Raw genomic sequence first — 60948 nt, forward strand, 5'->3', positions numbered from 1 at the left:
GCTGCGACGATTGGGAATAGAAAATAACGATTTACGGTTTCAACACTATTTAAAGGACAACAGTACCTACGAAATCAGAGCAACAGACCGTGTCACTCTACATAGAGTTATACAGAATTTTCAAAAAAGTACAGAGAGTGAATTCCATGGGTCACAATAATGGCTACTAAAACTGCAGGGAATGTTGAATACTTCCAGCTCTACTTTGATATTCACACAGTGATGTATCAGAAATAGTCACAACACATTGGGATACCCTGTACTGTACTTTTTAAATTATTGTCCGTTCACTCTAGGATGGAAGATTGTTTACAAACAACAATTGTAGAGCGAGCGTCAACACCTTGCTTCTCACCCCTACATGGTTAATTCATGGTTGCCAGGCACATAAATCGCAGAACCGAATGTACCTACTTCTGCACAGTCATAGAACAATTATTATTACTATATAAATTGCTGCTTTTCGGATGACTGAGATATTAACGTTATGACAAATCGAGTTAGTTATTATGTAATACAATCTTACATATAATGCACACTCAATTTTGTACAAGTGTTCTTGTTCGAAAGTGTGCTGAAACCTTGTACGCCTGGCAATATTGAAATCATGCAGTTTGTATTGTAAACAATAAACAGGGATCGCGAAGACCGTTAGGTTCGCTGGACAGCGTTGTTTTCATGATAAGGCGACAGAAACATCTTGTACTGATTGTAAACAGAGGCTGGAAATTTCGATGCGAGTTTAGGTGGAAATATTCTCGCAACATTATTGCCTGTTGGTGAAGGTTTGCAATGTTGCAAACTGCCAAGTCTAGAATTTCATACTAATTGAACGAGCTTTGAGAAGAATTAGTATGATGCAATAATTATAAATACTAACAACCATAGACCTAAGTATTAGGAAATAAAGCATGCTGCTGTAAGAAGAATATAATACACATAGAATTACGTGTTCAGTGTTCAAAGTACAGTATAAAGCGAATTTTAACATGTAAATATTTTAAAGCAGTACGCATTTACCCTGTTTGGGTGCCCTTACTAGACACTGTCCAACACAAAAAACGCATTAAAATAGGTAGATCGAGCGTGGGCATGATCCCAGCTCTGGCTGGTATTCCTTATTAAGGTTTTCCTCAGTCCCACAAGGTGAATGCCTAAACGATAGCTTCTGTAAGGCCGGGGCGGATTCAGGACGGACTTCTGGGGGGGGGTTTAGTACTGCTACTTAGAGCTACTTTTAAGAGCTCCAAACTCTGGGATGGGTTTTATTTAAATATATAAAATAAGAAAGTTTTCTCTCCAGGGGGGGCGATCGTCCCCTAGATCTGCCACTGCTGTAAGGTCAGAAATGGGCCAAACACTGAGGCCCCAGAATTGGCGGGAAATATATTACGCCAGAATGTTGCCAAAACTATGGTGGTGGGTTCCGATATCCCTTTTTCGTTTATATGTGTTTAAATTCATTATGAAGTAAGTGTAGAATTGTTTCTTTCATTCTTTTTCTTTCTTTCTTCTCATCTTTCTCATCCTCGCTCTCTTTTCCCCACCTTCATAAAATCTGAATACTATCCTCCTGTAAGATTGTTTCTCTCCACGACCCAAGGTTTAAAGAGACCAACCTGATATAGTTAACTAATAGCAGAACTGTACCAATAAATTCACATTAGAGACAGCGCCGTAACTTAGTATAGATTTTTTCTGGGGGCAAGCATTAGTACGTGTATTTGGGCCTCCTAGAAAAAGTTTTTTCTCATTCTAGGGCCCTCCTCTTTCTATCTTTTTCTTACTATTTATGTCCCCCCGGAGCCTGTGGCCCTCCCTGACGGCAGGGTTTGCGGAGCCGTTACTTATGCTCCTGGGCCCCTTCCATACATGACAAATTAATTCAGGGGACAATATTGACAAATCTCAAAACCATACGAATAAATGTTATTTCTAGGGCCCCTAATAGTACACGTTTTTTACTGAAGTGGGCCCACGACTCACTTTTGTTTTATTTACCTTTTGTGCGCTGCTTTATGTAATGTAGTGAAACTGTTTGATGCTTCATTTATAATTTCATGTGCGCATCGTATATGGATTAAGAAAATTTTGCCTCAAAATGGGCCCCTTCGAACGGCGGGGAACCTCCCTGGGGGCAGTTGCCCCTCCCCTGCCCCACACATGTTACGGGCCCTGATTAGAGAAGAAGTAAACTGTTTCGAAATTTACGCAACTTGCAAATACCAAGCCCTACTAGTGCTAAAGTTGACGAGTTAGTGCCACTGTTACCACTGCGATAAGGGGAAAGAAGGGGAAGGACTGCTAAGATTCGCTAGCCAGGTTTTGTGTCAAAACACACCTCCAAGCTACAGTAAACGGACAATACTATAGTTCGGCTACAGACAAATAATGTGAAGTACTCACCAACTACCTCTATAAAAATTGTTGCGGAAGTACCGCATTATTCTCATATATGGATATTTAGACAGGGCACATACTAGTTTCTAAATAAAGTCTTGACCCGACTCCACTAGGTCTCATAGTATTGGAGCTATGGAACTTGAAAGTTCATTTTTTCATGTTTTCGGCAGCCTATAAATCTGAAAGGAAACATTTGTGCGCCCAGATTGGTCTATACTTTATGTCTTATTTTGGTGTTAGGAATCACCTTTCAAACGTTGTCGGTGTTGTTTTGGAACACCCTGTATATAGTTGTAATTGGTGAGTACTTCAAATTATATGCCCGTAGCCAAACTCCTCCTATAAAAATTGTTGCGTGAGTACCTTAGGATTCTAAAATATGGATTTTTGGGTAGCGTACATAAAAGTTCTTAAGTGAAGTCTTGACCCGACTATGGTAGGTCCCATAGTATTGGAACTATGGACCTTTAGATTTCATTTTTTTCATATTTTCGGCAGCCTATAGCTCCGAAAGGAAGCATTTGTGCACCCAGATTGGTTTATACTTTTTGTCTTATCTTGGTGTCAGGAATCACCTCCCAAACGTTGTCGGTGTTGTTTTGAAACACACACACTATACAGGGTGGGCCATTTTAATTAATCCACGGAAATATCTGAAAAATGATAAAACATAGAAGAAATGTTTGAAGTACACGTTATATATTGCTAAGGGGGAAAACCAATTCCGCCAAAAGTACCCCTCCTCGCCCCCCGTAAATGGGGGTAACGGGGGGTAACTTTGAAATGTCAAATGGGAACATGGGTCGAGTAATACCTCGTTCGAAAGGTCTTGGAAAACTAAGTAACGCTGTACCAAAAGATGTTTCATATTGTGCACCAGTTTCAAAATGGCCGCCATGATATGGTTCGGAAACTCCAGTACCCGTAGTATGGAAACTATGAAAGGTAAATGAATGGAACAAAATTGAAATACGTAAATATCATAGGATGATCCCTGTGATCCCAGTGGCCTCCCTGAAGGGGTCTTGGGAGCTAACTTCAAAATTTCAAATAGTAACATGAGTCGAGTGGTAGCTCGTTCGATAAATCTTGCAAAATCAAACATCTTGCAGGAGAAAACGATTGAGGTGAAATGGCAGTGTTCTCAAAAGGCCGCTAATAGTTACTCAAAATGTAACTGTGGCCATCCGCTTAACTCAGTGCACCAATTCTCTATCCATGAAGTCTGCCTTCCAAACAGCATTGGGTAGGTCAAGCGTACGCCCGAACCGTTGTCCGGTTGGACATTGAAATTTTGAAGTTAGCCCCCAAGACCCCTTCAGGGAGGCCACTGGGATCAGAGGGATCATCCTATCATATTTACGTATTTCAATTTTGTTCCATTCATTTACCTTCCATGGTTTTCATACTACGGGTGCTGGAGTTTCCGAACCATATCATGGCGGCCATTTTGAAACTGGTGCACAATATGAAACATCTTTTGGTACAGCGTTACTTAGTTTTCCAAGACCTTTCGAACGAGGTATTACTCGACCCATGTTCCCATTTGACATTTCAAAGTTACCCCCCGTTACCCCCATTTACGGGGGGCGAGGAGGAGTACTTTTGGCGGAATTGGTTTTCCCCCTTAGCAATATATAACGTGTACTTCAAACATTTCTTCTATGTTTTATCATTTTTCAGATATTTCCGTGGATTAATTAAAATGGCCCACCCTGTATATATATATATATATATATATAAAGCAGTTTAATTAAATATCTAAGATAGTTACCAAGTTCTATCACAAAACATCTCTACTTCTTAATATAGTAACCCTTAGTATCAAATTTATACAGATTAAGCAAATTATTTCCAACGAAGGAATGTGGATGGTCACCTTACACGCTTAACAAATTGAACTAATTGTACTACAATAGTACATGGAAATTTTTGTAATGTATATACGTAGTATGATGTTATCTTCAACATTTCAATACAGAAACAAAATTAAGAATAACGCCATACACATAAATATTTATTTTTTTATAAATATAACAAACAATAATTTATTTTACATTTTATGTCATATAAAAATAGTACAAATTAAGAAAATCAATTATTTCAGTATTTTGTTTCACATTATTTCTGACATTTCATCAAAATGAAATAATTTTTTTTCGACTGGCTTGCGTTTTCAGCTCTGTACAATTGCCTGTACAAATATATTGGAGTCATTGTGCATTTTTGTAATTAATATTGAAAACTTTAGTTGTTCCGATAGTATAAAAGAATTGATTTGTGTGTGTATCTACGATTTGTGCAATTACAATCAAAATGATGGTTACAAAAATTTAACAAATGCACAAGCCCACGTGTTTTTTTTTTTTAATTATTTACTTGTAACAAGCTTTAACATAAAAAACTAAAAATACAATATACTATTACACAATTTACACTTGAGTATAAAAGTAATTCATATTGTGCTAAATGCCCTCTTAACTGATTTGCAAATTTTCAGAAAATATTTTATACAAAAACAAGCCTTGTAACATTTGCTCCAGGCACTCAAAACACCTTGTTACTACTCTCTTTGTTACTAAATAGACGTAGGTGACAATTGATATTCTTGCCCTCCTAAACAGTCCAGATTCGAATCCGGGAAACACAGTGGCTGACAGGTAGATCGCTTATTTTTGATTCAACACGTTCCTGATTCGATCCCCAGCCACGCGAGTTTGTGGTAGACATCACCATCATGTTCGTAATTTTCTCGTGGTTTCTACCGTTTCCTCCCACTCTCATTTCATCAACCACTATTTCATAATCATCCATCTCTCTCAGCCTAAAGGGTATAACCGCAAGACAAACTAATAATTTCACTGTATTTCTAAATTTGAGCAACATTGTTAACATGACTGACGACATCGCGACACATCTGTTTGATATTTTATTAATACTAATATAAATTATAATAGCGTACGCCTATAAGTTTCTATAAAGTGGTGACTCTGTATAGTGCTGATACTGAACATTGTAGCAGCCAATGGAAGCGGTGGCTCGTACAGTCTGTTTCGAAATTGATTTTAACTAATTATGCTTCATGGTTTTTAAATTTTAACATTTCGCGACACACGCTATGTGTCTGCACGACACTGGGGTTGGAAACCACTGGTCTAATGTATTGCAGGAAAGATGTCTTCAAAACCCAAAGTAATGCTCAAAATAAGGACCTGAGAACAACTACTTTCAATGGAAGAAGCCATTAATACGTCTTACAGATTTAGAATACTGTAGCCATTAATACGTCTTAAAGATTTAGAATACTATAAAATATCCCGGTATAAATTAAACGGAGACAAAGGCTTTCATGTTATTTAGTCTTGTTACGACTATTGGAACATACAGTATACAAAGTTTTCATACATGTACTATAACAATCAGGTACTCAGATCACAAAATATGTACTAAGAGAAACCACTTTAGTGGTAGTTAATAGGTATTTCACAAATGCCTATTATTATTCACCCTATCTTCAATTTGTATTATTTCTGAATTTACATCTTACAAAAATAATAGAAATTAACAACGCATTCAAAGATTATCATCTTTGTCAATAAAGAAATATTTTTACCATGTATTGAACTTATTAGTAACTATAGTCAACAAAATTCAATGTCCACTTAGTCTATTTTTGCTTACTTTTCACATTTCTCTTTCTTTTTCTCTGTTTAAACCTTTCTTCAATTATTTCAATACTATTCCTTATATAATATGGTTTACTGCGATAGGTGAGTACAGAATATATAATTCGTCTTTCTGTTGCATTCTAAGAAGGGAAAATAACTTTTATAATAACTTGCGTAAATATCATCCTTTAGTTAATAATAAAGCTTATCTGGACGGAGCGTTTCACTTTGCTTTACTGCATATTGACGTAAATCAGTTCTTACTACCAATTCAGTTGTTTATCTGAAGTGAAAGTATTGAGTAGGCGCTGTGAAATTATTCTGAAAATAAATAAGAAAAACATAAATTAATGTAACTAATACTAATTTTGAAAGCACAGTGTTATATATAATTACATATGTATGCAGTGGCGTATTTAGGGGGAGGGAGCTTCAAGCCCTCCTTCCGAAAAATTTGTTAGTTTTTCGGATTCCATGTACAACAATAATCTTTTTTACCATTTCTAAAAATTTCATTGACTTTCCATTTTCTTATGCTCTTTGATCAGAAATAATACTCTATACCAAATTTCATTTCATATAAGAATTGTTCTTTTTCTTTCTTTTCGTCCATCTACTCTTCTTTCTCTTTTTAGTTGTTACTTTCTTTCGTTTCTCCCATCGTACTTTCGACCATTGTTAGTTGTGATTGAAGTCGGCCGTTGTTAGTAACACCAAAACTAAAAGGAACTGATAAGCGAAACAGATGTTCCACACCAACTTGCAAGGATATCAACATAACGGGACTTTTGTTATTATAGTAACGGAATATTTACATCGTTTAGGTATAAAGAAAGGTATGTTTGAATTAAAGAAAATTAAGAGGGGGAGTTAACTAGCCCGGGAAATTAGGTAAGCCAAGAGGATGTTTCTTTTCCCTCTACGAATAGAATAAAAGGTTAGGTTCACTGTTAAATTTGTGCGTGTATCATATCACATAAGATTCACCGGTCTGCAATTTTTGCCATTAAAACTTCAATTTATGCATAAATTAAAATATATTTAATTCTCAAACTCAGGTAAGCAATTGGCTTCCTGCTTCCCCGTGTTGTGCATAGCTCCCCCAAAACAAAATCCTAAATACATCACTGTATGTATGTTATAACAAACTCAATCTTTTTCGGCCTATACGCCGGTCATATGAAAAGGTTGTATCCCTCGATCAAAACTAAGTCTGTTTCAAAATTATTACATGCTACGAAAAAAAAAAAAAAACTAGAATAAGGGAAACAAAAATATACAAAACCAACAATGTTTTCTGTTCGAAATTATCAATTTTAATTTTGAAACTGAAATACGTGTATTGTAAATTCTTGAAAACGTTTAGAAAGTGAAGGCTATGTATGCGTGCCTTGACACATCTTCCTGATGTATAGAAGTACCGGTCCACGTTCAGCTCTGTGCGGTACTTAACATTGTAAATACACTTGAATGAAGTTTCCTCCCTTCTTTCTTTCACAGACAGCAACATTTTTGATGATATGGGCAGTAGTGTAAGAGAACTCATTAATCCATAGTTTGGACATTTTCTTTCGTTAATAAGTAGTTTATATTACAGCAAGAAGATAATATATTTAACACTTATAATATATTTAATTAAATGTACGTCTAAGTTTTTTTCTATTATGCGTAATGCCCAATAACATTTTTCTGACGTCCTTGATCATAACTTGGAACAATGCGTTCAAATTTTACGAATTACAATCATTTTTCTAAGTTACCTTAAAAATTAGTTTATTTTTCATACTTTGTTTTAAGAGCTTTCCGTGTATCCCATGAAAGTCTGGCGCATATCACTACGAGTACACATAGCAAAAGTTGAAAATCACTGGTTTGTTTGTTCGTTGAAATTTAACGTCATTTATCAGCAGAGGCTATATTTAGGGCTGCTCCAATAATCAAGTAATAGATAACAATTCGATAAAATTTCAAAACCGTTTCATCGATAAAGAATTTTAATTTTATCGAAATTTCGAGACTCCCGAAATGATTGAGACTCTCAAAATGATCGAGACTCGAAATGTTCGAGACTCTCGAAGTGTTTCAGGCACTCGAAATGGAAGAAACATTAGACAACTTCGAGACACTCGAATTGTTTGAAATATATCAATATGATCGCATTTGTCGAGTCGCTTATTAAAACTTCTCTCCTTAGCAATGAAGCTTTTTCCTCACAGATCTGTACAAGGTTTAAGCAGTCTGTCAGAAGAGAGAAAGAGGAAGAGAAAACATGCATCACCCGAATGGAATTGGAACCCAAGACACCATTAGTCTACTAATAGTCACTTTGCCGATTGCGACAATAACGGGGCAGGCAGAAAAATAATTTTACGTATGATTTCGACAAACACAACTTTGCAATAACTTATCAGACGAAAAAAGTTGTCTGACTAGTTTGGCTGCAAGAAGGAATCATCGGGGGGGAAGGAACCGAACTGTCCATCACTACTTTTGATAATACCCGAAACTTCGATAATACTCGAACTTTCGATAATACCCGAAACTTCGATAATACTCCTTTAATACTCGAAATTTCGATAATACCCGAAACTTCGATAATTTCAAATACCGGAACGGTTTCGAATAACCGATGACAACTCGATAAATTTTCACTCCCGAAGTTTGATAGGTCCTCAGCCTTATCGAACACCCCTAGCTATATTGAGATGTGGACCTATAGTTTACAATGAAATTCGAAACACTGTAAACGTTCAAATTTTTATGCTCCCCCACTGGGAACTGAATCTGAGACTACGCACATGTTAGTCCTAGACCAGCAGGAAAGGCTTCCTCACTTAATTGGAATGAAAAATTCGAGATTAAGTATAAGAAAACCATAATACTACACAAACCAGCTCTTAATATTACACAAACCACTACTAAAGTAAACTGATTCTTTCCATTCGACAGTCTATAAATCCCTCTCAGACATAAGGAAAATAGAAAACTGATCAACAAAGTAATGAAATTTACATATTCTAGCACTTGCTTTTATGTATATACAGGGTATCTCAAAAGTAATGGTAAAAAATGAAACCATAGATTTCTGGTACCAAAACAAGAAGAAAAAAAAAAAAAAGGTGATACGACCTATAGTCCGGAAGTGGACAGGGGCTGTGTAGACAGCTTCTAATGTGGGGGGAAAGGAACTTCACACTTAGGGAAAGGAGCTTGCCGACTTTCAAAACTGCATTGAAGATGCGTGTGAACAGTGATGGAATGCATCCGAAACTCAAAATTAGCACGTTGCATAGACGTGGGAGGACAGCACTTTAGAAATCTTCTGTACGTACGTTTATTGTTAGCACGTATGACTTAGTAGTTTGTAGTCCTAATCAGTGTAAGATACTACGTTGTTGTGTATTCTGCCTGTTATTTCATTACATTACACGACTAGTTATACTTGTTCTTATTTCTATCCGCTACCTGCAAGTTTCTATGAAGTTCCATTGCCCCCTGACATTATGCAACCAGGCTAAGTGGTCTTTGCTTTGATTCCCATCGTACATCTGCGTGCAATCGTGCCACGGATAACAATTCTTTTCCGTATAGTTTCCATCTTTACTGCACCGTTTCAATACCCCTGCCGTACAGACATTCGGTGAATCCCTAAATGACACAAGGAGAATCTCTGGTGCAGTTATGTAACATGCGTTTAATATGTTACGTAAAAATGATCTTTATGTATTTATGAACCCCCTTCCTAGCTCCTATCATTATTCCGCTGGCAGGTGTAAAGTTCCTTTCCCCCACATTCGAAGTTGTCTAGCTCCGCCCCTGTCCACTTCCGGAATATAGGTCATATAAACTTTTTTTTTCTTGTTTTGGTGCTAGAAACCTGTGGTTTCATTTTTTTTTACCATATATACGGGGCGTATCCGGGAAGAAAGTACCGTTTCGTATTCCCGCCGCTCGGCGTTCCGCGCATGCGCGCTAGTCGTCCTTGTACGTCTGCTTATGTTAAAGATGTTTATGGTGAAAACGCAGTGACTGATGGAATGGTGAGAAAGTGGGTAAGGATGTTTAATGAGCGTCGAACTAATGTTTACGATGAACCTCCGAGTGGTCGGCCTTCTGTTGTCAACGATGACTTGGTGAGGAAAATCGATGAAAAAATCCGTAAGAACAGACGTTTCACTATGACAACGCTTTTAGGCGAATTCCCGCTAATTTCCAGAACAGTTTTGCACGAAATTGTTTCTCATCACTGGCGGCATCGTTCTATGAAGAAGAACTAGATAAGTTGATTCACCGCTACAAGTGCCTCAACAACCGTGGAAACTATGTGGAAAAGTAGTGTAAGATATGTTCTTTCTTGTGACAATAAAATTTTAAAAAAATGTTTACTATATTTTTTTTCCGATACTTACTTTCCGGATACGTCTCGTGCGTATATACGCCTCATAGGATGTCTCAAAAGTTCCCTGACATAGGGTAACTGTTATTATCGGAGTTACAACAAAATATAACATCTTCAAATATGGTTTCAATCTGAAGTGAAGGAATCTCTTAAATCGGACGAGCCATTTGGGCTGTACTCTTGATGGGCCCAATACTAAATGAAAATGCAACGTTCCCATTTACCTGGACCTACAGATGTTCATTTTACTCCGACCTCCCTCACCTTCGCCTTCAAAGTGGCAGTTGGCTCTCACCCTCGCGAAGGGAATTGTCCATCGCCCTTGGAGTAATAAGTAGTCCTCGCCCTCACGAAGGGAGTTGTCTATCACCCTCGCCCACCCTCGTCCTCGCAATGAAAGTTGGTCCTCGCTTTCGTTCATCCTTACCCTCGCGATGGGAGTTGTCCATCGCTCTCGTCCTCGCCCTCGTTCACCCTCGCCATCGCAAGAATGGTTTCCATCGCCCTCGCTCGCCCTCGTTCTCGCACTGGAAAATTCTCGCCCTGGCAGTAACACTTGGCCCTCGCCCTCGCAAAGTGAGTTGTTCATCTCCCTCGCTCCCCTTCCCCCTGAAAACATGTCCTCGCCCTCACGAAGGGAGTTGTACATCGCACCCTCGACCACGCCCTCTTGTTGGGAATTTCTCCTTGCCCTCGCGCACTCTCGCCCTCGGTGTCGAAGCTTGTCCTCGCCCTCACGTCATTGTGGGCGAGGAAATTTGAGGGTGAGGATGCCCTCGAGAGGGCCACCCTCGCGAGGGTGAACATCCCTGCCTGGACCCACAACATGAGTGAATGAACTTACTGTTTGAAATGGGAGCTGGCCCTCGACATGTTACCGTAAAAAACAGTAACTTGATTCACTTATGTTGTGGGTCTAGGTAAATAGCAACGTTGCATTTTCATTTAACATTGGGGGCATAAAGAATGTACAGCCCAAACGGCTCGTCTGATTTAAAAAATTACTTCACTTTAGATTGAAAACATCATATTTGAAGACACTCCTCTTCCTCTCTTACATTTTGTTGTAACTCACAGAGTTACCCTATGTCAAGGGACTTTTTAACACCCTATATATATGACGGTATGCAGTGGTATGCCATACCGCCTCTGGTTTTTAGTGATCACGACATACCATTTTTTGTACACAGTAATTGACAAATAGCTTTGCACGTCAAAAATTTAATTTCTTATTTAGAAATAATTTCTAAGTTGCCAACACCGACATTTTCGTTATTTTTCTTACTTTTTATTTTTAAAATATATATAGGGTGTCCGGTGAGGAAGTATATATATTTTGGGAGATGATAGGGGAGATCACACTAAGCCAAAAAGTTTGTATGAACATATGGTCTATTTCCCCTCGTTTCTGAGGTAGGGGGGTGCCTATTCAGCTCTAAAACCTGCTGAGTTTCAGTTATTTGGATTTAGCATACCCTGTAATTGGTGCAAAGACGAAAATTATATTTCATTCGAAAGGTAATGAAGCAAACTTTTCAACGGTGTCAAAATTATTGCAAGTACGCGTAAAGGATGGAACAGAGGGAAAATTTTCAAATTTTCTCTTTTCAACGAACTTATAAAGTTTGTTACTGAATTCTCTATGTCTGTGTCTGTGTTATTTGCGAATTTTTCAATTTTGAGCTCTCCATTCGATAGAGGATCAAAAACTATCTAAAGAAATGATGGAATTTTCCGCGTCACTCTTACCGTTACCAAGATATTGGGCAAAAGAAGTTCCGATTTCGAGAGATTTAAGGATCTATATTTCGGGAACTGTAAGGCACAGAGAGATGATATTTTGCGAATTTTTCAATTTTGAGCTCTCCATTTTGAGCACGTGTCTTCGTAAAATAACATGTAGAAAAAATATTGTACTCAAGGAAATTATAAATGGATAGATATATTACAAGAATTGTTTAATAAGTATAATAATAAAGTACATAGAACAATTGATATAAAGCCTGTAGAAGTTAATAAGAAAAAAAATCTTTTTAAGTTCATTCTGGCAATGCTCTTGGAGCATTCTCAACTGGTTTCTTCTTACAGTTATCACCTGTTATTGAGTGGAAACACTGTCACTAAGGCAACAGAAAAAAACTGGGTAGATAGTACACTCTATGCTGAGGATGTTTGATAGATTCTTTATTTGACCCACATAGCTCTGGAACTCTGTGACGAACAATGGTTAAAAAGAAGATGAGGACAGTGTCTATGTCGGAAAGATGTGTGGAACAAGCCATAGGTGAATAGTATTCCATTACAAGAGAAGTCAAATCCTTGTAATAAGTAACTAGAGCTGTCAAATTTTGAATTTCTGTAAATCTGTACAACATTCCTAATATTCGCATAGATTTTTAAGTAACAGTACAATATATTCACTGAAAGAAAGCTTGTCATCAAATATAATACCACGATCATTATGCGCCTGTGCATTTTGAACAATTAAGTTATATTACAGTGTAGTCTTATTTAATACGAATTTCCCTACGAGAAATTGTACGAGAAGAGCATTTACTAGGATTTAAATTCAAATGCTCAGTTTCACACCAAGAAGAAAGCCGTGAAGAAAGGTTTAAGTATAGAGATTCCTCTGAAGAGTTAGCAACCATAAGCAAACAGGAGGATATTACTAGATGTAGTTTGAAGATCATCGGAAAGATCATTTTTAACTAAAAGAAAGGGACTGAGAAAACTCCCTTGTGGAACACCATGTCTTACTGAAAGAGAAATGGACGCATCACCAGAAATAGCTACACGTTGTTGTCTGTCAGAAAAATAGCGTGTAATGAGCTTTAGTAATGTACCATATATATTAAACCTGTTCGCTAATTTGTGCGAAAGGAGTGAGTGATTTGCGGAATCAAATGATTTGCTTATATCTAAGTACATTAGTCTAATTGGGTGTTATTTGATATGCAATTCATAGCGTGAGAAAGTAGAACTGCTCCGTTTATTAAGCATAAACTATCAGGAAGAAAACCGTGTTGCACATATAAGGTTAGATGATTTTGAAAATTCTATCTTTGATAATTTTTTTGCAAATAATTGATAGAGGTGATAATATTGATATTGGCCTATATGAAGAGACATTACTTTTTTGTATTGTCAGATTTATGTATAGGAGTTATGTTTGTTTTCTTTCATGAAAGCGGAAATATCCTTCTGAAAAAACATGTTTAGTAGCCACGATAATGGAAAAACCAAAGAGGCAGCAGTATTTCGCAGAATTATTGTATATATGTTACCCAGAGATGATGCTTTATGAGCAGATAAAGAAATAAGATAAGACAAAACTTCATCTGGTATCGTTAATGTATGAAAGAAGAACTAAGCAAACAGGTTTGACAGGAGGAAAATAAGGGTGTGATGGGGGAGGCAAAGGAACCACTGAAGAATTCACTGAAAACTTCCGATCTGCCTTCACCAACTGCAGTCAGATGGGATGGAAGCTGTTTTCATTCTAGAGTTTATCAATGACCAGAAGCGTTGTGAATTTTCTATAGTTTCAATTGTAATATTGTCAATATAGTCTTTGTACTTTCACCTTAAAATATATTTTGAACGTCTTCTAATGTTCGAGAAATTTTGAATATTATAGCATGTTCAATTGGAAAATTTTCCACAGCTTGCATGTACTTTGTTTTAAGTACCTGCTTGATTTCGCCATCAAACCAAGCTGGAAACTTCGCTGACCTGCTCATTTTTCTCACTGGTACAAAATCCTTTACAAGACTCCTAAGCACACCAAAATAATGGAATTCCATTGCCTATTCACGCCCCTGTTTTAAGATTCAAACTTAAGGTGCTTGTTCTGAAGAAAAGTAACTAATATACTTGAAAGTCTCCAATATTCTGTCTCTGTAAATTAAGATGTTTCCAGAGACCTTATACAGCTTTGTCGTTCTAATACATTATTTGGAACATTCACAATTTACCCGATATATCCATGAATTAATCAATTTATTAAAAAAATAATTCTTATGACCAGACATCAGCTACTAAAAATTTAACGAAGATTTTATGAAAACATTAAAAATCATTTTAGGTGCTTTTTTTTTTTTTTTAAATCTCAAGTGAGACTGGGCCACTAAGATTATATACATTTTTGCCGTTGCGTTTTCTTTTTTTCTTTTCTTTCCTTTCTTTTTTCGTTATGAATCCTTAAAGCATTTTTCTAACGTGGCACCATTGTAACTGTTTTTCAATCCTAGATCAGAAATGGTTCTTAATTCATTTTGTAGTTCTTGTTATGAAATTAACACTCTGTACGCTCTAAGAAAACAATTAATCCAAACATAAGGCTTTATTCTGTTGGAATTTGTCGATTGTTTTCTTAACAAAACAGCCGCGAGCAATAAGTTTTCTGGATTACATGTCGAAATTTTATTATGGAAGTGGAAATCAATATATAAAATATTTAACTTGTTGTTAGACTCTAATAAATTTTATTTTAGGGTGAATGTTGTTGAGTTCCTTTACTAAGTCAGCTAAATCCTTATCATTTTTATAGATAATTAACGTATAATCTATAAGCGAAAGTATCTTAAGAATTTATACTTTAATACTGCGCAGTTATGCTTACGAAATTATTGTTAAAAATAAAATTTATTTATAGAACTTGCGCGTGCTACTCGAACATGTTCGCATGCCAACGTCGTTCGTGCGCTCTGTGGGTTGGCCAACAACGCGATGGAGCATGTTTCCGATCTTTCTTATCTGATGCTCCCGTTTATAACCTGTGAACTTCATGACTTCTCCCCGTTGGTCTAGTAGCGTATACTGTTGATGCATGTGATTTCACATTTATTTCTGGCAGGGACACTGAATAATTTCACAGCTTATTTTTCCTTTTATCTGGCTTCGCCCCTCTTGTTGGCCTTTCATGTTCTCTTAAGTTGGGAGCCAATGCTTTGGAGAAATAACACGCAAATCCCTTAAATAATCTTAAGTTCACTCTTCCAAAGGTTTCCAAAAGCCCATTAGAATTACAGTAACAAACACGGACAAGCACTGAACATTTCTATGAGAGAATCAAATATTTAGAAAGCACAGGAAAGAAAAATTTCTACATAGATGAGAAAAAGAAAGGAAAGAAAAAAACATATTGAAAATGAGAACAGAAAAAATCATTGAATATTTACTACACTACATTTATCCTGAACATTTAAACAAATTACAAAGTATCTAAGAAAGCTGAATACATTAGTGCAGTAGCATGAAGAAGGGACCTGTATATAGTAATGAGAAAGGAAAAGCTTCCTAACTTTTTTACACCACTGTCCTTAAGGAATAGTCATATTCAAGAAGAACTTCTTATGAATACCTCGGTATACATCATCATCATCATCATAGGTATTCTGCCACTTGCCGCATCTGAGAAGCTTCCATGCTCCACGGTCTTCTACTAACCTCTTTTTCGTCTACGATTTTTTTTTTATACCGTCCATTAATTGTAGCCTCCTTCGTCCTCTCCCTCCTACCAACATACCTCTTAGCACGTCCCTCATAACACCATTCTTTCTTAGCCAATCTCCTAACTAATTTCTATTCCTCTTTGCAATATTATCTAAATTTTTTTTTCTTCCCCACAATTTCTAACACCCTCTCATTCGTTTTCTGCTCAATCTCATTCTTCTCCCACATTTCGAAACCTTACAGTAGTTTTTCATTTTTGCGTAATGTCCATGTTTCTGCTCCATACTGTACAATAGTCTACACGAGGCATTTTGAGTCTTTTCTTAACTCTTTATTCATGGTCTCACAAAACAGACTTTTCTTCCTCCTAAAGCTTCTTTCACCATTCCTATCCTTGCTTTTATTTCACGTTCGCACTTCATATCATCACTAATAATACTACCCAAGTATCGAAAACTAGTCACCTGTTCTACTTTCTCCCCTCCTACTTCTATACTTGACGCCGACCGCTTCGTTGCAATCACCATCGTTTTTGTCTTGCTAACATTTATTTTCATCCCTATACAATATGCAAGTTGATAACAAAAGCATACGATAAGCGGAGGAATGGGTTCGATATAATACTACTTATACGGAACTTTTCCTTTATTTAAAAATAAAATAAAATAAAATGAATAAATAAATAATTAAAAAAAATACGAGTGGACAATCCTAACTGGAAGATTTAAGGTAACTAGGCAATAGATCGAGCAGAAATAGCCTTACCTCATGGTATGAGTAGGTACAGCTGCTGCATAAAGAACAAATATTTGATTCGAACCGGACTGAAGAACATGGCATTTATGATATTCAGAACACCAGTATGTCTCCAATGCTTGTAAATCTTTGGACTTTGTATTTTCACCAAGCCCTTTCTCGCTGACATCTCCTCCTCCTCCTCCTTAAAAAAAAAAAGAAATCATATAGGTATTTAAGCCACGTAATTTACTTGGTTTCCTTGAGTTTGGTAAGTTTTACTTCTACAATCATTCAACAGTTTTCAGAAAACTCAAATAATTTACAAAGGCTGTTCAACTCTACAGATTAAGTTTTATAAACAAATGAATTATACTTTTACATAAATGAACGAATTTGTAGTTTTTAAAAAAACTTCAACTCATTAGACAATTTACAATAATGCTATCTTGCATATTGCAGATTTCACATGAAAGATTCAATAATTTCTCATAAATTGCATGATACTACGATATATATTTGTATGAATTTTAAGTACTTTTGTATTTGCATCGAACTCTCCTCCAATCTCAAACACAAAAAGAGAACTTGCAGAAAAAAGATTTTCTCTGAACAGAGAACTGCGAAAATGGCCAATGTTGCCAACTAACAGAATTTACTTTTAAGTTCCTGGGTCATATTGCGTGTTTATTCTACAGTTACAATACAAAAATAACAATAATAACTTGAATTGGTTTAGATTAAGTATATTTGCTAAATTCACTCTACGTGTAAATACAATTTTAAAATGAGTAATTATAATATCTCGAGTGTTAGTGAAACATATATTCAAATAGAAAAGAAGAAAACCTTTACCTAGAACAGTATTAAACACGAACGCGATATTTGACATCATCTATACCTGCTCTGAAACCCTGGAGAAGGCTGAAAGTAATCGAAGAGCAAACAATAACGGGTGATGCAACTAAATAACAGTGTTATCAACCAAATGGGGGGAATTATGTCCAAATGATTGGAGGTCTATGGGCTCAGGAAATACTTTATAGCTCTTCCTGTATTTCCATAGTTTATGTTATGGAAAATACCACCTCATTCTCAAGATGTTCACTGTGTTTCTTTCTATATTGTTGCAATGTAAGTTTAACATGAGACTTATTACCGATAAAATGTACCAGAAACAAATCTATTAGTTTCACTTTATTTATTTATTTATTTATTTATTTATTTATTTATTATTATTATTATTATTATTATTATTATTATTATTATTATTATTATTATTATTATTATTATTATTATTATTATTATTATTATTATTACACGGCGAGTCATTAACAAGTTGATACCTTTAACATACTGTCATTCGTTCCAGATAAACTGATAAGAGATCAAAACAAGTTTTCTGCCCTCCACACTTATGCACGTGATCTAATAAATGTAGATTTTGGTGTTCCTCTTTCCACCATCAACATCCGCACACGGAGCTACAAAATGTATCTAAATATGTCTAAAGAACTAATTATAACTTTCATAATAGCACTTTCAAACCACTTTAGTGTACTAATCTGTATTAGGAAGACAAGTAGTAAAATTGTCAACCAATGAAAAAAGAAAAAAAAAAAATGATCATTAATGGATGTTCTGGGCTGTGAGATAATGTGATGGCAAGCGATAACATAGTTGGGAATCGACAAGCTGTTTCTATATCCATATGATAATTTTCCTTTAATATGCAATACAAAAATATATTCAATCTGTATTGGTAATATCAAAGCGTCAACATGATAACGACTGAACTTCAAACGACTTTAAAAAAAAAAAATATCACATCTTTAGTATATAAACAATAATCAATGCTACTTTTAAATATGAAAACTTAATATATTGTCCCCGCTGCATTCTTCGAGACCCAAAAGCTTCTCCGAGGTGTCTCGAGTTGGTGCTATTGAGGCCTGACCTAGACCATCCATTAAAATTAATTTCACAGTTTCACAGGAATACTGGTCTTTTCTTTAGTGTGGTTAGTTTAATTTCACTGCTAAAGTGATTTGGGTCTTGGAGATTCGTGATTGTGATAAATCCTGAAAATTAAAAGTATAATATAACTGATTTATGATTAATTTGTGTGATCATTATCCCGTGATGGAAAATTTGTCGAAGTGCACTTTTCTTGAACATTGTTTTCTTTGATAATGAGATTTTTATCACAGTACACATGAAACACGTAGCACACTTCTTGTGATTAAATAACAGTATTGTGCTAATTTCTATGGTTACAAATGAAATATTATCTTGAAAGGTCTTCCACAGAACTAACTTCGTTCAACTGTATATTCCTTTTTTTATTTCATAACTTAAAAAAAGTTTTTGTTACTCTCGACAAATCGGTGATCGCATAACTCAGTTATTTCTACTTTTAATTTTTAGGATTTATAACAATGACAAATTCCTAAAATATGAAATCACCTTAGCAGCGAAACTTTATTAGTCACCAGGGTTGGCTGGTTTAAACCAACTAGTTTAAAAAAAAATGGTTTAAACCAAAAAACGAAAAATGTTCGTAAAAGTGTAAGTATTTGTAAAATCTTGAAGAACACACATTTGTGGGTTATCACGCGTCACTCCCGCATATTATTCGTATTAGATTCAGACCTAAATTCCCCATTCATTACTCGAAGAGATTATACTACAAAAGAACTTTTTTTTTTTTTTTTATAAGTTTATGAATGTTTCTTTTGTGATTTTTTATAGTTTGTTATTGTTTTTATGCAATTGCAATCAAAGAAAAATTCTAAATATTGTTTCGTTTTAGTAATGTTTACTAATGATAAAATACATCGAAATACCGTACCGTATCGAACGAGTGGGGGGGGGGGGAGCTCATACAAACTCCACGAGAGGCATTTACTGAAATCAGAAGTATCTGTGGTATCTATTTATGTATAAATGGGTCAGAGTCAAAGTGGACTCAAATAATTCTTATCTTTATTCACTTTTCTTACTGATATGCAAATTAAGTCGTTGTATTCTTTTTTAACTTGGACTAATAAAAGTCATAGTGAACTAACTTGGACTTAATTAGTCCCTCTGTACTCTGCAATATTTTGAAATTGTCCATATGTAATTCTGTATAATGGTTTCACTTGTACACCTGTTTATCTTTTTGTCCTTCTCAAATTACGCTTGACAATTAGACCATTATATTAAAAGTCAGTACAACGTATTTTATCAGGAATCCATCGTGAGTGAGTCGGCAGACTTATCACATTTGTGGCCAATTAGTCCCGGTTTCGAGTTCAAATGGAGGACAATTTGTTTCGGATGTAAGTCGAGAAACGGTTTCGGTTTGGGCACCGTTTTAAGTTTATGTGACCCCTTCTAGCATAACCCGGTTGTTACATAATAACACCAAGGTGAAACAAACTTATTTCTGTCTATATGTGATATAAATACATAGAGCAAATTATTTAAACCAAAAAAAACCTGAAAAAAAAAAAAAAAAAACGAGCTTTCTGGTTTTTCAATAAAAACCATGGTTTTTGCCAACCCTGTCAGTCACAGTAAAGAAGAGGCGAGTATATCTCGAAACTATTTATGAAATTAATTCTTATGGATGGTCTAGATAAGAATTTTCTGTCTATTTGAATATTTCAGTATGGATCCAATAGTGTTAGAAATATGACAAATACCTAATAAAGCAAAATCAATATTTTCGTATTACACAGTACTATTCTATTTACCTTCTGATTGTTCTTCATGTTTCATTACAGTAGAAGTTACTTGTCGATAAAATAATTTCAGAACATCTAACCGATGAGCTCCACTTAAAGACCGATTTTCTTTCTTAGTAGCATCAATATGTAAGTTAGAACATACCAAGTATTTAGCCATTTCACAATTCACCAGAAGAAACCTACGGTAAGAAAATGAAAAGAACTATATATTGTATTTGCATTGTATAATTTAGAGTAAATATTTTACTCCTAATAAAAATTAGGTTTAGAGTTTTAAATATTTGCAACACATTCATCGGTGGTGGGTATGCTATTCAAATGAATTTTCAAATTTCCAACTCAAAGTTATGAAATACAATATCTTAATATAAATAAAAGTAATAATAATAATAATAATAATAATAATAATAATAATAATAATAATAATAATAATAATAATAATAATAATAATAATAAAATTGACTATAAATCAAAAAGTATTCATCTTGCTCTTTTCTACTATATTCAGAATTTACTAAACAATTATTAATACAAGCACTTTCACTGTTTTCCTTCGCAGGGTTTTCAAGATGCAGGCAAGATTATCAATTAGTACACATTATAAAAAATAATCACAGACATTACGCAGCTTCCAGATTTTTCACAATGGAAATATCTTCAGCATATCATTTGTTTAAGCATAAGTGAGGAAATTTTTAGATCAAGAAGTCTACAATAACAATTTTGAAGCTATAGCTTTCTAACACAAAGGTTTGCTCTTGTATATTATACGAAATCATACAAAATCTTATGATTTCTTTTATTGTACAAGAAGAGTGAAAGCATAAATATTTATGAAAATCTGTTAACAATTTACGCAAAGTGTTCTACGCAATAAAATGTTTACAAAATCGTCGTAAAACGGAAGGAAAATACAACTGGCCGTATGGATCAATGGAAAATATTTACAGAGTAGTTTCCTGAATAAGAAATAGCAATGAGGTACTGCGGTGCTAATCTACTTATATTATTTATTAAATTTTCCCCACAATGCCCTTTACGAAAAATATAAGAAAATAAAATCTTCGGCACTAACACAGAATAGGAATAAAATACTGAAGGAGCTAAGATGACCATAGCAAAAACAAAATGCAATTTACCGACTGGGATTCTAATCAGATTGTGCATATATTCGAGTATCTGAAGAATAAAAAAGTTGGAAGATAGTAATCACTATAACGGTGACTTCCCGAGTGCTTTATGTTAGACTAATATGACGCTAATTTTAAGTATACATTTATTTTCATATTTCTACCTTGCTAAATGTGTCTTGCTTTTTAATTTTTGTGTACTCAATGAACATACTGTATGCAACAACAAAAGGAAACCTTTTAAAATGATACATTGTGAAATAATATAATGGTTTGTCTGTCACGCTTTGCCATACTGATGCTCAAATCAGCTTGCATCAGACAAAATTTCAAGCATACAATTATGTTTTCAAGTGTAAAATTGGTTTTCTGATGACTGTTGAATAGAATTCCAGCAAATAAGAGCATTTCTTAGTTCTGCCTGTTCGTGCTGTCCCAGGAGTGTTAACCTGTCAACTAATATGAAATGAGACATTATCATGAAGAAGTTTGTAGCCTCAATTTGTGACTCACTAGATTTGCTGTCAATTATTCAGCAAAAATCAAGATCTAGAAGACACATTTCACACTGATTCACGATGTTCTGTGTATATTCTGAATCATAATGTTTTAAATGTTAAGATTCTTCATTTCTCTAATGTTAGGGAAATAAATAAACCGTAACCAAATAACTTTCTAAAATCAAATGTACTAAATGAATCATAAAATTCATATTTATAAACTGGAAGGCAAGAATGACAGCAGTTTATTTATTTATTATTCATTATCCTTTTAACGGAGATAAAAGTCTTCAATTACAGAAGGTATATAAATATTATACAACATAATATAAATAGTATACATCATAATATAAAAGTATATAACATAATATAAATACTTCATACATTGTAATATTTATGTTATTAAATGAAAACAATCATATTGACAAAAATAGATATTTAAGACAAAGACAATAATGAGTATTGTAACAGTATAAAAACATTATCTGTTACCTGTTATGTTAGTAAAACAACAAACAAATTAGAGAAAAAGACAAGTAAATAACAGCTTCACATTCTGAAACTACGGTTAAGATTAAAGAAAACCAGATGTCGCTTTCTGTTACCGTTTACGTTGGCGATCATCGTTGAATTGCAAGTGGTTAATTTCCAGCATTTCCAGTGTGAATAGAGGATTAACGGATAAGATGGATCCTAATAGCTATTGCTTAATAGGAATTTCAGCTGAGTGGTAAGTTGAAAAAGCATGTATTCTCATAAATTTAAAAGTGGTTTTCAATGGAGAACATAATTCTACAAAATTAGGTCTATACTACATATACCATTACACAAGATGTTGTAGTGCACAGTATCTGCAGTAGTAGATCGTTTAACAAAGTTGTTCGAGTACAATGATTCACATTAATCTAATCATTTTTCAAATGGGCACACGAAAAACGCGCAACATGAAGTTTTGAAAAGAGAAAAAAACATTCAATGAGAATTACCCAGAGCTACTGATGAAGACAATACAGGTTACTGAAACAATTTAGTGCAATTACAGTGGATCTGAAAACAGCGAGTTCTTATATTTCTACAAATTATATAAATACAGTAAACTTTTGACAATCCGGCCTCGTTTAAAAACAAATCGTAATAAAATAAGAAATAATATTTTGACCGGTATACTCAATCTTTAATGCTTTCATAAAAACGTGACTTTGACAAAACGTTGCAAGCAAAAACTTGACAGGAAAAATCTCATCCAATCTTCGAAAGGGCTCGAGACGATTGAGGCAGCGCTATAGTACATTGTTTAGGACAAGGAAGCAAGTTTGCTTAAGTGAAGGAACATTGCATCGCGGAAGACGGCTAATTGGGAGAAGTCTATCAAAGACTTTTTAAAAACTAAACACTATAAATTTTGACTCTTTTGTCTTAGGTCTACCTTTTCACATTTGTGTAATCATTTATTAATGAGTAGTGAAATAAGTTTAAATATTTTCTTTTCAAGTATAAACCTAGATTTTGCGTTAAGGTTTCGTTTATTTTAAACTTGGCCGTATTCATACTGTACAGTGCGTATCATTTTACATTTTCTGCCATTAAGTTAGACATTATAAAATTTATCTTAAAATACGTACAATATTTTTATTCTTGAATCTTCTTTTCCTATAGTAAATTCTTAAAACGTATAGCAGAGTACATAACCAACATTTATAAAGTACTGGCCTGAACCAAGAGATCAGAAAATATGAATAAGAGCGGGTTTTAGTATGAAAAGTGTGCTAATAACGGTATAGGTGGAGTAGGAATTGAGTAATTATAGAACTCCGGCATATCCGATTATTTTGTTATCTGGCCTGCCCTTCAGCCACATTCGATCAAGTAGTTGTGAGTCTACTGTGTATGTCAGATCTTATTCCTAAATAAGTAACAATTATTATTTTAATTATATTGCTTTTGTTGTGTTCTTAATCTTCTCTTATTATTGCTACTTTTACTTATCATTAATTTAACCCATTAACGACCAGATTGAGCCACCATCACTTGTCTAGTAGTTAGCATGCGTGTCTTTGGTGTACAAGGTCTGAGTTCAATACTTAGTGGAGAAACACGTACGTACTACAGAGATTCCGCTTTACGCTCTCGATTCCCTTCTGCACAGCCTTTGCTTACAAAGGACGTAAATGCAAAAAACCAATCAATCAATCAATCAAGGGTCATATATGTGTTATATTCTGGCCGGCGAACGATGATTTCTGACAGCTCAGCTCGCGAGGACGACTGAGGAGTGCGATGTTGCCATGCGCTTCTCGCGTAAGGGGAAAATCATCTGCTTTCTCGTTAAGGGTGAAAGGGATGAGTCAAAGTTTGGCAATGTGCGGTGGTTACCATGGAGACGCGACAAGTTCTGAGCCTAAGGTTGGTTGACCTGCTGTCTTCTGCTCGCTCGCCGTGGTCTTATGCAAAGCTATCAGAAATCATCGTTCACCGGCCAGAGTATAATATGTATTAATTTATGATCTCAGAATAATGGAAAAATGCCAAACTTCAAATAAAACTTTAGTTGATATTGGACCTGAACTATTGGATAAATAACGACTTGTAATCTATGATACACAGAAGGAAAAAATGCACAACTGGACCGAGACTCAAACCCGGGATCTTCGGTGTACCATGCCGCTGCATTAACCATTACGTCACCTAATCCGCTCCTTAAACAGTCATATATTCCCTCACTCTTGAGTGAATGAATACCGACTCCAAGAGTAAGGAAAAAATGGCTGTTCAGGGAGTGGACTGGATAGTGTAGTATCACATCGACACCATAACTCGAAGCTCACGGGTTTGAGTCATGCATTTTTCATTTTTTGTGTATCATTCAATTCGCACCTATAGAGGAATTAGTATGTTAAAAATCGATCACTTGCTCCATTTATCAATAGCAATTGTAATCTTAAATAAATTCGTAATTGTAATTAAACTACAACCTTAAGTAACTGATTCCCATTTATGGCTCGTACCCGAAAGTATTCCTCATTCGTACTACTATATTACACTTTGATTTACATTAAATTTCATATGTAATACATACGCAAGTACTCCTCTATCCACTGGCAAAGATGCTGGGAAGTTTCTGGGGAAAGACTGTTCAGCAGCTCTTAAAGTATCAACAGCATTCTTCCACATCTGGATTGCTGATTGTTCAACTTCAGCGAGAGGTGGCGTAGGACCACACAGAACACATACTTCAACAGATGGCATTAGATGACATGTTACCAACCGGAAAGGTACCTATAAGAATACAAGTTTTATCTTCATAACAAACCAAACAAAATGATCATTATTAATTTTTTTAAGAATTAACACTGATTATATAACATAAATCACAAGGTTTCACTTCCATATACGGCTATCTGGTTTTGGTTTCACATTTTTGTTTTTGTGGCAGTTATCCGTCGACAACTCTTACATAATAGTCATCAGGTCAGTAGATGAACAAGGAAAACATTTAAAGTTCTAGTACCACTTTAATTTCTGTCGGTTCAAAACATTTTTGAAATTATGCACCAACTCAATAATTTGTATAAATTTATATGTATTATTCTTGAATCTTACAGAGATCCTATGTATAGTGGATTGTTAAAACTAATTTGTAAACCTTTCAACGTACTTTGGTATGAGGAAGACGTACTTTGATGTGAGGAGACAACACACATATGGACTAGCACTAACAACAACATACCATTGCGCTTTAGCCTTTAAATTCATATACGAAAGAAATAAAGGAAACAAAACAGATAAAGGTTAGTCTACTCTAAGGACAATTAACAACAAACATACTTATATATAGATAAATTTCATTTTCAACAATTACGAACTAATGCCTTCTCGTAGACAGATGGGTAATGTACACAATATAATGCGAAATTTCGTCGGATTGTTAGGAGAAAAATTATTTTGCAAAACGTATGTACATAGTCATACAAAAAGGAACAACTTAATTTTTAATGTAAAATGAAAAAAAAGAGTACATAATTCAATTTTTTTTCTTTGATCATGTTTGCTTATATAATGCACTTGTAGAAAATGAAAAGTAAACATCCCGAAAAACGTTGCTTAGAAACACTGATTTATGTGAGTTACTGGTACAGTACTTTACATGCGACAATAAACAGGGCCGCAATATCGATGTAATAGGAAGCGAGCACTGGCTGTGAACGCTCCGAGGTCTTAGCAGCAGTTGATGACGTGTCAAAGGAGTAGTCGAGTGTTTCCGGCACATGCTTTGCATCAGGTTTAGAGTGAATGTCAGATATACATTACGACGGCTCAAACGAGCTGAGTTCACGCAGTAAGAAATTATAGCCGTCCGTTTCTGCTGCTCATACGAAGAGAAGGTCATCCAACCCGTTCTATTTGCGCTGTTGCATCATGAGAGAGATGTGGTTTTCCAATATCTACCTTTACACCGCTCATGCTGCCTAACGCGCTCTCCAAGATACGGGGCACCTTGCCTTGCCTGCGTGATCATCAGATCTTTTCCCCCATTGAATACAAGTACGACTAGATTCGACGGCATCTGGGTCGATCTACAACCAGCAACAAATCTTGACCAACTGTACCATCAATGAAGGAAGTGTGAAATGTTATTCTTTAGGATGACATCCAGGAGGTCCGGGTTCGATTCCCACCAAAACTCATGTGGTTAATTTTAAGCTGAAGTTTCATGTGTCATACAGTCTCAGTGCTGAATGGAACTCTAAACTCCATTCAACTACCCAATAGGATAAAATCCGGCACTCCTACGACCATCTCCATGCAAGAGTGCAGGCTTATATTGCAGCTGAAGAAAAGTACACAATGTACCGACACACTTTGAATATTCTTGTCATAGGTTTAGAACCATGTGCACATAATAATATACAGTGTAAAAAATATAGAATATGTGTTTAAAATATCATTCACCTGAGACCATGGTTTCTGGCTATTAATTTTTTATTTTCTACCAGCATATAACATATAAGCTTTATTCAGGAAAAAATTCGATCACTGAACTTCGAGCATAGCATTTATATGTTTTAAGCGGTTTAAAATTACAATAGTGACAATTCTTGGAAAATAAGCTTCGTACTATATATACACCATATTTTTCATCATTCATGCTCCACTAACTGAAATTTAATTAGAGAACCACATGCAGTTGCATATCTGCCCTTTATATATAACAAATAAATTGACTGTAACATGCTGTTATTTGCTTCAAGCAAGCAATTCATGCATTGACAAGGCACAACTGCACTCACGGTGGGACTTCTACAAGGGAGAAACACAGGAATATCTCGAAGCGTGCTAAAATTCTCCATCGACACTAACAATGTTAAAAGCATACGCTCTTCTCCTGTCAACGACCACCAGTTTTGAGTTGCTACAGCTATGCGTCCATGAATCAGCAAACACCCATATGTCGAATCTAAACTCTCGGAATAGCTGTCTAGATAGCCCTGGAATAAAAAATAAATAAATAAATTAAGAAACCCAAATATTTGCCAAGACGAAGAAAGATGATTCATACACAAAGTTCCATTTGACTAAAACTAAATACTTCCATTTTTAAGCTGAATTCAAATGAGCTTAGAGACTAATATCCATTTTCTCCTGAGTCTACGCTCCGTTAAAAGGTTCCAAATAACTTATTTAAAAAAAAATATATTATTATTAAAGAAAAAGAAAAAGCAAATTACGTTGGATCTCCAATTTATAAAATTACTGATTATGTTCATTAAACTAATATCCCGAGGCACTCCACGGAAGTTGTGAAATAACACAAGTCGAACCTAATGCAAATTACAGAACGAGAACAAAAAAAGAGTAATCCAAATTTCCTATATTTTATATTACTTTCCAAATATTTACAAATTACCCAAAGTTGGAAATATGGCATCTTAAACTGCCGGGGTGGAGTGCCTTCTGGAGTTCCGAAGGGCTTCCACCCTGGAAATGGGGATTGCCATACCTGTATATATTTTTTCCATATTTATATGTATTTTTCCTTTTCTGTGGTGTTAACATTTAATGTTATTTGAAATGAATTAGACAGTGGGAATTCAACGCAGATAATATGAAAATTCATGTATTTTTCTTCTTCTTCTGTTAAATAAATATTCAAATATTCACGTTTGATAATTATTTACACTGAAATCTGAGTAATCCAGATTCTCTACAATTTGTATGTTAGTTTTAGCACAGAGAATAGTATTATCCAAAGTTCTCATAATTTATATTCATAAGTAGTGAAGATTTAAACGGTTAGGAATAAGATTAACTTTTGTGATCAATGTACAATGAATTATAAGGTTGTCTATAAATATATAACATCTGAAAATCTGTCAGATTCATTCCGTTAATCATTTATAATTGTTTTGTTTTTAAAGTTCTCCTTGGCTAAACTCTATACGCAGTGTTTACCAATGTGTAATCGTCGGATCCCCGGGGACCGCGAGAGATTTAGAGGGACCACGGGACATTTTGCTTTCATTAAACTGTACCTAATATTGGAATATTGAAAGTGCATTACCTAGGTTTCAACCAATTGAAAAGAATAGAATATCAAAAGATAGAAGAAATAAAATTAGCAATCTAGGCTGAAGATGCATCACTCACCACATTAGGTGAATGTTTCATTCATAATGTTAGACCAGGGTGTCTACTATAATTCCAAAATGAAATTTTGTGACTTTTTCGTGACCTTTTCTTTACCAAATCATAAAATTTCGTTACATTCTCAAGAACGAATTTAGGTGCGAATTAGGCCGAATTTTCATGTATGTGATAGAAAATGGCTTTGCTTGCTATTTGGAAGCGTCTAAAGCTGATTATAGACATTTCTGCTGGTGAATTTTGACGTTTCATAGAAAAAAATATTCCAGTCTGTACTTATATTTGTACAGATAAAACTAATCGTGACCCAAAAGTTAAATTTCGTAACTTTTTCTTGTCCTTCATGACCGTTTTCTGATTTCGTGACTTTCGTGACCAATAGACACCCTGTAGGCCTAACTGGTATGATCGCATTTTTTTGAATATATCCATTTATATTGCACTGTTAAAAATTGCACATTTAGTGTTTTAAAATTTTAATTTATCATTTCATTTTTATGATATGAAAAATTTATTTTTAAAAGGTAATTTTTGGTTTAATGGAGTCCGCGGAAAATTAACACTCGATACAAGGGGATAACGACATCCGAAAGATTGGGAAACTACTCTATAGACTAATGAAGAAGTAACTTTCATGAGTCCCATTGGAAAACAAGGTCGGATCAAGCCAGCTAGAAGCGCGAGTGTTAATCATTCGGCTACATGGAAAACTTATTGTCTATCGTTTGTAGTACGTCAAACAGGCTAAATTTTTCATGTTCTATAAGTTAGCGCAAATATATCTAAAAATTAGTGTGTGACAAGTGTTTTAAAGAACAGTGTCCAAAGTGATAAATCCCTACAAATTATGTCAGAAGAACATCGATCAATAGTAATAGTGGACGGAAGAGAAACCTCAGTGAACATCGCTAAGCACTATAGAGCATTGTAATAAAGAGCCGTAGAGCGAATGCAGCATAGTGAGTGCGAAACTTACTCAGCACCCGGAACACCCTATTGTAATATGACTGAAGTTAATTGGTAAAGGGTAAATGACATTTTATTAACTTTGATATCAATATTTTATAGATTTTTATGTTTTAAATTGAAATAAAGTCAATTCCCACCATGGTGCTGTTAGGTCTTTCACGCCTTTAGAACAATCAAGGAAGTCTCGTAACAACTCAAAAACTGTGTCCAGATAAAAACATTCCTTTTAATAGGAAATATAACTTATGAAAGAATGTGTCAATTTAATAACAAACACTTTCTACTTCGAGTCATAAGGAAATTCTTGTAAATGTAGATATAAGCGGAAGAGAGTGACGTTACCAAAAACTAGGAAGAGAAGGTAGGTGGACAAAAGAAGTAGTAAACTCGAGACAGTTTTGAAGTGACCACGAAGGTGCTAAGTTCGTCCTCATCGTCCTCCCCGATTAATCTTGGTGAGTAGACGCTGGTTACAGAATCGATAACACACTGCTATCATTCGACTTAATTACCAATCTCACTAATATTAAAAATTCTACTTCTAATTTCAGTATGACAGTTAGCATCAATTTTGTCATAAGGCCACAGAACCAGTTTGGGGTAATTATCTAAATCTGAAGATCCCTAGTTTTATTTATCCAATTAAGACATTACCATCTTAAATTATTGCTCTACCTAAATTAAATGGTTAAGTTTGTCATGAGATTGCATTCTAAGTGTCCTCATGCTAACATGTTATTATTATCTGAACTAAGTGTGGATATAAGCATGTATGTCGACGTCCGGATTTCGATCCAATCAGTTGGCACACGTTACTATTACCACACACAGTTACACGCGTGTTGCATAACCCGAAAATCCGGGGTCGGCTTGCAATTTTTAAAGCGCTGATCACCGCCAACAACGCTTTCGCGGGAAGAAAATGGTTCTGAAAACTTACACAGCGGATCCCTAATGACTGGAAATATTTAATAAAGTCCGACGATGTCCTCTTTCATTTTTTATCCAACAACACGTGTGTTTACGTCTGTCGGACGCCCGAAGGAGTTTGAGCTCCGAATTCTACTGCGAAACATGGCGGTGACTCGGATGATATTGTGGGGCGAATTTCCTGGTATTCCGTGGGTCCTGTGATTACGCTCACAGGATGCATTACTGCCAATGATTATGTGGATATTTTAGGTGGCTACATGCATCTTATAATCCACATGTTGTTTCCAGCCAAATGATGCAATTCTCTAAGATGACGATACGATAATTCACACCGTTGGAGCTGTTTAGACATGGTTTCATAAACATTGGGATACACTACATCTCTTCTGGCCAGCCATACCTCCAAACCTCAACATTATCAAACATCTGTAGCTCAACTCTCCTTTACTCTCGCTTACGGAACTGAGTGGTGTACTACAGAGGAAGGATACAATGTTCCTGTGGAAGCTATTCATAACTCATATGCCTACATTCCACGACGAATCACAGCCGTCCTGCAAGCTATCGATGGTCCCAGTTCGCATTGATCAAGTTTCATTATCACTTTGTCAGGACAGCCCTAGGCAATTTTCAATGATTTCTTTGATAATTTGTTTTAGTACTGTCCATGTGACTTTAAAATAATGCGACCTAAACATGATTTATGAATGTAATATTCAAACAGAAGGTCAGCTAGTAAATTTAACTCATCATGAAGCCCGTTTTCAACAAGAAATATTTATTTTAAATAGTATGACAGACTTTGCCGCCCTCGAAGCTTGCCGCTCCGTGCAAATGCACGCGTTGCAAATATTGTAGAGCCAGCCCTGTACTTTGTGATAACTGAGAAAATACTGTAATTCCTCAACTATAACTCCTGGGTTACACATTACACACGAGCGTGCTAAACTGGAGTTACCAGAAATCGATTGATTGATTTGTATTTACGTCTGTTGTCAGAGCATGGTTATATGTAGAGTGAAACTTGCACTATAAGAGGGATCGGAGTAACTGTGGTGTGTTCAATGCTCTATCACAGGAATCGAACCGGAAACCCTGTGTATCAAAGAAGCGCGCACTGTTAGAAAATCGAGAGGTCTGATATCGATGGGTTTCTCGTATATTTAAAACCTTATTCCGTACAAGCATAAGTGCTCGTTCTTCGCACGGAAGAAAAAGGTTAATGCAAAAAAATTCAGCTATCTGAGATATGCAACCTGGATGACAGGAAGTATGGTTGTGTTCTTTATCTGACAGGAATTACGGCTTTCACTGTATAATTTCTGCATATAAAGTTTGGCCCCCACCCGATATCCTTTCGAGTCGAAAATCGTAAAAACGGATTTGTAAGCTCTTACGTCTCATAAAGACCTATCTATGCACAAAATTTGGTGGCTCTAGCTGACTGTTCTCTATGAAACAATGCGAAAATATGATGACACACATTCCTTTATATATTAGTATAGATAGTCCTTAAACGGGCCATCAAATATATTTATTTCATACTTCTATTATTATAGAAAAGAAGAAGAAGAAAAAAACACTTGTATCAGATTTCCACATGGTGATACTACACACGCTTCTTATATCTTTTGTTTCGATGTGGGAAAAAGGGAAAGGTAATGTGTTAGTGAGTGTTTTCTTTTGTATCCTGTTGGTTGCAGTCGCCATTGTTAAACAGAGATGTCACTGAGAGCAGGTCGAACAGGGAAACACCAAACAGCGTTCCATGGGCTTTACGAATTTAGGCTGGGAATAAAACGTTAGCCAAATGGAAAGAAAAATATGACAAGCATTCCGTGGAGGTGTAGTAAATGTGTGAAACGTATAACAATGGTTTAGCAAGGTAAGAACGGAAATGATTCTCTCCAGAAAGTACCACATATGCGGAGTCTATGATACTGACATAGAATTCTTGCAATTCCTTGATGGCTATTCCCCACTCGCGTTCAGTCACACCTCGTGTGATCGAGCGACGTTGTCATATTTTTATCCCTCTTTTAACTGTGATGAATGACTTACATCTCAGTGTTACAGGTCACTTTTTCTTTTCTTTTCTCCTTAGCACTGATCATCGGAACTTTACGCACTTGGAGTTTCCAGTTTTCTTTTTTTTCTTCGTCACATTAAGACATTCTCAAGTGACGGAAGGAACAGAGGTTACTCACCTCCATCATGAACGAAACCTGCCGTCCAGTTTCAATCTGTTCGCAACACACAGTATTTTAGAGAAAATATCCATTTCAGTATCATACAGTAGAAGACGACGACTAATAAGTTAGCTTCCAAGACCACACACAATTATTATTTTGCCTACACTTTATGAAGAATTGGGAAAAGCATTCAATTATCACGCAGAAACCATTGGCCAATGCCTTTACCAGGTTGAGAAACGGTATGATATGGAACAATGAAATGAAATCTTTGAGTTTTATGTCCCACGGTTATGCCAGCTAGGCTAAAGGAGACGGTGATGATGAGAAATGAATGAAATGGTGGAATGAAGAAAGTGGGAGGAAACGGGAGAACCCCGAGAAAACCCACGAGCGCGGTGTTTGTCCACCACAAAGTGCACACGGCGCGAGCGGAGATCGAACCAGGGACCCCAAGCACCGGAGGTGAACGCTCTACCACTGAGCCACCGCGCCTCCATATGGAACAATGAGTCCCACATGAGTTGACTGCGAGCAAATAATTTGTGTTTCTTTATTGTCTTGTCCGGGAAAAGATCAGGTTCTGGATCCCTGGTCACGTGGGATGAAAATGAAATCTTTCAGTTTAACGTCTTTAGGCTAAGGGAAACGGATGATTAAGGGAAGTGAATCATAGAAGAATTGGTGAATCATAGAATGAGATTGAGGGAGGACACGAAAGTACCTCTAGAAAACCCACGGACATGACCTTATCCACTACAAACTTGACTGAGGATAATATGTAGGATCCACTACAAACTTGTAGGAACTAGGAACCCCACGAACCAGATAACGTGGAATGAGAGGTATGTTATCTACTATAACACAAGGCGCCGTCATCACGATTGGCACCACATGAACCAACTCCCAAACAATTGAAACCACTACTGCATCAACAGAAGGTTAGACTCTTTGTTTGGGAATGGTGCACAGGAAACCGCTGCCACCTGGCCAGACGATCAATGCAACTATGTATTCACAGCAATTACAACATGTGCATATTCCACACAATGTACTACTTCTTCTTGAATATCTATTGATTCTTTGAAGCACGGGTGTCTTTGGCAGGGGGGACGTGTCCCCCAATATTTTGTTGAGGAGATGAAATTGACCAATACTGATCTATATGGAATAAGTACAGAGAGGCAGAACAAATGAATTTATATGTAGTGTTAAACATTAGGTTAGTGTGATTGAAATGTTAGCCACTTTCAAGGAAATATACAGGCTTCAGTCATACACTTTGTCATTACTTAACCAGCAACAATTGGATTCCATGACGAAAGAAGACTAGAGAAGGGGAAAAATGTATGTAGAAATGTAGAAAGTTGATCTGCGAATTAAAAAAGGAAATCTACAAAGACAGAGAAATATACAATAGAAGTAAAGGTGTCAAGAGGAATTAAAAAGGATAGAGAAATTTTAATAATGTACATGAAGGTAAATTTCATGGAAATAGAAGGTAGCAAGGGAAGACTACTATGACAATATAGAAACTAAAGATAGAAATGAACTTTTAATGGAAAAATTGCAGCTTGAGAAAAATGAACAGAATACATTGAGGAACCGGATGATAGCAAGAATAAATTTTATATCTTAATCCTTGTACCCTGTCAGCTCTTGAACTTATGAAGAAATTAAATACGATTGGGGTCAAAAAAGACACCAGATAGGGTACAAGGGTTTAAGTATTAAAATGGAAAACAAAGTAAATGATGACAGCAAAGGAATTGGGATGCTAAGGGCCAAGTTCAAAAACATAACCAACATTAAGGACGAAAAGGTACACAATATACACTACTTCATTAAGAATACAGGAGAAGAAGAAACAAAAAATATTCGAAGTGTATAATCAAATCAAGAGTGTTGTTGTAAGGCTTCTTCCAGAGTGTCAAGATTTTGTAAATTACCATTTACTCATAATTTTGACGTAAATTCAGTTGGAGTGTAGTAACATTCTAGTGCCCCCCCCCCCCCCAATTTTAACTTGCCAGAGACGCCCATGCTTTGAAGTGTTCTTCATGTCCTCTAACTCTAATGCTAATTAACATTGCTTGAATAATAGGAACACTCTCAATACTTTTGTGAAATCTGATTACGTTTTCCCTGACTTTTCTGTGAAATATAGCAATTTCTTCGACCCTCGGCATATTCTGAAACATTACCCTGACTCATTTTAATTTCCCTGACATATCATTACTTTCCCTACTTTCAAAGTTAGTGTGAACTTGTTACAATTCACTTGTCAGAATTATATTAAAGCTAGAAATAATTTTGAAATTATAATATGAACAGTAAAGATAGTGAGATACATAAAAAGCTAGTCGCGTCACGCACAAAAACTATACATTTAAAGACTTATTGTTCATAAATTATATTGCTAACTGCATAATGAATTACCAAAGTAATGATAAATGGGAGACAAATATTGATGTGCCTTATTGTGATATTAACAAAATCTACAACTCTATGCTAACAAATGACTTCCAAACCGAAACAACTCTTTTGCCAAATGAAGATAATTTTTATGTTTAATAACTTTTTATATACGTTCATCATGTAAAACTAAAGAATTAAAATACTGTATTTAGGACGCAAAGCTATTTTTCAGTAATACAAAACATAGCACCAAGATCTATAACAGATGAACAAATTAAAAGATTTATTGTTCAAGTAAAATTACTAATTAAGATACCAACGCTTTCGCTCAACTTCTTACGTATTACAGATATAAATGAAATGCTGAACTCATTTTCTAATAAATATTCCTTAATTTAACAGTGAAAGGCAATAAAGATAGAAGTTTCAAACTTACTTGCACAAGGTTGCTTTCATGTGGTAAAATAACCTCAGAAAGTCCTAGTAAGTCACATCGAATAGCTGTTTTATCTGTAGGAAGCAAAGCTTCTATCAAAATATCTATCAGCGGGTAGCAAACCTGTTATAAAAGAGGAAAAAGTAGATAATAATATATATTTCATCCAAAAGTAATTCTTTCTTATAAATTTGTCCAATTAATCTAACAATGGATGAACCTATCTGTTAAAATTACATCTATTTAAATGAGTATAGAGTGTCCAATTCCTTCGTAAGGTGCTGAACAATAAGAAAGTATTAATTTTTGAAAGTGTAAATATATTTAAATTGAACATTATCAACCTGCTAAAAATAAACGTTCCTCTAATTCTTTGCATCGGGAAGATAAGATTACTGCAAATATTTCCGGTATAGTGTATATCTGACTTCCTATCGTCTGATCTGATATCAGTCGCAATTTTCGACAACGACAATAATGATGATGATAAGTAGTAGTAGTAGTAGATCTTATTCTTATTATTGTCTTAATATAGACAGAATGCATTTCAAAGGGAGTGTTGTTCTGATAACAACTGGTGCCACTTCTAAACAAGTTAAATTATTGAAAAAAACAAATCTCGACTCTTAATGTTAAGATATAACTTCGTATATCATTATGATGTTAATGTTATGACTATAACTTAAGGCAGATGAAACTAAAGGAGGATATTCTTCAGTTTAATTATGTTCTCTCAAAAAATACCCATTGCACTCAATTGTTTCACAGTATTTTATGAAATGAAATGAAATATCTAGTTCAACCTCCCATCGTTATACCTTTTAGGGTAAAGGAGACAGATGATTTACAAAAAATAAATAATTATAAAAGAACTGGTGGAATGAAAATGCGAGAAATAATCAAAGTACCAGAGAAATCACTGATACAATGTTGTCCAAAACAAAATCACATGACCTGGGATAGAATGCGGGACTCCTCGCATCAGAGCTGACCGCTCTACCACTGAGCCAATTTATCATTTTAATAAATTGTTAATAACTGAAATACAACCATGTTTTATTGTGTTAATTTTAGCAACTCTGACAACAAGAATTATAGTTTTTTAGGAATGATAGAGGGTTTAAAACAAACTGAAACAGTAATGAAATGCCTGAAACGACTGACTGTGATTCATGTTTATCTTCATTAAAACTTCACACAGTTTGTATCACCCTTATTTTAATAGCAAGATATTTGAGTCTATCTGTTATCCATATACAAATCTCAAAACATTTAATAATTACGGGTTGCATAAACATCTAGGCGAAAATATTTAGATATTCATAATCCTTAATATAAAAGCAAGACGTCTTAGTCTGTAACGCTAATATGCAAACTTCAAAACATTTAAGAGTTACGGGATACATAAACAACAAGGGGAAAATATTAAGATATTCTAAATCTTTACTGTCTTATACTAGTAACACGTCTCAGTCTACTAGTCACGGTACTTCCTAATAGTTCACAGTCAAACTAGTAGTTGTCGCTAGCTGTGCTGCTTGCTACCTGATGCCAAGAGGTGTCGCTAGTGTATAGGCAATTTGCAGACGAGCCGAAGGCTTGGAAGGAACAAGTAGTTTGTATTACAACGATAACGTTGTATGTATCATTAGCAATCTGTGCCTATTTACAGAAAGGGATCAGAGGCGAATTATGTGAGCAGTATAATGTATAAAGAAAAGAAAGACATTTAGAGATTCTGAGATTTTATTTGTGTAATCGGTAACTAAAATAAGAGTTGTTGTTACTATAGCGACGTCGTAAATAAATGTACATGTATGTAGACATCTTGACGAGTAAATAAGTGTGTGCATAAAGGTCTAGATATTTTGTTGGGTGTGCAGAAAAGTTAATTATGTACATTTCTCATGGTCAAATATTAAAAACCAGTTAAGAAAGTGTTAAACGCGTTGAATCATTTTGAAGATTAACTTAAGTACGAACCAGGCCCTTACAGTATAACATGAAGAGTCGCACATTAACATACTTTCAACAAAGTGTTGTAACACCGTAGTTCAAAATTATACTAATAAATAAATTTTTGAAATGGAGAAAAGAAACTAAGATAAACTTGAAAATGAAATTTGGATACATGTATATACATACCCGAAGCTCTCTTTTCAACCTTTCTGTGTTTCGAGGTTGACGTAGTTCTTCTAAGCCGACCATTAGTACCATTGCATTAAATATTGAGCCAAGCAGCTTCAGCAGAACTGAGTCTTGTAGCCCTGTCCCACTTGCAATCAAGGTAACACTGAAAAAAGTTATATTTATTTTTCACCATTACATTGTACATCTTTCAAATATTCTCGAGGTTCTCTCGCTTTTTAAAACATCTCAGGCAATTCTGTTCATATTTCATAGACATACGTATTTTATTAATAAAATGACAAAGTGGTATACGTGATTTTTCATTAAAAGATCCATTAGGGGTAGTTTGCTCTTGGGATTGAGTTCTCTTTCAACGATTTTCTCAAAAACGATTTAGGCTATTTTCTTTATATTTATAAAAAAAAACTCTATAATATATAATATTGTTAAAGCTATTTCTTCAGAAAAACCCACACGGGATAATTTAGTCTTAGGGGTGAGATTCTTTTCAGAGGGTTTTCTCGAAAACTGCTTGGGTGATTTAGTTTATACTTCATAAATAAATATTTCATTAAGAATGCTACTGTAAAATTTGACATGATTAGTTTCTCCTGTAACACTATACAAGGGGTAGTTTACTGCTTTTTTTTTTTTTTTTTCGACGGTTCTCAGAATCTGTTCAGGCTGCTTTGTTTACATTCTGTAAATAAATATTTCATGAACAATTCTATGAGGAGTTTACCCTAACATATCCATAAGGGATAGATACTATATTCTTGGAGGTGAGTTTTTTCAGACAATTTTCTCAATTGATTAGGAGATTTTGTTAATTAGATCTAAATATTTCGGTAACAATTCTACCAATATAACGTTCACTTTTCACGAAGAATCAATAAGTAGTAGTCTTGCGGATGACTTTTCTTCGAGGTTTCCCAAAAAAGGCCCGTTATAATTTTGTTCGTACTTCATAAATAAATATTCCAGTAATAACTGCAGTATGACTTGATTTAATTCAAAAAACTGGAGCGAGAAAGTTTAGTGCGGTCCCTCGTACCTTTTATTACGATTATCTTCCCTGCGTATTTTTTTAAAAATTCTATATTAGCTTCCATTATTCTTCATAATATACATTTAAAAAAAAAACTAATTTGTACTTTTATTTTTTATTTCCTTTTACTATACTGAACTACACAAATTTCCTCTTTATTGATTATTGCTCATTTCTGCTCTATTTTCACTGATCCATTTGCTCTATTAGTTTTGCCTTTATCTTCTAAGCACTCATCTTTCAGTATGACAGCATTAGCACATGACCTTGCATTTCAACACGGCAACGTGACGCTTCACACCTACCCTTCTGTCATTTATTTTTTATTTTTTACTTTTATCTTTTATTTTATTTATTTATTTATTTATTTTTTGTCTTCTTAACTGACACAGCTTATATCAGATATTCAAGCGACTATTAATGGTTAAAAATGTAGAAATAAGTAGAATTTTTCGGTCAAAACGTAGGAGTAAATAAGATCACTAGTATACATTTTTTCTACATATGCTTATATACCTGGACTCCCCTCACCTTTAATAAATGTAAGGTGGTTCCGTAACTTCCATAACGTTTATAAATAGCTATATTTGCTTAGAGGTTATCAATTCTGGCTATTCTACTTTCAGGAAGCACATAAGGAAGTGCATATGCTACCTGTTAATTTGGGGATTCTTCATTCATTACTCTTTGGCTCTTCTGCTAAAGAACCTTACAAGATTTGTCCACTCTGTTTCATCTTTCACTTATTCCTGCGAATTGCTGTAGAAGATAACGTTTCACGTATGTTATGATAACTTAAACACTTTTTCAGTACAGGTTTGGTCAATGGTAGTTTTGAAAAAAGCGTGTTCTTTGGCCTTCTGATAAAACTTTTTCACTCCATGCAAGAAAACAGAACGGTATTTCAGTTTTCATCTAGAACTTTTCTTGTTTTCTTATCCTATTTCCAGCTTGATATGAACCTGGAAATTCTGATCTGATTAAATCCTTAAACAGACTTTGAACTTAACTCATTGACGTTTACAAAGTGGCCTAACAAACTCTTGACAAGAGTATAAGCTTTTTCATGAAGTACATGAATTAGTAACTCCTTTCTCAAAAACTTTAAATTTCTCAAATAATGACACATGTACTCGAAAATGCAACTGACAATTCTCAACTTACAATTCTCAAAGGAGAATCTTTTACACACTGCGATATCCATACACACTGATCGTTTCGTCCTAACATTTGGTCTCTTGGGGAAGCTTTGAGACAAAGTAATTTATTGCTGGCTACTAAGTTGCTTTCAGCGGCACGGATCAAGGTCAGCCATCGTGTTTCAACAAGAATCCGGCGTGATCTTCGTGAAAATATTAATTGCATACATTTATTCTTCATTGAAAAGTAGGACAACTTAATCATTTTTATATATTCAGAGAGAAAGCTCTATAGTCACAAAGTTACGTGTCATCCCAAATAATAAGAAAGTGTCTTTAAAAGTATATGAACACTTATTTTTGACAGAATATCTTATTTACGTGTTGTGGCTAGGCTATTTTTAGCATTTTGGGAATAGCTTCCTCTCACACACACACACACACACACACACACACACAAATGTGGACCTATGGTCAGAAGTGCATAATTTCGTAGTTATATGGTGCCGAAAACGTGAAAAAATGAGCTTTAAAAGGTCCATAGTTCCACTATTGTAGGACTGATCGTACTCGGGTCAAGATATCTTTGAGAAATTAATACGTGAACTACCCAAATATCCATTTTTTTAGAACCTACGGTACTTGCACAATCATTTTTAGAGAGGATGTTTGGGAGTATTTGAGGTGTGGACTATCCATCTACCTCTCTAAAAATTGATGTGCAAGAACTGAGCATTCTTAAACATGGATATTTGGATAGTTCACATACCAGTTCCTCAGTGATGTCTTGACCTGCCTGCGACAGGTCCCCATAGTAGCATAGCTATAAACTTTTGAAGTTCACTTGTTTCACATTTTCGGTACCCTACAACTCCGCAACTATCTACTTTTGAGCACAGGCCCATATGAACTTTTTTTCTTATTTTAATGTGAGGAATTTGTTCCCAAAATATTGTGACACAGTTTTGCAACACCCTGTATATACCAGAATAACGTTTAGACAAAAATAAATACATAATTACTTGAGGAACTTACAATATTCACTCAACGTTCCCTGAAGACAGATATTATGAATTCTGCAATATTATTAGCCTTTGATGGAAAAGTTTTGTTCATAGATGAACTATGCATATCATTCGATAGATTTTAATGAGTTGAACAAAAATGAAATGCACAAGTGTAAAAAGCTCATGCGTAGTTTTCGAGTAAACAGAGAGAACCAATTAATGTGGAAACCTAGAAATTGTTGCTGTAAAAGAACCATGACGACTTATAGAGGTGAAACTGATAATGCAACATGCTCTCATTCACCTCTTCATTGTGACACTAGAACATAGTACAGTTAATGAGATATAGCCTAAAATTATCACTAACAATTACATTTCAAATTCTGTTTTCAAAAAAGAAAGAAATCAATCTTTTGTAGTGCTAAAAAGTATGTCGTTTGTTGTCAATAATAACGGAGTTTCTTTTTTAAATGAAAGAAGTGTTCATCTATTTATGTACTGTGCAGTATATGTAGTAATATACACGTTAACTGTGTTTAGTCTTTTCCTAACGGTGATACACATACTACTTGAAATCATTTGCAATACTTCAAAGTCTAATCAGATTTCTTTCTCTGACAGCAACTGATTGCGAATTTCGCCTATTTTTCTTTACATTTTTTATTCGCTGAAAATTCTTAGAAATATGTATCTTCTATCGAACTTGCCAAATAACTTATAAACTTGAGAGACAATCAAAGCAAAAAATTCTATAGAATGGACTTACAGGGTCAATGTTCAAAGCTAGTTAGTTTATAAATGTAACTTATTATTTTTAGGTGCACTAAATAAGCATACAAATAACAATGGCGGCATATAGGTTTTCCGCATTAACTTCACTTTTCTTTATCTTAAATAACAGGTACTCACTTTGTATCTACAGAAGAATTATTTCTTCTTATATAATTTCGCCCCTCTCTGGGGCTTTCGATAGTACCGTTACCTCTAGTCACTCTTCTTTCTTTACTTATTCATGTTCAAAGAGGATTTTCCTGAAGTAGTTTAAAGACACAAGATCATCCGGAAAACCTTTAAATTTGCAGTATCACAGTGGATTCTCGCACTTCTTACTATAAAAACCTGTTCTTGAACGTTATTTTTTAAATTTATGAATGGTACAGTAGAGTTTGGGGATGAATAAGAAAAGAAGAAAATGAAATGAAATCTTTCAATTTAACGTGTCATGATTATGCACACATGGCTAAGGGAGATGGATGATTAAGGCAAGTGAATGATGATGGAAGAATTAGTGCAATGCAATATGGGAGAAAACGGGAGTACCCGGAGAAAACCCACGGACACGATATTGTCCACCACAAACTTACTTGGACGGGGATCAAAGCAGGGACCCCACGTACCAGAGGTAAGCGCTCTACCTCTGAGCCACCGTGCCCCCCCATAAAAAGAGTGATTAGAGGTAATGTTACTAAGGAAGAACCCAGATACGGTCCAAATTATATGAGAAAACTTAATCTTGTTTGAATAAAAGCTGAGTAATCATTTAATAAACATATCTAACCTACAGTGTTCATTAGCAAATATTCATTAATTTTAATCGTAAGGAATACGTCAACGAAACAACAAACTAGTTTAAACAATAAATTTGATACATAAACAGTTATTTCCGTTGCGTAGAAAGTGGTTATTTCTTTATAGGGAACATTTATTTATTTTTATAGGGAACTTGAAACTGAGCGTTAACAATAAGCACCTTACATATCATTATCAAAAACTGTCTCAAAATTCTCAATTGACACCATACGTTCATCCTTGATTATCTCAAATAGTATGCAAATTACTCACTTTTTATCAAATTGAAATCTTAGCAGTAGGGTTTAAGTTCCAGAATTGTATATTTTTGGTCACTTTATATATATTATACTTACGTGCTATTTCAGATTCCAAATTTAATCAAGCACTTCATTTTCAATCTTATACACTGAAAGAGCAAAACTTTGGTCACGCAAAATAATGTAGTTGTCTACCCAACGAATAACAAGAGCACAAGATTTTCTAAATACATGCAAATGTCTACTTATAGAAAGCTATGTCGCTACTTTGCCATACTTTTAACAAATGAACACTTTGGTAAATAAAAATAAAACTCTGAAACATGAGTTTTGTGTTACATCCTTATGTAACATCGAGGTTATAAAGAGCAGGAGCTACTATTAACATGGGCTTCGAACCATAACCGGGTCTTGAACCCGGTATAGTTGGCGAATGCTCAAATTTGCAAAAATCAATCCTTACAGTTTAGACCGTAAATGAACAAGAGAATTTTATTCATGGACAACAAGAGAAACTGGGGTAAGTACTTAAAAGATTAACAATCCATTCATTTCTTAAGCCTTTACAAGAATCTGATAAATACATTATAACGTGTACAAGTAAAGGTAACCAAGAAAGTTATCTTGCTTTTTGTGGAGGTATGTCTTCCATTGGACTTCTCACCGTAAGTTGAATACGAATGGAGATAAGGCGAAGGTCAGTTGTTAGTGTGAGTGTATCCAACATACTACCTGGTTGTGGCAGTTCAGTTACATCGTGAAGTTGCGTAAGAACAGAGTGAACATGGGACCATCTAGAGCGTTATAAGGGCATGTATGCTGTATGAGTTCAAACTGGGGTCAAACGACGCTCTAGCGGGCGGAAAATAAGACAGGCCTTTGCTGAGGGTGTTGTGACTGCGCGGAAAATGCAGCGGTGGTTTAACAAGTTTAAGGATGGTGACGAAATACTCATAGACGCACCACGTGCCGGAAGACCAACACATGTACAAAATCAAGATCTTCAGGCACCAATTGAAGCGAATAGTGGCCACACATGTGAGGAACTGGGACTACAATTCAGTGTGAGTGGAGAAACAATTCGGCAGCACCTCCATCAACTTGGGAAGCACTACAAGTTGGGTTGATGAATCCCATATGATTTGACTCCGGGCCAGAAGGCAACTCGAGCAGACACCTGCGTCTATTTGCTGTCTCGTCTGAGGAAGGAGCCATTTCTGGACAGGGTGTTGATATGTGATGAGAAGTGGATTCTGTACGAAGCTCCACGGCACCATCATCATCCCATGAACCGGTTTCAGAGCAGCCGAAACCAGCACTGCACCAGAAGTTGGTCCTCCTGTGTGTGTTTGGTGGACTGCTTGTGCCATCGTTCATCGGGAACTGCTACCAGCTGCTCAGAGCATCAATACAACTGTGTTCTGTCAGCAGTTGAACCGTGTTCAAGAAAAACTCAAAACTCTGGAGCAAGCACCTCTGAATCGCAAAGGCGTCCTCCTGTTACAGGAAAACGCTAAACCCCACGTGGCTAGGACGATCCGGGCCAGGACACCATTTTATGCCTTGGATGGGAAACACTATTGCATCCGCCATACTCCCCGGACATTGCACCGTCCGATTATTATCTGTTCCATTCCTTGGACAATCCCCATAGAGGACGGCAGTTCAAATCTTTAGTAGAGGTGCAAAATGCATTTAATTCCTTTTTCGCTTTACGGCCTACCAAGTTGTACCGCGATAGAATCCATGACCTTCCAGAACTTGGCAGAAGGTCGTCGATGCTGATGGGGACTATTTTTGATCTTCCAGGTAAGTCTTGGGTGAGATATCGATGTTCAAAGGTGGTGGGTGAAAAAGCGACAGAATTTTCTTGGTTACCTTTATATACAAGCTTAACAAACATACTTAAATCTTAGTTTTAAAAATAGAAAAAGAAACTTTCATGCATAAAATACGAACATTTAGCATGTTGTAGAAGTGAAATTGCTATTACCATCGTCATGATAAAATTATTAACATATTCCGCATGGCACGTTATTTCTCGGTTGGGGGTTACTGGAGACTCCAGCAGTGACTTGAATCAGATGGAATTTTGTAGTAGCTACTTACTACCATCAACACCAACTAACGAAATATTTCTACTCTAAACATAACAGATATGATCATCCTCAATATAAGAAAGAATGCCAGCTCAGTGAGATATAGGATGGACCAAACCGCACGGAATATATTATTTTCATAAACTGTATTCCTTCCACCAAAAACGAAAGTGTAGTTTGTATGAATGATATAATTGATAGTCCTGCTACATTTATCATACTCACCTATCTTCAAATTCCTTCCAGACAACAGTCGTTTCCTGCGTTATTGTGTTTTTAAGAACTAAAGAGTGGGACTTTCCAAACATATAAACACCATTCAATGCACCAACAACGGAGAATGGTAGCTGGAACATAAAAATACAGAACTGACTTTACAGTCTAATTTTCACCAAATATCAACAAATAAATACATACCTAAACAAACCAACAAACGTATGAAAATGATGACACGTCAAAAATTGAAATTCCACGTCCTGCAGTAACACTGAGAGAGTACAAAACTGTTTTTTTCTTACCTTTAAAAACTGAAGCTTTCTTTAAAGTAATTTTGCTGACTTAAGTGGCTCTAGTTACCAGGCGCAAAATACAGACATTAACATAACGTATTTTGTTTACCTTATTATTTTGGTTAAAGCCTTTATAAAATAAATAACATTGTTGCAAATTATGGTTGGTGGCGTTATATATTTTACACATAAACTACCCAAATTTTGACTTCCAACTGTCCAAATCCACCCACAAATTAACTTAAGGCCTAACGTAAATCTACAAGTATCAAACTTTAGCCATTAACTATAAAGGCTATAGAGTAGATTAAAAATACACCATAATTCATAATAATAAAATCATAAAATTCACAAAGGAACAGCAATCCTCAAGAAACTCGTTGGTATAGGCGTGTCATTTTGAGCATCCATGAAAAAAGGTAATTTTTTGAAAATACCAGACTGCTGCCAAAATTAGTTTATTACTGTGTTTTCTGTTTGTTTGGAAGCTTACAGTAGGTTAGTATTATAAGGTTTACTTGCTAATGTGATGTTTCAACAACTTCAATATTTTTTTATTATTCATAATTATAAAATAATGTTAAACATACTATTAAATATATATATACTTCTGACTGTCCCATACGTGACATTAAAGAGGTTATATTTTGTTTACTACAGAAATATACTTTTTAAAATCTGTGTGCTATTGTTTCTATACAATTTTACTTCATACTTAACAAATGACTTTCAAATCAATTTCTACTTCTTAACAGTTCGTATTTAAAACAACTTGTTTTGTCCCGCATGTCACACGGCTTATATTGTTGAACGATAGTATGGTAATTAGTTAATATATAGAGATTTAATTTAACTGCAATATGACACAGAATGCCTGAAAATCACTGTTTTCGTATGGCAGACTCATTTATATAAGACATCATAACTGATTTCTGTTTGTGATTTCTAAATTCTTTCCTACCATACTTCAATACTTCTTTGTACAGGAGATATGACACAAGGGATCCGGTCCCCCCTCTCAATCTGCGGCCGTTTATATCACTACTATTTGTTTTCTGGGTGTTTATAATTAAAATATGAGTCATTTCTCTTGTGTTCTAGGCTTTATATGGGGTTTGAGACCAAGTGTAAAACAACCAGTGCATTATACATGGGAAAAAATGAGAAAAAATAAGGAATCCTAAAGGGTATTTGCAAGGGAAAGGGATCGAACAGCTGAGCTCAGGAAGAAGAAAAAAATCCCAGATGAATAAAAAGCAGAAAGACGATTTAAAGAATGTGGAAAGACTTTAAAGAACCAAACTAAAAGAAAAGAAATCTACAATGATGATAAATTGTGTTAGTGAGACAGAAAAAAAAATCATCAACTTTACATAGATACAAACAAATACTCTCAAAAGCAGTGTTAAAGAGTGTACGTGCATTTCCCTCCTCGCCAAGAAAACAAAAAGCTGCAGTAATACGCTTAGCAAAGAGTGTCAGGCTCGGCCTAATACAGAAAAAGCAGGATAACTTGTATCTAGCTCCCCAAACTGATTATGACACTGTAATATATATATATATATATATATTTGGTCCTGACATAGTTTACACTTGTCCTGGTATGAAAGATGTGTTAACTCTGGAAAGACAATAAAAAATAAAAACTGCAAAAAAAAAAAAAAAAAAAAAGACAATTTTCTTTTTTCTTTTGAAAGAGAGATTCCATAGATCTAAGAAAGAGCACCCACATTTCAAAATAGGGCTCGTAGGAAAATTTTGTAGTCTTAGACCACAAATTGTCTTGCTATTGATAGATATATCAGCTGATCAACGTAAGTGCTTAGTACATGAAAACTTTTTATTAAAACTCAAAGCTCTACAAATGTCATAATCAAATGGCTTTTGGGAGACTTACTTCATTGATAACAGCCTTAACTCTGTACGCTTAAACAAAATTGTTGTAATAAGTATATGAATGGGAAACTGATAGCGGGTCCCAGTGAACATGAAAAAAATGCAAACTGGAAACAATGGGAAAAAAGTGATGACAGTCCATTACGACTTGCCATAAAAGAGGCGATATATAAAGGTAACCAAAGTTGTGTCGCTTTTTCACCCACCACCTTTGAACATCGATATGTCACATGAAGATCAAAAATAGTCCCCATCAGCATAGACGACCTTCTGCCAACGTTCTGGAAAGCCATGGATTCCATCGCGGTACAACTTGGTGGCCTGTGAAGCGAAGAGGATATCAAGTGCATTTTGCACCTCTACTAGGGATTTGAACTGGCGTCCTCTTAGGTGATTGTCCAAGGAATGGAACAGATGACAATCGGACGGTGCAATGTCCGGGGAGTATGGCGGACGCAATAGTTTCCCATCCAAGGCGTAGAATGGTGTCCTGGCCCAGGTCATCTTAGCCACATGTAGCTTAGCGTTGTCCTGTAACACGAGGACCCCTTTGCGATTCAGAAGTGCTGGCTCCAGAGTTTTGAGTTTTTCTTGAACACGGCTCAAATGCTAACAGTACACAGTTGCATTGATGTTCTGACCAGATGGTAGCACTTCCAAATGCAAGATGCCGCGAGCAGTTCCCCAAACACGTAGGACGGCCTTCTTCTGGTGCAGTGCTGGATTCAGCTATTTTGGAACCTGTTCATGGGTGCTAACCAATGATGATGGCACTGTGGGGCTTTGTACAGGACCCACTTTTCATCACATGTCAACATCCAGTCGAGAAATGGCTCCTTCCTCAGACGAGACAACAAAGAAACACATTGTCTACTCTCGCTTTGCATTCTGACCCGAAGTCAAATCATGTGGGATCCATGGACACAACTTGTAGTGCTTCCCAAGTTGATCGAGGTACTGCTGAATAGTTTATCCACTCATACTGAATTGTAATTCCAGTTTCTCAAATGTCTGGCCACTGTTCGCCTCAATTGCTTCCTGAAGATCTTGATTTTGTACATGTGTTGGTCTTCCTACACGTGATGCGTCTTCGAGTGTTTCGTCACCATCCTTAAACTTGTTAAACCACCGCTGCACTGTCCACGTAGTCACGACACCCTCACCAATGGCCTGGCACATCTTCCGCTCCTCTGCAGCGGCGTTTGACCCCAGTTTGAACTCATACAGCTTACTCGCCCTTATGACTCTCTATGAAAGTCCCATGTTGACTCTGTCCTTATGCAACTTCACGGTTTAACTAAACTGCCACAAGCAGGTAGTATGTTGGGTATATCCACACCAACAACTGACCTTCGCCTTATCTCCATTCGCATTCAACTCACGGTGTAAGGGCCAATTGAACACAGACCTCCACAAAAAGCGACAGTACTTTCTTGGTTACCTTTATATATAAAAAATTAACTGCTAATATCCCAGAGATGATGATACATGTGAACACGAAAAGAATAGAACAAAGAGAATTTGAAAAGAATAAAACAGGCAATGCCAAAAGTGTGTTACAGATTGATTTCGTAATGACGTTCAGCTGTGAATATCAAAATGTAGTTCAGAGTTTAGTGGTCTCATGAAAGTGTCCATTTACAGTGGCACTATTTTATAATGGCAAATGTTTAACATACATGATTTGTTCAGACTCAATTAAAAAGTACAAAGATACTGTGCTTGCAGTTTTAAATTTGTTATATATTACAATTTTGAACACAAATGATACTACAACAGAAAAAGTCATTTGGAGTAATGGGACATCATCAGAATTTAAAAACAGATAGGCCTACATGGTAAAACTGCTCCAAACCCTATTTTAAAAAATACCACAAAAAAATTTACTTGGCAATATTTCGCATATAATATGGTAAAGGGAAAGTAGATGGTGTTGGTGGAAGTATTAAACGCCTTTGTTCGATTGAAGATGATATCTTACGGAGGTAAGAAGTGATAAGATCTTAAAGCTTCTGGGAAAACCAGTTGAAAGTATTCCAACTCTTTACTTGTCACAGCTTCAAACAGTTCTACACGGGGTAAGAAAAATGTTGCAAGCTGCACAAGAAAATATTTCCAACAAACATTGAACTTAATTTTAAAATTATTTATGGTAACTGAATATTGTAATTTATGATAGAACCGTATCCCCGGTGAAGTTATCGAAATCATATCTGTAGTGCAGTAAAAGATTCTGTCAAGGTACCTACTGCCTCAAATGGACTCAAACTGTTGACTGCATTACGTATAACAGAGACGAAGTGATAACAATCCACTGCTGTTAATAATAGAGGTCTTTTCAACTTTGGTGATATATAAACTCTTTTCAATGCACTTTTTTTCGTATAGTGTTCAACATGTTTTGTTTTTCATTTCCTATTTAGGCCGGACAAAAGTATTTTCTTTTGTTTCTTTATAGACTAGACAGAAATATTTTGTTGTTTATTGTTAGGCAACATAGAATATTTTTTAGTGTGTTTCTCTAATTTACCTACTAAATACAGTAATCACACCAGCTGTCTGTGCTTTAGAAATAAAGTAATACAACCGTCAGAGATGTTCACCCTCGCGAGGGTGGCCCTCTCGAGGGCATCCTCCCCCTTAAATTCTCAGGCCCACAATGACGCGAGGGCGGCGATGGACAATTCCCTTCGCGAGGGCGAGGACAAGTTTCGACAGCAAAGGCGAGGGTGCGCGAGGGCGAGGACCAACTGTCACTGTGAGGGCGAAGGTCAACTTCCACTGCGATGTTGAGGGTGCGCGAGGGCGAGGGAAAAGGACAAGCTTCCTTTTGATCATTTTTGGAGGAATATAATATTTAAAATAACATTTGCCATGTCCCCTAGATGAAAAGTTGATATTATAGCAAGATTATAGACTGGTTATATTCATCCTTTCGTTTAATTGCAGCAGACAATTTCTCTCGTGTACTTCTACATAATTATTAAAAATAATAATGAAAATATAAAATAATATTTTGCATGTTTCTCATGAAAGTTTTCGGATAGAAATAGTGCTACATTTAGAAGCGAGTGTGTCTCATTGTTGCCCTGCCTATGCCATAGATGGTCATTTTCCACTGGGCTCACTCGGGTTCGTGCTCATCTCTATCCACTGGGCTCGCGCTCACTAATCTTATCTCGGCTCTCTCTCACTCGGGCTCGCGCTCAATTATTGAGCCCGAGCCCGGTTGAGCGCGAGTGCCGAGCTCATGAGCGTCGGGCTCGCGAGTTTGGACACCTACGGCCTATGCTAGATACTTTTTTTTTTAAAAAAAAAGATAAGTGTCATGTTTAAAGAACACTGGTAGGCAGACAGTCACTCACGTCATTCAGCAAATGATATTATCTTAAGAGCGCTAATATCTGAACAAACACAATCAGTGAGAGAACCAACAGAATGCAGTAGATCAGATGGAAAGACTTGATGGAATGATTTTTGTTCATAGATGGCCATATTGCACTGGGCTCAGTTCCCTCAGTTCGGGTCGCGCTCATTTATTTCATTGAGGCTCGCGCTTAATTATTAAATGAATAGTTTGTATTAAGTTTCCGGAAACAAGCAATATGTTCTGAAGTTGATTCTGCAGTAGTTTATTTCTTTACTTTTTCAACTTCTGTTGTAAAACATAGATATTAAGTGATATGATAGTCTACATCCATGAACACCCGGATGGTATAGCCTCAGTACGATTTATTTGTATGTTTTTTTTTCTCTTCTCCCACCCAAAACCAAGTTTTATATGCTCAAAGACGGATCAACACAGTATATGCAATATATATGCAAGTTAGTTGGGAACCTGGGGTCCCGCAATGTGTTCCAAATCGGGCCCTGCACCTTCTAAGTCCATTAGATTACTTTTTTTTGCTTTCTTTGAAGCAGGAACGCTTTAAATTTTTAACCTGTATATGACTTAACTCAGGAACAGTCTCTATTTTTAATTAATTAGTTCTTATATAGTAGTAATCAAGTTCGGTCGGACACATGTTCTTATCTTCATTTTTATTATTTAGACCGATTCCATTTCAAATCGTCCAGGCAAACCACAATTGGTCCCCATCATAGTCTCAGGTTTCATTTATTTTTTTTATATGGGATCTACATGCAATATTATTAGACCCATATTTTTTCTTTTTGCTGAAAAAAAATTCTTCCTTCGATTTACAGCCTTCCAAAATGGCTGCCCTCCTTTCGGATTGATCAAAAAAACTGAAAAGCATGTCAAACTAAAAATTTTATTGTAGAGAAACGAGTGTACTTAGTAATATAATCGCAATAACAGGAAGAGTATAAAGTTGTATGTTTCGGTGGAGGACCAAAATTCGTTTATTGGTGCAATAGGAATCGCGCAATTCACTCGCAATGTTGACAACTTTGGTGAAATTTTTGCTAACTTCAAACATTTATTTTTCTGTCCTCACGTACAATATCAACCATCTGCTTCTAGCATCAAAATCTACTCCATAAGATCTCTTGAAAATGTAAAGGACTTATGTTTTTGATTATTACATCCCACGTTATAGCATGATGAAAAGCTGAAAATTTCATTAAGACGCCATATTTGGACGCCATTTTCAAAAAAAAAAAAAAAAAAACCTTTTAAAAATCTGATTTTTTTTTACAACTATTGGAGAAGTACCTAAGTATTTAATATCCGTTAACCGTTCATGCGGATGCAGCTTCTAACATTCGCAATTAATTATTGAAATTTCGATTTTTGTACTTGAAATGTAAATATTTCCTATGGGTATTTAGGTTCTATACACAAGGCGATTTGAAAGGGAGTGTGGAAATTTTGAGGGATGAATTCTGACATCAAAAAATGAAATGAAATGAAATCTTTGAGTTTTACGTCCCACGCTTATGCCGGTTAGGCTAAAGGAGACGGTGATTATGAGAAATGAATGAAAATGGTGGAATGAAGAAAGTGGGAGGAAACGGGAGAACCCCGAGAAAAACCACGCACACGGTGTTTGTCCACCACAAAGTTCACTTGGCGGGAGCAGGGTTTGAACCCGGGACCCCATGCACCAGAGGTGAACGCTCTACCACTCCTGACATCAAATCCAGTAGAAAAGTTTCTATAAACATAAGTCAAATTCAGCTTCGTTTTCGAATTACAGGGTTTCCAACTCGGGACCCAAAATCGGCTCGCAACAGTGGAAAATAAAATCTAAATTTCGCGTTAAATCAGAACTATGCGTTAAAGTTATGATGAAGTTCCGAAAGTTGATTTCTATCAAATATGATGATTTTTACGTTAGTTCCAATTTTCCCCACATCATCACAGTTTTCAAAAATTTACATGTATTTCATTAAAAGGTTTTATCTCGTGCGTTATTGATAGCTCGCAACATTAAGTGAATTTCACTTGATGTTTGCCATCATTAATAAAACCAAAATCTCGAATAAAAACTACGTCTGTGTAAGTTGTCATAATACTACTACTACTACTACTACTACTACTACTACTACTACTACTACTACTACTACTACTACTACTACTACTACTACTACTACTACTACTACTACTACTACTACTACTACTACTACTACTACTACTACTACTACTACTACTACTACTACTACTACTACTACTACTACTACTACTACTACTACTACTACTACTACTACTACTACTACTACTACTACTACTATAATAATAATAATAATAATAATAAGAAGAAGAAGAAGAAGAAGAAAAAGAAGAAGAAGAAGAAGAAAATTTATTTTTTATTATTACAAAACCTCTCATAACTCCACGCATCAAGTTCGAACTTTTTCAAGAAGTTCTGCTACAACCACGAAACAGTTCATTACGTGATTCGGTGTCGTGAACATCGTCCTAGTGTTCTCTAGAACCATGAAAATTGTTTTAACTGGTAACATGACATATAGTGCACTAGTTATAGTGTTTGTGTGAATAACAAGAAGTCCTATTACAGTAAGGACCGTATTAAATGTGTTGAGTATTCTAAAAGGCATGAGAGGATTGTATACAAAAAGAATTCTCGACAAAAATTTTGTCTTGCGGTAAAATATATGTATTGCGTACAGCGCGTCTGCCAAAACGTAGTATTAAGAGAGGATGATTATTTGTGTAAACGGTGCTTTGAATATTTACCGTGAACAGCGTGAATGTGTGTGAGATATCGGTGACCACGGATGAAGGTGCAAATATGAAATTATGCACCAGCAAGATAAAGAATCTGTTCCTCTCAATGTAGATTTCGAAACCATTAACCAGACAGTTAACATGCTAAACATGAATGTGTCGCCATTAAAACGGCAGTTATCGGTGAAACCTAGACTACGGTGAAGCATTCACCTCTCAAAATTTTTTTATACTGCTTTTCAAATCGCTTTGTGTACAAGACACAAATAATCATCCTCCCCTAATAGTACGTTTGGGCAGACACGATGTACGCAATCCATATATTTTACCGCAAGATAAATTTTTTGTCTAGAATTCTTTCTGTGTTCAATCTTCTTATGGCTTTTAGCATAATCAACATATTTATTACGGTCCTTACTGTAATAGGACTTCCCCATTGTTATTCACACAAACACTTTTAACTAGTGCACTACAATGTCATGTTACCAGTGAAAACAATTTTCATGGTTCTAGAGAACACTGTTCACGACACCGAATCACGCAAACTATCAATAACGCACGAGATAATACCTTTTAATGAAATACATGTAAGTTTTCGAAAACTGTGATGATGTGGGAAAATTGTGCTACATGTGATGTTTACAATCATTAATGAATACCAAATATCAAATAAAACCCACGCAGTGTCGTTTGGAAACAAATAAAAGTGCTACCAAGTTGGCAACACTGCCAACCGAATTGGAACTAACGTAAAACTCATCATATTGATACAAATCAGCTTTCGGAACTTCATCATAACTTTAACACATAGATTCTGATTTAATGTGAAATATATATCTAATTTTCAATTGTCCCGAGCCAATTTTGGGTCCCGAGTTGGAAACCCTGTAACTCGAAAACGAAGCTGAATTTGACTTATGTTTATAGGAACTTTTCTACTGGATTTGATGTCAGGATTCATCCCTCAAAATTTCCATACTCCCTTTCAAATCGCCTTGTGTATAGAACCTAAATGCCAGTAGAAAATATTTACATTTCAAGTACAAAAATCGAAATTTCAATAATTAATTGTGAATGTTAGGGGCTGCAGCCGCATGAACGGTTAACGGATATTAAATACTTAGGTACTTCTCCAATACATGTAAAAAATGCAGATTTTTAAAACGTGGAGTTTTTGAGAAAATGGCGTCCAAACATGGCGTCTTAATGAAATTTTCAGCTTTTCATCATGCTATAACGTGGGATGTAATAATCAGAAACATAAGTCCTTTACATTTTCAAGAGACCTTATGGAGTAGATTTCGATGCTAGAAGCAGATGGTTGATATTGCTCGTGAGGACAGAAAAAAAAATGTTTGAAGTTAGCAAAACTTTCACCAAAGTTGTCAACATTGCGAGTGAATTGCGCGATTCCTATTGGACCAATAGACGAATTTTGGCCCTCCACCGAAACATACAACTTTATACTCTTCCTGTTATTGCGATTATATTACTAAGTACACTCGTTTCTCTACAATAACATTTTTAATTTGATATGTTTTTCAGTTTTTCGAGCAATCCGAGAGGAGGGCAACCATTTTGGAAGGCTGTATATCGAAGAAAAAATTTTTTTCAGCAAAAAGAAAAAATATGGGTTTAATAATTTTGTATGTAGTTTCTTATTTTAAAAAATAAGCTAAATCTGAGACAGTCGTGTGGACCACCCTGGACGATTTGAAATGGAATGTCTATTATTAGACAATAGACAATATTACCTACTCACCAACCACACGCATTTCTTGGAAAAGTCGTCTGAACGAACCTTTAATTTACGGTACCCGAAGAAAAGTTTTTATCTGCAGCTATAACGCCAACAGATAATCTAAGAGTTTAATCCAGGGCTCCTGGCGGGGGGGGGGGGGGGGAGAGGCAGTGAAAGGTATCTCGGATGATCTGAAGCTGCCGCGTGATCGAAAACTCCCTTCGCGAGGGCGAGAGCTAACTGTTACTGCGAGGGCGAGGGACAATTCTCTTTGGGAGGGTGAGGATGAACTGCCACTTTGAGGGCAAGGGTCAGTGAGGTCGGGGAAAAATGAACATATATCAATACTGTTTACTTATTTATCTATTACAAGTGCCATGTGTAACAAGTGCGTAAATCCCATACGTAATGAGATAAAAAATTGTTTAATATGCATATAACAATAGTGGTTATTGTTAGTGAATTTCAAAAAACTCAATTTTTTCACTTTTACCTGAATCTCAAGTTACAAGTACATTCGTAAAAACAGTGGTGTATTTCATTTGTCCCGTACATAACAACTATTTTCTTGACTCAGTTATACAACTTGCAAGTGAGCATTGTTCTATACCCTAACAATTAACATATAAACATGTTAAGATAATTAAATAATACCTTCTTAAAAATATGTTCAGCATCTCGAATTTCCATCACATTTTCTTAGGTTTAAATATATATATATAAATGTCCTGTACGTGACAGTGGATGCTCCATTTGTGAACAAAGAAAAGATGTTTTAAAAAAGTCACTAATATACGATTACAATGTACAGTTAGCTTGTACTGACATTTTAGAACAGGTTTGCGTGTTTTTCGCACCTTCTTCCTTAACGTCGCTGACGCGTTTCCTCTCTTACGAAAGCACTCTCGTGCACTCTCTTCAAATTCACCCTACCCTGAATCGGAACATAAATGAAAAATGAAATGAAATCTTTGAGTTTTACGTCCCACGGTTATGCCGGTTAGGCTAAAGGAGACGGTGATGATGAGAGATGAGTGAAATGGTGGAATGAAGAGAGTGGGAGGAAACGGGAGAACCCCGAGAAAACCCACGAGCACGATGTTTGTCCACCACAAAGTTCACTTGGCGGGGGCTGGGATCGAACCCGGAACCCCAAGCACCAGAGTGGAACATAAATGATTTCTTGTACTGACCACCTAGAACAAGTCTGTGCATGTCTTTCTCACGAGACATTATTTGAACGGGAGGGAACTTTGCAGGAATATCATATCAAAAACCTGTACCCAGTTGTCAGAGAAAATTAAGTCTAGAAGACATTAGGAGATGATGAGTGAACGAATTGTATTTTTTGAACATTTCTGGTAACACTCTCACCTTTACCCGCCACGTGGGGTATCGCTTTGCGTGTATAAAGTATGCTACGATACTACACCCATGAAATGAAATTAAATAAATAAAAACTTTTACTGCTAAACCTAAATCTGACACTGCAATCTTAGCCTGTAGATAAAACAGATGCTTAAAAGTGTAATGTATACAAGTACATGGTTTATTTCGCGTGCAGCTCAAGCTTACGTTCACCACATTCTTCAAAATTTAGGTACCGGTAAAATTCAATACCGATACTTTGCATTCACAGACAATAGACCTATAAAAGAAACAAACTTCTGCACGCGGCAGAATTAAATAGGTCTAGTAAATAATAGGGTTGAGTATTATGTTTACAAGTATAGGGTTATTAATATAAAATCATTACATTACTATTGGTACGATGGTTAAAAAGAAGTCAGTGTACTATGAAAAAGAACTGTATTAGAGATTATTTTGCGAAGGCAAAGTAATTTTTCGCAGTATACGAAAGTTTTTTTTTTTTACTTTCCATGTACTATTAAGAGAAATGTAATGTTAGACTGTGAAAACATTGTGTTTACCCTTCCTTACGTACATACCCACCGTTGCTAACTCAATGGCCCACTAGATTTATTCTGCCCTAACTCGGTTTACACAGCACTCGTTTTACTAGCCTCGGAGGAACCATCAGTAGATGGTCTCTGAAGTTTTTTCTTTCTTTTTTTTTACCATATGAAAGGGAAAATGCAGCCCCTACTTAGGTGCAACGGGGCATGTTATAGCAGAAGGGGACCAGAAGCACGTTAAAAATATAAAAGTTACAGGAGAAATGGATGAAGCAAGTACTACGACCTAACATGACGTACCCTAACTTAACCTGAACTAACCTAATATTAGTAGAAATAAGCGAAATTTAATATTAGTAGAAATAAGCGAAATTTAATATTAGTAGAAATAAGCGAAATTCAATCATTTTTTGGAAAATTATGCTGAACCCCTACACTAACATAATCTAACATCAACTAACATCACCTAACCTGTGAACAGAAATTATCGGAATTATAACATTTTATAGAAAAAAAATGGCCTATGTTTAGCAGACGGAGTTCAACTCTTTTTTTTTTCTAATAAATGTTTCAATTTTGATAATTTCTGTTCACGTTAGGTTAGGTTAGTTTATATTGCATTATATTAGTGTAGGGGACCAGCATAATTTTCCGAAAGTGATAGAATCTCACTTATTTCTACAAATATTAGGTTAGTGCAGGTTAGGTTATATTTGGTTACGTTATCTACGTCTACGTACTTGCATCATCCATTTCTCCTGTAAGTTTTGTGGTGTTTTCGAATTCTGGACCCCTTTTGCTAAACATACGCTAAAGCCTTGATATGTGGGTAGTGGTAACGTTGCCGCTAGCTGTCAAGAGACCTTCTCTTGGTGGTTCGTCTATCGGCTGGTTTGCTTTTGCACTGTAGTTTATATGGCATATATCCGGACGGTTTATATGCAAATCGCAACTTTTCAACAATTACTTCTTGTGGCCCTCTTGAACTTCTATAAAAAAAATGAAAACGTTAAGTTTAGCGTCCCACGATTATGCCGGTTAGGCTAAAGGAGACGGTGATAATGAGTGAAATGGTGGAATGAAGAAAGTGGGAGGAAACGGGAGAATTCCGAGAAAAACCACGAGCATGGTGTTTGTCCACCATAAAGTCCACAGGGCGCAAACTGGGACCGAACCAGGGACCCCAAGCGCCGGAGGTAATGAACTTCTTTAAATACTACATGGGGTATCGTCATGCCGCCCCTCACGCATCTTTTGGAGGAAGACGACTTCAGTGAAATAATTGTTCAACTGTTATTTCGAATACTTGCCTAAACTTAACCTGCAGTGTATTTCGATTAAATAATATACACTCCAAATCTGCTAACCTTATAGAAGATGAATGCTGAAAAGGAAACTACTAACAGAACTCGGTTGCTGAAAGTATTTTCACAATTACTACGAGATCCCTCACAATTATATTTATATGTATAAATCATTAGCAATGTTATTTACGATAACGTACATTGCTGTTACCTTCACCCTTTTTCCTACTAAACAAAGGCAAACCTCCTACAGATGTTAAACACATTACATGTACTGCCATTATTTAAAGGGAAAAGAAAACAAACAATCCAACATATGATCCAAACGTAAACTACAATTTCTTCCTCTTCCTCTGAAACCACTAACTGATAATTTGTACCTAGGACATATTTCAAGTATGCTACAAGTGAAAAATTTGTCTTATATGTATATAACAAGGAGGATTTGGGAAATGAAAAATAAATTTTTCAAAGGTAAATGTTACAAACAGGAAAAAGAACCGTCAAAATCCTTTATGCTATTATGGTGCTGGTTTACTTTTAGCGCATCTCACTTGGAACATTTACAGGTAAAATTCAATACTTTGCATGAAAAGACATATTTATGAAGATTAATCTTCAGCAACCGTCAGAATTAAATACAAAGTAATACACTTGTATTTTATATTTACAAATGTAGGGTTACTAGTGTAAAATCCTTACAAGTGCTTAAATACGGATAAAATAAACCATATTAGAAAATATTTTCCACCGATGTATTCCTGCACAGTGTACAGAAGTTGTATGTTATGTTTACAAGCTGAATGCTACTAGTGTGAAACCAAGACACGTGCTATTGAAACTTGTATCATTGCCAAAACCCATTCTTGTTCACTACCCTCACTTATGCATATATCCACCTTCACTGACGCGCCTGCTCCCTTCGGACGCACCCCCTCGCTAACGCTCGGGCATCCCAGCTTCGGCCTTTCTGACTCGGTTTGATAACCTTCGTGCATTTTAGTGACCATCTAGCACAGGTTGTTTAATGTTTTTTGCACTGTAGTTGTTTAATGTTTTTTGCACTGTAGTTGTTATGCATACGTCGTAATTGTATTTTTAACAATTACTTATGATGGCCACCTTGAATCTTAACTATGCCATGTGAGATTTTTTCATGTCGCCCAGCGCTAATCATTTAAGAAATATCAAGAAATAAATTAATGGAAGAATTCTAATTTTTGAACAATTATTTCGAGTGGCGCACCAAAAGTAAACCTGCACGGCGATTATTTTATGATATGGGGGCACGGAGATTCAGTGGTAGAGTGTTCGGCTCTGGTATGTGGGTTCCTGGTCTGATACTAGCTCGCGCCAAGGGGCTTTGTGGTGAACAAACACGGTTATAGTAGATTTTCTAGGGGATCTCCCGTTTCTTACCACTTTTCATTCCATCATGGCATTCATTTCTCATCATTATCGTCTCGTTTTGCCTAGCCGACATATGATATGAGACGACTAGTCAACTCTCTGTAGTTGCTATTAATCGAAGAGACTACTTAGAATACGTTGTTTGGATTCTGTTAAATTATTTCAACCAAAATTGAATACTACTTAACGACTTGCTCTCGTCTGGGGGATAATTTTCATAGTATTAATACGTGTTCATGTATTCGTGGTACTAATGTAAATATACAAGTATGTATTTTTCAAACCTTCTACAAGAGTAAAATACAAGCTACAAATCTGTGAACTGATGTTCCAAGAGGATGTGACTGCCTTTACTAGTAGTTTTGTTTCACAAAACACTAGTGTGATGCAGTTAGCTTGTACTTTAGTAATAAATATTCGCAAAGTAATTGGAAACTTTGTACCATGTTTGTGTAAGTTAACAAGTAGGCTACAAAAAGCTTAATGTTCTCCTGTAGAAAGAATAAAGAAAACGAGTCTTAGAGTGAGTGCAATGCAAACTGTGGTTAGGTAACTTTAGGGGAAGAAAAAAGTTTAATTAATTTATCTATTATTGCCATGAAGGAAAAATGTTGAGATCATATTACGCAAAACTTAAAGTGTTATTTATCGCCACAGTACCTATCTCAAGGAAAGTGTTCAAGCAATTTAATAATTTCTTTGAACATATAATTGGGATGTTGATTTTTTTTTTCATCGGTCTACCTGTATTTTTAGTGTCTTTATCACAATACAGTTAATGAAAACTGACTTCCTACAGTTCGATAGAACACGTGGTGTGGTGACGGGGCTGTTGCCAAAGGTTCTGCAACCATAGAAAGAGCAGCTGCGACGACAGATTTAGGCTAGATTTAGACGGAAGCACTTCTCGTTGCAGATTTGCTGCCAAAATCTCGTATAATATTCTATGGCATCAAAAGAATATGGTTCTTTTACAGGATAATATTTTGATAAGCATCTTGTCGTGACGTAGCAAACAAATCATTGCAGAAGAGCGCAACTATGGCTACGAAACTAAACACAGATATTTCAGTCACTATTTCTTCTAAAGCCCTTGTCGCATATGGTTATTTTATACAAAAGACTTTTAACTTTGTACAAACAAGGATGC

The 60948-nt window shown here is 35.6% G+C and overlaps 1 protein-coding gene across 3 annotated transcripts; it reads right to left on the minus strand.

Annotated features, from left to right (window-relative positions):
* Positions 1-4267: 4267 nt before the first annotated feature.
* Positions 4268-58735, minus strand: fy (fuzzy planar cell polarity protein-like protein). 3 transcript variants are annotated; one of them, XM_081759119.1, is made up of 9 exons: positions 58589-58735; positions 45094-45215; positions 37762-37909; positions 35617-35739; positions 27315-27512; positions 25103-25302; positions 20403-20575; positions 16693-16864; positions 4268-6392 (listed from the first exon to the last, which is right to left on the minus strand). In XM_081759119.1, the coding sequence occupies exons 1-9, from the start codon at positions 58667-58669 to the stop codon at positions 6335-6337; spliced, it is 1275 nt and encodes a 424-aa protein (XP_081615245.1). In that variant the 5' UTR covers positions 58670-58735; the 3' UTR covers positions 4268-6334. The 3 variants fall into 3 exon arrangements, with proteins under 3 accessions (XP_081615245.1, XP_081615246.1, XP_081615244.1); XM_081759120.1 differs by having other exon boundaries at positions 16693-16867; positions 58600-58731; XM_081759118.1 differs by having other exon boundaries at positions 4269-6392; positions 16693-16867.
* Positions 58736-60948: the final 2213 nt, after the last annotated feature.

This window comes from Thermobia domestica, chromosome 5 (genome assembly GCF_964235325.1).
Source record: "Thermobia domestica chromosome 5, izTheDome1.hap1.1, whole genome shotgun sequence".
NCBI lineage: Eukaryota > Metazoa > Arthropoda > Insecta > Zygentoma > Lepismatidae > Thermobia > Thermobia domestica.

What these genes read in the sequence shown, in the direction of transcription:
- fy (XM_081759118.1), bottom strand. Translation starts at nt 58,669, where the DNA reads ATGGCAGTACATGTAATGTGTTTAACATCTGTAGGAGGTTTGCCTTTG. An exon ending in ACATGAAGAACAATCAGAAG is followed by an intron (nt 16,868 to 20,402) that starts GTAAATAGAATA and finishes TTTTTTTTTAAG; the next exon opens with GAGGAGGAGGAGGAGATGTC. An exon ending in GTACCTACTCATACCATGAG is followed by an intron (nt 6,393 to 16,692) that starts GTAAGGCTATTT and finishes ATTTATTTTCAG; the next exon opens with AATAATTTCACAGCGCCTAC.